The sequence below is a fragment of the Tachyglossus aculeatus genome, chromosome X1 (assembly GCF_015852505.1).
Source record: "Tachyglossus aculeatus isolate mTacAcu1 chromosome X1, mTacAcu1.pri, whole genome shotgun sequence".
Classification (NCBI taxonomy): domain Eukaryota; kingdom Metazoa; phylum Chordata; class Mammalia; order Monotremata; family Tachyglossidae; genus Tachyglossus; species Tachyglossus aculeatus.
The window spans coordinates 45,200,123-45,272,211 of NC_052101.1; the positions used below are offsets into that span (position 1 = coordinate 45,200,123).

General features: G+C 43.2%; 1 protein-coding gene across 1 annotated transcript; it reads right to left on the minus strand.

The window, feature by feature from the left end:
* Positions 1-872: 872 nt before the first annotated feature.
* RAD50 (RAD50 double strand break repair protein) lies at positions 873-59,316 on the minus strand. Its single transcript, XM_038772548.1, has 26 exons — positions 59,223-59,316; positions 56,102-56,266; positions 54,807-54,890; positions 53,965-54,116; positions 51,812-51,997; positions 51,428-51,632; positions 48,135-48,263; positions 47,702-47,867; positions 47,079-47,272; positions 45,151-45,357; positions 43,765-43,947; positions 42,686-42,843; positions 39,972-40,147; positions 39,474-39,711; positions 36,439-36,628; positions 33,411-33,537; positions 33,066-33,259; positions 31,361-31,471; positions 30,768-30,860; positions 30,576-30,689; positions 28,208-28,335; positions 25,932-26,156; positions 11,733-11,818; positions 10,418-10,560; positions 4,705-4,838; positions 873-1,278 (listed from the first exon to the last, which is right to left on the minus strand). The coding sequence occupies exons 2-26, from the start codon at positions 56,228-56,230 to the stop codon at positions 1,092-1,094; spliced, it is 3,939 nt and encodes a 1,312-aa protein (XP_038628476.1). The 5' UTR covers positions 56,231-56,266; positions 59,223-59,316; the 3' UTR covers positions 873-1,091.
* Positions 59,317-72,089: the final 12,773 nt, after the last annotated feature.

A 72,089-nucleotide genomic window follows, 5' to 3' on the forward strand; every position in this document is an offset into this window, starting at 1 on the left:
ACCAAACACCTTCATGATTGGGATTTTCAGTGCCCAGACTCCTTCCTCCTAGGGAACATCCCCCTTCTAGACTGTGAGCCCGATGCGGGCAAGAGATTGTCTCTATTTGTTGCCGAATTGTACTTTCCAAGCACTTAGTTCAGTGCTCTGCATACAGTAAGTGCTCAGTAAATGACTGACTGAATGAATGAATGACCTGCGGCCCTTCACGGCTCAAAGGTGGCGCCCATGTTCACCAGGACCTAGGAGGGGGAAAAGGGTAGTGCTGGGGCAGGTGGAAGGGGGCAAGGGTTCCCCTGGGGGAGCACTCTAGATTCAGGTGAACTCAGCAGACTTCTGCAGAAGAGCCAGTGTCGTCACCGCCTTAGCTTCGGGGGACATCGTGTCTCGATGTCTTGTATCTTCGGGTGCCATCAGTGACTGCCCTAAAGCCATTCCAAGCAGGAGTTAAAGCTGGTTTCTCACCAACCCTACTTCCTCTAGACTGTAAGCTCATTGTGGGCAGGGAATGTGTCTGCTTATTGTTATATTGCACTCTCTCAAGTGCTTAGTACAGTGCTTTGCGCGCAGTAAGGGTTCAATCTCTCTACTGGGATTTTTTTTTTAACTAGGGGAGGGAGGAAGCCGGGGGGTGCACCCACATTGTCACGTATCCTGTAGTGACAGCTTTGGTTCCCACGGCCTTCCACTGCATCAGCACTGGATTGGTTTGTTTCTACGTTAAATCTTGTGTAATAACATCCCCCGCAGATGCTTTTTCTCCTATGTTTTCTTAGTGTATTAAAAAAAGACCTGAGCCTGTGAAATTCCAAGTTTCCTCAAAGACCACCTCCTGTGGTCCAATATAACATGGGAAATAAAGACATGGGCCATCCAAATCACAATGGAATTTATTACATACAAAAAGCTGACATTCAAAAAAGTTAGCTACAAAGCCTCACATGACTGCGTAATCTTTGTGTTACCAGACTAGGTTGAAAAACAGATGAGATGCCTGAACTCTAAGCAAAGTATCGTTGGTAAGGGCAAATATCGAGCAACTGTGAGAAAAAAAGTAGTCTCTCACCAAGGGAAACTGGTTCCAGAAAATTCTAATGGACATACGAGCCCAAGGAACTGACACTGCATTTCACAATCTCTGAACACTGGTCGATGTTTTTTTTGATCCTGTAAAATTTCTCCACGTACTCAGAACGACCCAAGAGCTCCACAAAATCTTCGTCGTGGGTGATGACAAGAAGCTGAAAGTTGCGCTGCTGTGAACGGCATTTTATTATCCTAAAAGAGATAAATCAATCCATCGATCAATGGCATTTACTGAGTGCTTACAATGTGCAGAGCACTGTACCAAGTGCTTGGGTGAGTACAACAGAATTAGCAGACACATTCCCTGCCCATAACACAAATTGAGCATTTCACTGGAAATGATCAGCTTTGACCTCTTCTCCGTTAGGCCTCCGTGTGAAAAAATCTCCCCAACTTGTTGTCCCCATCTCAAGGTTCAAATTCAAAGCCAGGGTCCCCTCCGGGGTAGCCCCACACCCTCTATTTCCTGAGTAGAGAGGGGAAGGGACTTTCACTTTTCATCACTCTTTCTCCTGCCTGAATGAGTCCCCCTGCCCTCCTGGGGCCCCAGGTTCAAAATGCCCTCGAAAGAAACTGAGCCATGGCAGGCAGAGATAAGAGCGGAGGCCCGGACAGATGTTTTTAAGCTGATTTGGGCCAATTTCCAGGTAGGCTTTTTTCTGGCTGATGCATAATTGCTATGACACACAAAGGCTGAGTGGGCAGGCTGGGAAAATTTGGGGTACTTATCTGCGGGGCTGAGAGAGATGTAAGCATGAGATGGGACTTGAAGGATTTTTCTCCTCTAACCACTGCTTTACTCAGCTCCCTGACGAGGTTCCCCACTCTACCGAGAAGCTAAAGTTAACCGACTTGGCTCGGCTCAAGGCAGGTCTACCCTGGGCTCGCAGCCCGCCAGGGTAACCGGCACGTCAGGAGTTCCATTGCCACCCAAAACCTGCCACCCTGCCGGGTCCTTGCCTGGACGTGGTGGTGGCAGTGGTGTGTGTGTGGGGTGAATGAGCACACGTAACAGAGTGCTGGTGACGAGGCGCACCCCTCCCACACATGGAAAATACCATCGCCATCAGAAGCGTATTTGATTTGTTCACTGATACATCCAAACAAGCCAGGGGCTAGAATGTGAAGAATCAAAATTAGTTCTTATTTGGCGCAAAATTCACATTTTCTCTCTCTCTCTCCTTCTCCCTCTCTTCTTCTGCCCCCCTTCTACCTCTCTCCCTCCCTCACCCTCTTCCTCCCCATCTCTAATATCTATCGAACTAGATTCATACATTCTGCTGCCCTTAGGATTTGAAGATAATGTTCTCTGTGGTGAGAACCAGTCCCTTGATCCCTGAGCCTAAGTGGAAGCTGCCATTCCGGTCTTACCGTGTGGCTTGCTCTCTGTCTTCCCTGGTGGCTATTTCATTCATTCATTCATTCATTCCATCATATTTATGGAGTGCTGACTATGTGCAAAGCACTGTTTTAAGCGCTTGGGAGAGTACGACACAACAACAGACACATTCCCTGCCCACACCAAGCTTGCGATTCTGCCTCTCACTCTCCTAACTCTTCATTTTTTTGGTGATATTTATTAAATGCTTACCATGTGCAATGGACCATGCTAAGCTAAGCAGTGGGGGAAGATAACGAGAACTTTCCATGTACTTCTACTCAAAGAGGCACTTTCTTCCCATTGGCCACTGTCATCTCCCTGTAAGGGTTCTTCTTCTTGGATGGTTTTGGGGACTCTGGGAGACCCCAGGCCAATTATTTACAATCCCCTCCCACCACCAGAGTTTTGAGCGGGGGCAAGGAGGGATCTCCCTGTTGAGACACTCACACCTTCCTCTCTAAAACCACATTCATTCATTCCTTCAATCGTATTTATTGAACGCTTACTGTGTGCAGAGCGTTGTACTAAGCGCTTGGAAAGTCCAATACCGCAATAGAGAGACAATCCCTGCCCACAACAGGCTCACAGCCTATTGCTTTCCCTGTTAGATGGTAAGCTCCTCACAGATAGGGAACCTGTCATTTCTTTATTCTGTACTTCCCAAGGACCTAGCACAGTGCACCCCATCAAGTGGGTGCTCAATAAATATTACTACTAAACTCAGGGCTGGAATAATAACGATAATAAAGGTAATTGTGGTATTTGTTAAGCACTTACTCTGTGCCAAGCACCGTTTTAAGTGCTGGGGTAAATACAACGTAATCGGATCAGATACAGTCCCTGTCCCACATGGGGCTCAGAGTCAAAGTAGGAGGAGAAGAGGTAATAATAACAATAATGATGGTATTTGTTAAGCGCTTACTATGAGCAAAGCACTGTTCTAAGCGCTGGACTGAACCCCCATTTTACAGAGGAGGGAATGGAAGCACAGAGAAGTCAAGGGACTTGCCCGAGGTCACACAGGAGGAGACATTTAATTCTAGCTACAGCTCTTGTGTCCCCCCACGTCCCTCTTTTCCCTGTCCCGGGGAGGTTTGTGGACCCTGCTCCCAACACTCCTTCCTCTCCAGCTGAGAGCCTGGCCCCCAGAGGAACCAGGGGACTACACAACAGCATTGTCCATTTTGTTTCTTTTAAGGTACTTGTAAAGCACTTACTATGGGTCAAACACCATTCTAAACACTAGGGTAGGTACAGACGCAGTCCCTGTTCCATATGGGGGCTCACAGTCTTAAGTAAGAGAGCACAGGTATTGAACCCCCCATTTTACAGTGGAGGAAGCTGAGGCACAGAGAAGTGACTTGCCCAAGGTCACACAGCAAGCAACTGGCAGATCCAGGATTAGAACCCAGGTCCTCTGACTCCTAGGCCCGTGCTCTTTCCACTAGGCCATGCAGTTTCAAGTGGTAGAGCTCACACAATGCTCAACAAGTCTGTTCAGTGTGCAGATTCGGTTTCCTCCCTTCCTTCCCCCCACCCTACTATAATTCATTTGTTCAATCAATCAATTCCCATGCCAGGAGTTTCTAACCATCAACCAACAGCCAGAGGTCCCAAAGTGCCAGGGAAAAAACCAGTGTTGACAGGAGATGCAGGGAGGAGAGGCTGGAAGGAGGATTGGCTTTCTCTTCTTTTCACCTCCTCCCAGTCTGGTCACCCCTCTCTACTGCCGCACACCACGGAGGCACCCCTCCTCTTCCCCGTTGCCTCTTGGCAATCATCGGAGATCCTCATCACCATCAATGGTATTTGTTGAGCGCCTACCATGTGCAGAGCCCTATACTGAGTGCTTGATTAATGTCTGACACCCCCTCTACCCTATAGACTGCAGCTCACAGTGGGCAGGAACATGACTACTAATTCTGTTGGACTGTGCTCTCCCAAGCGTTTAGTACAGTGCTCTGCACACAGTACGCGCTTAATAAATACCACTGATTGTTAGATTGGGAGAGTCCAATACAACAGAGTTAGTAGACATGGTCCTTGCCCACAGTGAGCTTACAGTCTACAGGGGGAACCACGCAGAGTCCTACAGTAAACTCTTCTGGCTTTCCTTGTCTGCTGAATGCTGGGTTCGCTATAGGCTATTTTTGACCGAAGTCCCGGGGCCGACTCGATTTAGAAGAGGAAAATTCTCCCACCACCAATCTGCCCCAGGAAATTTAAAAGATACTTACTCAACCAGAGCATGTGCGAGAGACTCAATGTTTTCTCGATCCAGATTAGTCGTTGGTTCATCCAAGGCAAGAATACCACAGTTCAGACAGAATGTTTCTGCCAACGCCAGGCGAATAATGAGGGAAGCTAGCACCTAGAGGGAGGAAAAAAAAAAAAGGAGACTCGGGTCAGAATTAGAGATGGCTTGCACTTTTCTACTCCAAGGTATGTAGTTAATGAAAGGAACTAAAAAGTCAGCCTTAGTTGGGGTAGAGAGGAGAGATAGGAGCATTTCCAGCATTTTCTGAGTCTTGTAGGGTGAAAGTGGAGCTCCTGGAGCCCAACTTGCTAGGCTTTCCTTTTCTTACAGACTCTTTGGGCACTTTTGAGCAGGTAAGGGCTAAGAGTAGACTGGTTAGGGATTTTATTTGAGATCCCTGGAAGCGGTCACATTATGAGTTTAAGAAAACGAGGAAAAATCATCTGTTCCAAATAGAAGAGAGTCTTTTCAAATTTAAAAGAGAATTAAATCTTAGGGGACATGAGCAACAACCACACCCGATGTATAGCTTGGTCTTCCACTATGGCTAATCTATTTTGTGGTGAGATATAATTTTTCAGCCCACTAGTTACCCCGACCCACAACACACACACACACATCCCTGTCATTATGCCCACAGAAGAGAGCTGAGGTTTCCTCTCCCCCAGGCTTTTTCTCGACTGCTTTTTTCCCTACCTTGTATGTCGGCTCATCTTTGAGTCCTATCAACCAATCAATCAATTGTATTTATTGGGCACTTAACTGTGTGCAGAGCACGTACTAAGTGCTTGGGAGAGCACAACAGAAGAGACATTCCCTGCCCACAACGAGCTTACAGTCTAGAATGGGAGAGGGGCATTAATATAAATACATGAATTACAGATATGTACATATGTACTGTGGGGCTGGGAGGAGGGATGAATAAAAGGAGCAACTCAGGGTGATGCAGAAGGGCGTGGAAGAAGAGGAAAAGAGGGCTTAGTCAGGGAAGGCCTCTTGGAGGAGATGTGCCTTCATTAAGGCTTTAAATGTGAGGGGGAGTAACTTTCTATCGGCTATGAAGAGGGAGGTCATTCCAGGCCAGAGGCAGGACATTGGGTAAGAGGTGGGCGGTGAGATAGATGAGATCGAGGTCCTGTCGGTAAGTTGGCATTAGAGGAGCAAAGTGTGCAGACTGAGTTGTGGTACGAGGGTAGCAAGTTAAGGTAGGAGGGGGAAAGGTGACTGAGTGCTTTAACCAATGGAATAAGAATCAAAAAGAAAATAACGTTGTTTTAGGGCTGGCCCAGCATTGGGTCCAGAAGGCAAAATATTTGGTGAATTAAGTGAAGCCCACAGGTCGGGTCAGCCACGCTATTCTGGGATTTGTCCATATGAACAAAAGGAGTTTTGACGTCAGGGTGAGGAGTTTTTGACCTCGGGGTGGGTGGGCAACCAATGGAGGTTCTTGATGAGTGGGGAAACATGGACTGAACTTTTTTGTAGAAAAATGATCTGGGCAGCAGAGTGAAGTATGGACTGAAGTGGGGAGAGACAGGAGGCAGGGAGGTCAGTAATCAAGGTGGGACAGGATAAGTGCTTGGATTTATGTGGTAGTAGTTTGGATGGATTTTAGCGATGTTGTGGAAGTTGAACCGACAGGATTTAGCGATAGACTGAATAAGTGGGTTGAATGAGAGAGAGGAGTCAGCTGAAAACTGAGAGTCAACTGTTGAGGACAAACCAGCATGGAACAAGGCTGTTAAGAAGGAAGTGGGTCTCTTTGAGCCAAAGCTTGCTTTGGAAGCAGAGATAAGGAGGCAAAAGAGAAAACAGAGCCAGGTCTTGCAAACATCAAGCATGACAACTCAACTACTTTTTTGCTGAACAATGTGGCCAGGACTGCGGATACTGCATTACCCCTTGCAAACACATATGCTCTTATAGGTGCATTTCATCAGTGGTGTCTTCCTCGAATATGAAGGGAAACTACACACACACACGCAAACAAACATACACACTCACTCTCTCTAGACCGCAAACTCATTGGTGGGCAGGGAATGTGTCTGTTATTTTGCTATACTATACTCTCCCAAGCGCTTAGTACAGTGTTCTGCACACAGTAAGGGCTCAATAAATATGACTGACTGACACATTTACATATTCATTTCTTTTTTTTCATATTCAATCTGTAAATTATTTTATGCCTGTCTCTCCCAGAAGACTGTAAGCTCCTTGAGGGCAGGGATGGTGCCTTCTAAATTCACTGTACTCTCAAGTGCTTTGTTCAGGGGTCTGAACACAGAGGTTCTCAATAAATACAACTGACTGATTCCCATTTCTGACTCAGCTTCACTCTGTTACCCTGAAAGACCACCATCACATGCCTAAATGGCATGCAGTGCTGTAAAAGTGGTTTTAAAAATGACAGATTGGATATTTTAAAGATTTTTTTAAAAAGTTTGTAATTATTTCCCATCCTAAAATCAATGGATGGCATTTATTGAGCATTTATTAGGTGCAGAGCACTTCACTAAGCACTTGAGAGAGTACAATATAACTGAGTTGTTCCCTGTGTCCACAAGGAGTTTACAGTCTATAAGGGAAGACAGACATTAATATAAATAAATGAAAAATTACCCATGCCTTAGTTTATCACATGAGTGTACAAAGTTTAAGACTGTGCTTGGAAGGAAAACATTGAAAAGATAGTCCCTGAAAAGCATATCTATGAGGAATGTTACAGTTTATCACAGAATGACCCAAATAAAGACTGGAAAGGATTTAAGAGGTGAGAGTACCTCACCTTAAATTAGTGCCACTCACTAGCCATCTTGGGCAGGTAAGCAGTTTGTGTTTTTTCTTTAAAAAAAATCAAGGAAGAGGATTCCTCAGTCTCCTAAAGGAACCCATTTCACTGACTCACCACTAAAACAGGGAGCTCTCACTTGTGGTTAACCTAAATCCCTGCAATTTGACCTGATCTTTTCTATTCTGTCCTAAGAAACTGAGGGGAATCAGTGCTTCCATGACTGGTGAAACTATCTTAATAGAGTCTAATAGCAAAGGCATTTCTGATGTTTCCTCCTAAGAAGTTTCGATTCCTCTAGCTCTTGTGCTAAGATCTTCACCAGAGACAGACACGGAGCCAAAAGTGGGAAAATCGGAGATTATGATGGTGAGGGCTTTTATAAGGCTGCAGCAGTTTTACATTTTTATGGTAAGAAATGGTGAATGCTGCCTTATTTTAAATAATACCAGTAATACTTGTGGAATGTACTAAGCACTGCACTAAGGATTGAGGTAGATACAAAACAATTTATATTATAAATTACCTATTCATTCATATTAATGTCTAGCTCCCCCTCTAGACAGCTTGTTATGGGCAGGGAACAAGTCTGCTAATTATTTCGCACTGTGCTCTCCCGAGCGCTTACTATGGGCTTTGTACTTAGTAAGGGCTCAATAAAGATGACTGATTGGACACCAAGTGGGAGCCCTGGGCCTCACAATCTAAATAAGAGGGAGAACACTTATTCCGCCCCCATTTTACAGATGAGAAAACTGAAGCAAAGAGAAGTTCATCGAGTTGCTTGGGGTCACACAGCAGGCAACTGGCAGAACCGGGATCTAGAACTCTGATCCTCTGACTCCCAGGCCCGTGCTTTTTCCATTAGGCCTTACTCCTGTTCACTTCTTATGGTATGCGGCAGGAACTGTGTACCCAGGAGTCCCTCGATATTTGTGGGGGATTGGTTGGTGAAACCCCGGTGACCAACGTGAAATTGTGAACGCCACCTGCTCCCGACAGCGGTTGCATTTGGGGCAACCACCAACTCAAGGCTGCCCAGGCTCTATGTCGGGGTGGAAGGAGGGAGAAGAGAGTGTAGGGGAAGGGAAGGAGGAGCGGGCCAACAAGCCTCTGAGGAGGTGAGCCTGTGGTTGGGGACAATCAAGGAGAGAATAGGGGCTGGAGCCCACCACGACCAAAAAAATGGACCCAAAACACCCGCGAATGCCAAGGAACTATTGGATTCTTCAGGCGTGTGTCTAGTTGCCAGAACCATAGGTGAAGACAGGAAGAGAATCCAAGTAAATTAGAAAAATGGTCCTACCAAAGTGATACAGTTGTGGAGAATAAACCAACTCCATCATCTCAGAAGGGCAGGAAGGGGAAAGACTGGTTAGGTGGAGGTTCAGCAAGAAGACCTGAGGTCAACACTTCACTCCTCTAATGCCAACCGTCTCACTGGACCTCGATCTTGTCTATCTCGCCACTGACCTCTTGCCCTTGTCCTGCCTCTGGCCTGGAAAACCCACCCTCTTCATATCTGACAGACAGTTACTCTCCCCTTCTTCAAAGCCCCTGTCCCAGCCCCACAGCACTTATGTACACATCCCTAATTTATTTATTTATATTAATGTCCGTCTCCCCCTCTAGACTGAAAGTTTGTTGTGGGCAGGGAACAAGTCTACCAAATCTGTTATAGTGTACTCTCCCAAGTGCTTGTAATGCTCTGCACACACTAAGCGCTCAATAAATACGACACACTGATTGACTCGCAATCAATCACAAGCTCACTGTCAGTCAGCAATTTCGGTCCATTACTAAAAAAAACGCAAAATACCACTGATGTGCCATTTTAGAAGTACAAAAATCAATAGTTAGAAGGTAATCTTTTGGCTGCTCCTTTCTCCAGTCGGCCTCTTATGACAGAAGGGTGACCAGTTTGTGTCATGACTACACACTGAAGAGACGAGTTGAAAGTGGAGAGAAAAGTAACAAAAATGATTTAATGGGAAGGACAATGGGTAACACAAGAAACAGTCTAGCCTAAATGGATACAGCACGGGCCTGGGAGTCTGAAGGATGCGGGTTCTAATCTCGGCTCTGCCAGGTGTCTGCCTTGAGACCTTGGGCAAGTTGCTTAACTTCTCTGTGCCTTACCTCATTTGTAAAATGGGGATTAAGACTGTGAGCCTCTTGTGGGAAATGGACTGTGTCCAACCTGATTAGCCTGTATGAACCTCAGTGTTTAATGCAGTGCCAGGCACATTATAAGCACGTAATGAAAAACATTTTAAAAAAAAGTTTAAAAGGACTACAGAACTGATTACATTCTCTATTGAACTCTACTCTTGTAAATGCTTACTACTATGCTCTGCACATAGTACAAGCTCACTGGTTGACTGATTACTGAGTGATGCGATATCTGTCTTCAGATACACAAGCTTTTATGAGGACAATGCTGATCAGTTGTTCTCCTTGATAACAGATGTGTGCAAAAGATGAAGGAGATTTAGTTTGACCTAGAAGAGAGGTTGGAACAGAAGACCTGTGGAAGTTCCTTCCATTTTTCTATTCTCTTACGACCACTTCCCAAGAGTGTCCGAAGACAGAAGAAACAATTCTTTTACTTGAATTTAAGCATTTTCTAGATACTCCTGCTTTGTAATTAGCAGGATTTCCACACACAGCCACAAGTTGTCTTGCTAAGTATGATTCTAACAATTTAAGATGCTTACACATTCTATTGGGTAACAATACATTTCTTGTAGTATACCCCCAAATTGCAGAACAACTCCTTACGGGAGCTACTCTTCCACTTTTTGATTCCTAGATCTGTGAACAACTACTGCATTACGCTCCCTCTTGCCAAAAAAACAATCATTTTCACCAAGTGTGGTTTAATAATTCACTCTTAGTCACATACCTTTTGCCCGGCACTGCATCTTCCTCGCATATCCAAGGCAGTATCTCCTTTTATCATTACTACTCGATAGTTATAACTTCGCCTTTTGTCAGAAGCTGATACATTCTCATCTGCATCCGACCGAATTTCAATATATTCAATATCTGACAGGGGAAGAAAATGCAGCTTCAGAAAAAGGAAAGAAAAGGCTCCTGGAAGACATGACACTGAAAATGAAAGCTCAGACCTTGTTCCTCACAGTTTAATTTTGCTGATGAAACTACCAGAAAGAAAGCCTTCTGGTATAACCTCACCACTGGATAGTTTATATTCATTCAAGATTGGATTACATGTATAGTGTGGATGTGTATATATAAAACACAATTTTTTTTTTAAATGGCACTTGTTAAGCACTTCTTATTTGCCGGACACTGTAAAAAGCACTATGACAGATACAAGATATTCTGGTTGGACATAGTTCCTGTCCCCCATGGGGCTCACAGTCTTAACCCCCATTTTACTGATGAGGTAAACTGAGGCTCAGAGAAGTGAAGTGACTTGCCCATGGACACCCAGCAGACAAGTGGTGGGGCGGGGTTTAGAACCTAGATCCTCCTGATTCTCAGGCCCTTGGTCAATCCACTAGACCACGGTGCTTCTCTTTAGATAGGAGATTTTCTCATATTTGAACTTTTCAACGCAATGGACTCTCAAGTCATTCAGGTTTTCTACTACATCTTGGGCTCACTATCATTTGGCTGGAGAATAAACATGTAAACGCTGGTCTGCTTGAAGATCAAGACAGTCGCATTAATCTTCTTGGTAATGAATCCTGCCAAGATATGATCTTGTTGAAATTCTCAGAAAGATACTTAATAGGAGGCAATAAAGGGAGGGGCTACTGGTGAGGACTGGTGGGAGTGATGGAGGTTAAGGAGCGCGGCAATGGAAAGAGCACAGGCTTGGGAGTCAGAGGACGTGGGTTCTAATTCTGGCTCCACCACTTTTCTGCTCTGTGACCTTGGACAAGTCACTTAACTTCTCTGTGCCTCAGTTATCTCTTCTGCAAAATTGGGATTAAGACTGTGAGTCCCACGTGGGACAACCTTATTATCTTGTATTTACCCAGCGCTTAGAACAGTGGTGGCACATAGTAAGCACTTAACAAATACCATTATTATTATTATTATTATTGAGGGATAACAAAAATGGGGAAATGGGAGGGGGCAGGGAGACGGGTTCACGGGAGAGTCAGTGACTTGTTAATATGCTATAGTTGTGATACAGTACTGCGGTTTGGGTAAGAGAGGATTATGGAAACAACAGTATTAATTACCTTGACCTCGATAAGTAGTTCGCCAGAGATCACGAATGATTTTGTTGATTTCCTCCATTTTCATGCTATGGAATTTCATTATTGCTCTACGGAAATATAATTAAAAATTATTTAAAAGGTGCAATGATAAATCCAACCTGACCAATTTCAATCTAAATAAAAATGTTTTTCTAAATTAATATACTATGCAATTAGCCTAGGCATAGTAATATACCATACAATTATAATGCAAGTATATGCAAAATGTACATAATTCAAAAGTCAAGTTGAACCAAGGAGAAAAAAGTTGGGAAATCTTAGTCAGTCAATCGTGTTTATTGAGGGTTTACTGTGTCAGAGCACTGTAATAAATGCCTTGGAGAGTACAATATAACAGACACATTCCCCGTCCACAGTGAGCTTACAGTCTGGAGGGGGAGACAGATATTGCTATAAATAAATAAATTATGGATATGTACATAAATGCTTTGGGGCTGGGAGGGGTGGTGAGTAAAGGGAGCAAGTCAGGAAGATGCAGAAGGATGCTGAAAAAAAGGAAAAGAGGGCTTAGTCAGGGAAAGCCTCTTTGAGATGTGCCTTCAATAAGGCTTTGAAGCTGGGGAGAGTCATGTTGGATATGAGGAGGGAAGGCATTGCAGGCCAGAGGCAGGGTGTGGGCGAGAGGCCAGCAGTGAGAATGAGGTAGAGTGAGGTTAGTATTAGAAGAGCAAAGTGCGCAGGCTTGGTTGTAGTAGGAGAACGGTGAGGTGTGGTAAGAGGCAAGGTGATTGCGTGCTTTAAAGCTGATGGTAAGGAGCTTCTATTTGATGGAGATGTGGATGGGTAACCACCGGAGGTTCTTGCGGAATGGGGAAACGGCCTGAAAGTTTCTGTAGAAAAATGATCTAGGCAGCAGAGTGAAGTATGGACAGGAGGCTAGGTGGTCAGCAAAGAGGCTGATATGGTAATCAAGGCGGGACAGGATAAGTGCTTAGATTTATGTGGTTGCAGTTTGGATGGAGAGGAAAGGAAGGATTTTAGCAATGTTGTGGAAGTTGAACTGACAGGATTTAGTGATAAATTGAGTAAGTGGTTTTAATGAGAGAGAGGAGTCAACGATAACACCATGGTTATGGGCTTGAGAGACAGGAAGGATGGTGGTGCCATCTACAGTGATGGGAAAGTCAGGGGGAGGACAGGGTTTGGGTGGGAAGATAAGGAGTTCTGTTTAAGACATGTTAAGTTTGAGGTGATGGGAGGCCATTCATTCATTCATTCAGTCGTATTTACTGAGCGCCTACTGTGTGCACTGTACTAAGCGCTTGGGAAGTACAAGTTTGCAACATCCAACTAGAGATGTCTTGAAAGCAGGGGAAGTGAGACTGCAGAGAGGGAGAAAGATCAGGGCTGGAGATGGAATAGAAGGGGACCCAGAACTGAACCTTCAGGGACACCCACAGTTTGGGGGTGGAGGGCAGAAGAGGAGCCAGCAAAAGAGACTGAGAATGAGCAGCCGGAGAGATAAGGAGGAGAACCAGGTGAGGACAGTGTCAGTGAAGCTGAGGTTGGATAATGTTTCCAGGGGGAGGGGTGGTCAACAGTGCTGAAGGCAGCTCAGAGGTCGAGGAGGATCAGGATGGAGTACAGGCTGTTGGATTTGACAAGAAGGAGATTTGCAGGGCAATTCATAAATAACACTATTATACTATTGATATGATACTATTTACCCAGATACTTCAAAGTATATAATAATATTTAAACTTGCCATGGTAATTAATAAGCACTTATTGTGTGTCCAGAGCTGGGATAATCAATTAAGATAGTCAAGATCATTCACACACAGTCCTGCCCCACTTGGGGCTCACAGTCTAAGAGGCAGATATCTTATTCGCATTTTACAGAGAAGGAAACTGAGACCGAGAAGTGAAATGATTGGACTGAGGTCTCACGGCAGGTCAAAGGAAGAGCCGGGCCTAGAACCTGGGTTTCCAGGCTCTTTCCACTAAGTCACTCTGAGGAAGAGCAATCAAGCAGTAGGGGCATTGTTGGAAGGTTACCCAGCCCCCTGGAGGGGTAGATGTTTATAATTCTTCATGGTCAAGCAGTTGTTCCACTGGAGAGCTGCAGAAAGGCTCATTGGGTTCTTTCCCATCACCAGCTTCCCACCCACCCTGCCCGCCTCCTCATCTCATTCATTCATTCAACTGTATTTACTGAGCGCTTACTGTGTGCAGAGCACTGTACTGAGTACATGGGAGAGTACACTATAACAATCAGACACATTCTCTGCCCACAACGAGCTCACAGTCTAGAGGGGGAAACAGACATTAATTTCCCTTTTCCATCAGGGGATAGAGCCGGGCCCTCAAGTGATCCAAGGCAGGCATTTTCTAGATAATCTTCACCACACAAATTTTCACAAGATAGTACACCAAAGGAAGTGAGAATGGGATCAACTTTTTATAGTCCCTCTAGATTGTAACAAATTGCCTAGAGGCTGTAAACTCCTTGTGGGCAGGGAGCCTGTGTACTCCCTGTTGTACTGTACTCGCCTTGCGCATAGTACACTGCTCTGCGTATGTTAAGCACTCAATAAATAGCACTGATTGATTGAGCCTATAAGTGTGTTGTGGATGGGGAAATCTGCCTTTCAACTATGTTGCTTTTGTATTCTCTCAAATGTCTAGCACAGTGTTCTGCACAAAGTAAGTGCTCAATAAATATCATTGATGATGTATTATAGTCAAGTATTCCGCCAAGGAAAACTCTTTATCCAACAGTCTTTACGCTCGTTACACACAAAAACACACACACACAACCCCTGACCCCTTCTTGAATTTTCCATCTGAAGTAGGAATAACACTGATGTAGGGACTTCCTTGCCCAGAAGGAGTGGGTTGGTAGGGAAGCAGTGTGACCTAGTGGAAGGAGCACGGGTCTGGAAGTCCAAGGACCTGGGATCTCATCCTGGCTCCACTTCTCGACTGCAGGGTGACCTTGGCCAAGTCACTTCGCTTCTCTGGGCCTCCGTTTCCTCATCAGTGAAATGGGAATTCAATCCCCACTCCCTTCCTATTTAGCCTGTGAGCCCCATGTGGGAAAGGGACTTTAACCAACTAGATTCTATTGAATCGGCCTTAGCATTTAGTACAGGGCTTGGCCCAGAGTAAGCACTTAACCAATATCACAGTGATTAGTAGTATTAATTGCTCCAGATACACCACACCCTCTCATGCAGGACAAGACTAAAATTCCAGGACGTAGAGAAGGTGGCTAGCTCTCCTATGTGGTGGGGAAAACCAGGCTGCGCGCACGCACACATACACACACACACCTCTCAGAGGACCCTCCACCCACTCACCCCTTCCCACCAAATTCCCCTAGCTTGACAGTTTCCAGCAGTGATGGAACAGTTTTGGTCCCTTAAACTGTATTTCAAAAGAAAAAAAATGATACATGTATGCACCTGTGGACGTGACTTTTGGAACCCCTGGGAAAAAACCCTCAAGGTTCCCCAGTTTCAGCAAGGTTTATAAAGAAACATGCATTTCATATTGGTCTACCAAAATGGAAAAGCACTTTACCAATCTACCAAAAACTAAATGAAAGAGAGCAGTCATAAGCAGTTCAGAGTGGGAGATTAAAATTTCAGGATCAGGATGATTGACACATACATAGAAAACGCAAGGTAAACTTCATTTTGCCCTTCCTGACCTCAAACACTGAAATCCTCACTCAGCCTCAAATATGCAGCTTAACCTCAAATACCTCTTGTTCTTAACAAAAAATTTCCATTTGCGTTTAAAAAAACCCATTTTGTTCCTGTTTATTTTTTAACCAAAGGTTTCTACATAGAAAGAAGAAAAACAGTTGTAAAAATGAAAGTGATGAGACTTTCATAATAAACTTAGAGGCCCTATAAAGTATCTATAGAGCCCCTGCCATCCAAAGATCCTCATCTTTCTTTGGAAAATTGGCTTAATGTCTTGTGAATGCATATCATAGAAATAGAGAGAGAGAGAGAGAGAGAGATTAAAAAAAACACCAGACTAAAAAGGCTTATATGCAAAGAACCTGAAGCGGACTTAACTTCCATTGCAAGTTTCTATCTGATAAACTTAAAAATGGAACTTAGCATCATGCTACTTACTTCCGGAAAAATCATTTCATTATCTTCTGGTTCACCAGCAAAAAAGGAAAGAAATGACTCAACATATAAAACATTTCTAATAGATAAAGTATTACAGAATAGAGCTACAATCAATATGATTCTAAGTCAGTTTTACCATTATAAAGCAAAGTGGAAGTGGTATAATGGAACTGGAAAAAAATCTGCAAAGTGACTAAAACCCATACCCTACTTATTATTGACAAGGATTCATTGTTTAGCTCAAAAATCTCCATTGTGTTTCTTCTTTTTACACTTAACCTTAGAGACCAACTGTGAAAGGCTGATTTTTAAAAAAAGTCCTTCTTTAACCTGCCCCCTTCACTCACCCCCCCCCCCCCCCCCCCCCCGCCCCAGTCTTATCTTTGGGAAAGTGTTGGAACGCCTTTCTATTTTTCAATATCAGTTTTAACTGATAAAAATTCAAATCAGTGGGTCTTGACTGACAGAACTCTTTGAAATGATACCAAAGCAAAACAACATAGCACAAAGTAAAATAAATGAAACAGAGAAAAGCCTAGGAATGCAAAAACAAACCAATTAATCAATAGTATTTGTTAAGCGCCTACTGTGTGCAGAGCACTGTACTCAGTGCTTCGGAGACTATAAAGGAGTTAGTGGCCACTATCCCTGCCCCTGAAGAGCTTTCACTGTAGTGAGGAAGGCAGACACTGAAACAATTTACATGTTGGAAGAAGAAGGAAAGTGGACATATAAGTAAAAGCTTAAGTAATAGGGTATCATGGCATAGTAGATAGAGCATGGGCCTGGAAGTCAGAAGGTCATGGGTTCTAATTCCGGCTCTGCCACATGTCTATGTGACCTTGGGCAAGTCACTTAACTTCTCTGGGCCTCAGTTACCTCATCTGTAAAATGGGGATTAAGACCGTGAGCCCCATGTGGGACAGGGACTGTGTCCAGCCTGATTAACTTGTATCTATTCCAGCGCTACTTAGAACAGTGCTTGGCACATAGTAAGCACTTAAGTACCATAATTATTATTATTATTATTATTTAAAATGTTACAAGTAGAAGCGAACACATAAGTTCATAGTTGGCACAAAAGAGCTCAGGTGGTAATTGCGGGGGGAAAAACTGGAGGAGAAATTAATCGGAGAAGGCTCCCTGGAGGAGAAGTTATTTCAGAAGGGCTTTGAAAATGGATAGATCTGGGGTCTGTGGCTTCAGGTGGGAGACAGGGCAAGGGGGGGCAGAGATGGAAGAGACAATATAGAGTGGATTAGCTGGAGAGTAATTGCGTGTCAGCTAGGGTTTAATCAAATGATCGATCGATTAATGGTTTAGTGGGAAAAGACTTGATAAGCAATGGGGTCGCCTGTCTGGAAACCCGATCTTGAGAATGCAGGAGTGCGAGAGGAACTGATGCCAGTGCCAGTGGCTCGGGCATTGCCACCGTGCTCTCTCTTGTCCTTGCTAATCGAGTTCTGACTGGAGCACAGAGTGCAATGAGGGCAGAGCTGGGAAGGAGGGACAGCACCTTGCCAAGTGCAGGTGTGGTCTTCCCCCACGTCAAGCCAGTTACAGGTAAACTGGACTATGCTTCAAGTCTCCCGATTGCCCAGAGCTGTTCTGTGGCTGCTGGACCATTGGGCAGGATTGAGTGGTTAAGCTGGTGGGAGAAAGGGCCTTTGGAGTTTTTGCTTGAGAGGAATGGGTTATCTGGAGATTATAATGTCCCTGTGGGCAGGGATCACATTGATCAAATCTGTTGTATTTATCTGAGGGCTTAGTACAGTGTCAGGCACCCCACAAGCGCTCAATTAATACCACTGTTTGATTAAACATTGAAAGGTTTTTGCGGAGAGTGGAGAACAATCTAGAAGGGTGATCTAGGCCGCTGCATAAAGTAAGGGCTGGAAAGGGAGAGACCAGAAGCAGAGAGGTTGGCACGAAGGCTGGTGCAGTGACAAACAGCTGGACCAATGCGGGGGCTGTTCGAATACAGAGGGAGGGACGGAGCCAGGAAATGCAGCAGAAGAAAAAGCCACAGGACCTAAGGACAGATCATAGGTGGAGTTTGAAAGAGACAGAGGAGCCAAGAGACACAGGGAGGATGGTGGTGGTGGAGGAGAGGATTTGCGGTGGAAAATGAGAAATTCAGACAGCCTTATGGAGCTTGAGGTGTCGGGGGGACAGCCACTTAGCTGTTCTGTAGGCAAGCGGGAATTAAGCAGCGTGGCCTATTGGACAGAGCACGGCCTGGCAGTCAGAAGAATCTGGGTTCTAATTGCAGATCTGCCGCTTGTCTGCTGCGTGACCTTGGGCAGGCATTTAACTCCTCTGTGCCTTAGTGACCTCATCTATAAAATGGGGATTAAGATTGCAAGTCCCATGTGGGTCAGGGATGGTGTCCAACCCGATTTACTTGTAACCACCCCAGGGCTTAGTAAGGTGCCTAGCAAATAGTAAGCACTTAACAAATACCATTATTATTACTATTAATGGACGTGAGGTGTCAGAGCTAGCATGGTAGATTGGGTAGTCTTCCAGAGAGACATTGAAGGCTGGTAGCTGAAGCCACAGGAGTGGATGAGTTCCCTGAGGCAGTGAGGTCAAGTGAGAAGAGAAGAGGACACCCACATTTAGGTGGTGAGAGGTGGAGGAAGAGACAGAGAAGGAGCAGTGAGAAGAGAATCAGGAGAAAACTTTGTACGTAAAAACGTGGTTACATAGTTTCCAGGAAAAGGGAGAGGGCCAAAGTTTTCAAGGCAACTGAGAGGATTAGGCTGCAGTAGAGTCTGTTGGATTTGGCACAGAGGAGGTCATTGGTGACTTTGGTCATTTGGAGAGAGTGGTCTCAGTGGAGCGACGAGGAGGAAACTGGACTGCAGAGAGTAAAGAAGGGAGGTTGGAAGTGAAGAACTCTAATTTGAGAAGAATGGAAAAGAGGGCAATGGGGCAATACCCGGAAGGTGCAGTGGGATCCAGACAGGTTTTTTAGGCTACAGGAGATGTGAAAACATGTTTGAAGGCAGAGGGGAAGTGAGTGGTTGAATATGGCAGCCAGGGAAGAGAAGAGTATGTGCTGGTACTTCATTCCTCATACAGCATTTTAAATATATAAATCCAAGGCTTGAATTCTAGAAATAAGCCTTTCACATCTATCAGTCAATGGTATTTATACAGAGCACTGTATTAAGTAGGAGCTGGAGGGAGAAGTATCTAGTTACAGAAGCATTGCCCTGGTAATTGGAAAAGATTCCATGAATGCCAGTACTGGCTTTAAAGTATTTGAGAGAAGAAAATCACTATGAAGACAGCAGCAAAGCCGAAAGCTTAAAGTCCTTCCGTAATGGTCAGAAGACTTGAGTTCTAGCTCCCCATTTGCCACTGACTCATGGGGAGGTCATTGAATTTATTTCTAATCAGCTTCTCCAGTCTGGCCCCTGAGGTAACAGTGTCTGCCTCCCAAACAGAAAAGGCTCACGTATGATAAATCAGGCATGTCTACTTGTGAAAAGCATGGTGAATTCTCCAGATGAAAGCTCAAGTATGAACTGGGAATGCTCCTATCCATTTGAGATTTGAAAGTTGAAGTATGAACTGGGAATGTTACTACCCCTTTGAGATTTTGGAATATAGAGTCAAATACTTTATAATCTGATGAAGGACGTATATATCCAGATCACTTGCCACCCATTCCTGATCCTTTTGTTTCATTTCATTTCTTACACGAAGTATTTGTTTCTACATATGTAAAATAGAAATTGTAGTGACAAGCTCTAGAACTCTGACACTTTTTTATGGTATTTGTGAAATATTTACTATGTAATAATAATTATAATAATAATGGCATGTACTAAGCACTTACTATGTGCAAAGCACTGTGCTATGCACTGTATTAAGTGCTGGGGTAGATACAAGATAATTGAGTTGGACACCATTCCCTGTCCCACATGAGGCTCACAGTCTCCCCATTTAATAGATGAGGTAATTGAGGCCCAGAGGTTACACACTTCAGACAAAACTGGTATTTCAGAGTTGTATGTTGGGAGGGAGCTGGGAGTGGGGAGAAAGGTTGGTACTGAAAAGTAAAACTGCCATTTTAGCTCTGCACACAGTAAGTACTCAAATACCATTGACTGTCTGAGGATTTTGTTCCCTAAATCTTTCTTCAGGCTCTCTTCCCCCAACCCAAACTCCTCCTCCTTCCCCACCTCCAACTCAGTTCAAGCCAGGGAATGTTTGTTTTGTATGGTATTTGTTAAGTTTTGATAGCTTTGATCCTCCTACTCTAGACTGTAAGCTCCTTGGGGTCAGAGAACTTGTCTAACAACTCTGTCTCTCCCAAGCACCTAGAACAGTGCTTGGCATACAGTAAGCGCTCAATAAAACCCATCTGATTGACTGACTTCAGGGTTCAACGCTATCTGGAGGTGGAGGGGGAGGACAGGAGGGGATTTTAGGGGTGGAAACTATTTCTGCTCTTTAAACCCCCCTGCTTGGTGCTACCCCACACCTGTTATGTTAGGGCAGGGAGGATGCAGGCAAAGGACTCTGATGCTATGGGGAGGGTGAGGGTTTGAAAAAAGTAGCTCTTTCATTCTGAGAGTCCTGGGCAATTGCCTGTTTTTGCCCGCCTCTAAAATTGGCTTTGGGAAATGTCTCCATAAAGACCATCAGAGAGCTCTCTGAGTGTGTCCAAGTTGTAGTAGTAGAAGCAGCGTGGCTCAGTGGAAAGAGTCCGGGCTTTGGAGTCAGAGATCACGGGTTCAAATCCCGGCTCCGCCAATTGTCAGCTGTGTGACTTTGGGCAAGTCACTTAACTTCTCTGTGCCTCAGTTCTCTCATCTGTAAAATGGGGCGTAAGACTGTGAGTCCCACATGGACAACCTGATCACCTTGTATTCCCCCCAGCACTTAGAACAGTGCTTTGCACAAAGTAAGTGCTTAACAAATACCATTATTATTATTATTATTAGTAGTAGTAGTAGTAGTAGTAGTAGGAATGGTATTTACTGAGCACTTATTGAATGCAATGTACTAGACTAAGCCCTTGGAGAGACCACTCATTTGTTCCATGGTATTTATCGAACACTTACTGTATGCAGAGCACTGTACTAAGCAGTTGGGAGAGTTCGATACAACAATAAACAGACCAGAAGCACAAAAGCTAAGCTCTATGCCCCCAATGAGCTTAGGAGGGGTAACGAAGTGCAAGAAGCTGCAGCATCAGGGGAACCAGGGGAGAGAAGAGAAGTTCTACTGGTCGGGGACAAGAGACAGGGCGGGGCCTGGAGCAGACAAGGGGCCTGCAGGGAAAGGAAGAGCGGGTCATCAGGGACAAATGACAGGAAGAGGGGCAGAAGTAAGGGTGGGGAGAAGGAAAACAGGGGGGCCTTCAGGTGCATGCTGGATACTTCTACAGGGAGATGAGTAGAATCGATGGGCCCGGAAACATTTCCCAAAGCCTCTGTCACCCTTCCTCGTCACCTCACTCTCTCCTCCACCTCCTCCACATGTCAGCCCCCTACCAGGGGAGGACCAGCAGCTAAGTCCACCCAAGGTGTACCCACACAAGTTTGCCCCAATTCCCAGGAAACCCTACCTAAAAGGTAACAGAAGGGAATGATAAGAAGCCAAATATGAGGACTATTGTAAAAGCTCTGTGCATTGGCGTCCTGCAGCAGGGAGTGATAGGGAGGGCCACTGGAGGAGCTGGAAAAGGAATAAAGGGGGGAAAAGGGAGAAGATGAGTTAGCAGCAGCAGGAAAGAGGAGGAAGCAGGGGAGGCGAGATGAGTAGGGGCCTGAGAACAAGTCAATCGTATTTCTTGAGTGCTTACTCTGTGCAGAGGGCTGTACTAAGCACTTGGGAGAGGGAAGGACTCTTGGAGATTTGCCTTCATTGAGGCTTTGAAGAAGAAGAGGGTTGGGGTCAAGCTTTAAGGAGGGAGTTCAGTTGTGGATGGTGCAGGCATCTTGTTCATCCCTTCCCCTTCATATCCAACAGACCACCCTTCTCCCCTCCTTCAAAGCCTTCCTAAAATCACATCTATTCCAAGAAGCCTTCCCCAGACTAAGTCCTCATTTACCCTACTTGCTCTCCCTTCTGAATCCCCTATTTATTTTGAACTGTACATTTTAAGCCCTTTACCCAGCCCACTCAGCCCCACTGCACTTCTGTTCACATCCTTACCCTGCCATTTTCCCTAGCAGTAATCTACTTCTTTATTGGCATTTGTTTCGAGCTTACTATGGTCAAGCATTGTTCTAAAGAGCAGATACAAGTTAAGTTTACCCTGTCTCCCCCTCTGGACTGTAAGCTCTTTCTGGGCAGAGATCATTGTCTACTCTGGCTTCTGTACTTTCCCAGGAGTTCAGGACAGTGCTCTGCCCACAGTAAGAACTCATAAAATTGGAACAAGGAACTGAAATTCAACTCTTGTACTTGTGTCTTTCTTGATTATCTTACAGGTACTTCAGTGCTTAGTAAAGTGCTTGGCACCTAGTATGCGCTTAAGAAATATCACAATTATCAGCTCACCAACTTAATCCTCATTTTACAAATGAAGTAACTGAGGCTCAGAAATGACTTGCCCATGGACGTGCAGCAGACAAGTGGCAGAGCAAGAATTAGAACCCAGGTCCTCTGACTCCCAGGCCCATGCTCTTTCCATTGGGCCACGTTGCTTTTCTATGATGATGATTTTTTGTAGTAGTAGTAGTACTACTATTACATCATCCTGACTTGGTTAGAGGAGAAACAAGACTATGTTCCCCTAGGCTGTGGCTACTCTCTTTTCTAACCGGGCAAATGTCTCAAGTGGCAAAGTTCAAGAGAAGAAGTGCATATATTCAATAACCAACCGCTCAAGCTAGCCTATTCAAGTTCTAAGTTTTTTAGTGCTCCTTGGATCTCCCTGGGACACAAGGGTAGTGCCAAATGTCTCGTGCCAGGCTCAGTGAGGGAAAAACTATTCCCTTTCACCTATAAAAAGGTGCAAAGTAACATTTGGGCCACAGCCTAAAGCTTTTGGGCTCCCTCTTTCCCCCAGGGGTGAGGTACATAAAAACCTTTATGCCTCCATACCCAGAAGGCTAATCTCTAACTGAAATTCCTCAAAAGAGCCTGACCCATATTGCTCCTCTTTTCTTCCACATTTTATTTTCACTTTTTTATGGTATTTATTAAGTGCTTACTATGGACAAGGTGCTGTATCTAAGCACCGGGGTAGATTCAAGGTAACAGTCCCTGTTTCACAAAGGGCTCACCATTTTAATCTCCATTTAATAGACGTGGTAACTGAGGCAAAGAGAAGTGACTTGCTCAAGGCAACCCAGCAGACAAGTGACAGAGCAGGGATTGGAACCCACATCCTCTGACTCCAAGGCCCAGGCTCTTTCCACTAGGCTACGCTGTTTCTCAAGTTTATACACTAAATGCATATGGGTGCCTTTCCTTTAGGGTCACTTCCAATAAGTAAAAGGCCGGTGACAAAAGTACCTCAATTGGCAAAAACGATAAAATGCGAGGCTGAAAAGGTTTGAGATGATTCAGTGATCGGTTTTGTGCTTCTCTGGTAGTAAAAGGAAGGAAATCAACATTCTTGTCTACTTGTCTGGTCTGAGTTTGATTTAGCTAAGTGATTAAGCTAATGGCTAGTTCCAAAATTGCATCCGAGTTCAGTAGTCAGAAAGGAGCAAACAACCTGCGAAACAGGCTGAACTTTAGTAGGAACATTTAAAGCAACTCATTTCCATTGACTCTTGAAAGTTCGGCAGATAGTATTTAATATTTCGCCCTCCCAAAGGGTTGTTTTCAAAATTTAGGTGGGTAGGCTACTTACTCCTCCCTAATAGCAATGGAAGTTATGTATGACAAAAGGAAATAACACTCTCAAAGTACTACTTACTGAGTAACATATTCCAAAGTCACTCTTGGGCCATGAACTCACAGAACAAAGAAAAATGAACATTATATAATGGATTTACAGTTTCCAGTTTTACACATTTACAGTTATAAGCCTTTGACCATTAGAAGTGACATATTCTCAGTGATTTTTGTAGTTGATTACCAATAACAGATGTTAATCTGTTTTTCTTGAAAATGGAAGGCTTATTTCCTGTGTTACCTTAAATAGGCAGGCAGATGCTATAAACTCTACTAAAAGCATTCTTATTTCTAGAAGGGAAAACAGTGGGGAAATTTTTGGACTTTGCATTTCCTCTTAAGTGAGGAGACAAGTAGGCATTTTGATATTTAACCCCAAACCGGGTAAGTTCCCTAGGAGGGGAGAGCAATGAGAAAGCCCGATGGTCTACGTGCAAGGAAGCCTCATAGGCAGCGTCATTTTTGATAAAATATTTACTAGACTGATGTAATGGATAGGTTCATTTCAGTGAAATGAAACATATACAAATAGACCAAGTCTTCTTTTGAATAGTTCTTCATCCTTCATTATCCTGTTTCCTCACCACCATTCTCCCTTTCCTATGCCCATTCAACCACATTTTTCTCACTTGAACCCTCTCCCTCTGAAACTCCTAAAACTGCGAGAAGCAGCATTGTGTGGTGGTAAGAGCATGGACGTGGGAGTCAGAGGATGTGGGCTCTAATCCCGGCTCTGCCACTCGTCTGCTGTGTGACCTTGGGCAAGTCACTTAACTTCTCTGTGCCTCAGTTACCTCATTTGTAAAATGGGGATTAAGACTGTGAGCCCCACGTGGGACAACCTGATTACCCTGTATCTACCCCAGCACTTTGAACAGTGCTGGACATATAGTAAGCACTTAATGAATACTATAATAATAATAATTATTGTTATTATTATTATTATTATGAAAGCAATGCCCCGGCCCCCACCGGCCAGCCTCCTCAGCTGGGGTGTGCCCTTTTGTCCGATTCCTCCTGGCTGAAAAGGTGAGGATGAGGAGGAGGTGATGAGCAATGCCTCCCTCTGCCTGGCTTCCTGATTGTCTCTGGCCTGGGGATTCAGGCAAAGTGGGGATGTGAGAAGCTGTTTCAGTGTGGCTCAGAGCATGGCCTTGGGAGTCAGAGGACGTGAATTCTAATCCCACTTGACTGCTACGTGACCTTGGGCAAGTCGCTTAATTTCTCTGTGCCTCCGTTACCTCATCTGTAAAATGGGGATTAAGACTGTGAGCCCCACGTGAGACAACCTGATTACCTTGTATCTACCCCAGTGCTTAGAACAGTACTCAGCATATAGTAAGTGCTTTACAAATACCATAATTATTATTATTCTGGCACGCTCCATCTCCAGCTGTACAGCCCTACTGCTGCTGCCATTCATTTTGGGACTACCTGAGCTAGACCAATGGGCCCTGAATGAGGAGCAGGAATTTCCTGGTGTGCTCTCCCAGGGAAGACCCTTAATCATTGGGTGAGTGTGGGGCAGGGACAGGGACTCCAGCACACTTGTCATTTGGCACTGCACACTGCCCTTCGTGTCCAAGTTTCACATCACCTCATCTCTCTCTTGCCTCCACATCTCTGTGATAATTTTCTTCTAACTACTGAATCCAGCCTCCTCTTTCCTTACCTGAAGGATGGACTGTTCTCCCTCTTCACACAATCCCTGTCTTGAACTATTTCAACACTGACAAGGATTTGAACGCAGAGGCCAATTAGGTATAATCAATGAGCCTTTAGGGGCCTACACATTCTGGCCGCAAACTACACCAAGACAAAAACCTCCACAGTACCAGATCACACCAATACTTCACATCGCTTCTGTATATATCTGTAAATTATTCATTTATATTAATGTCTGCCTCCCCCTCAAAACGGCAAGCTCGCTGCAGGCAGGGAACACGTCTAACAACTCTGTTGTATTGGACTTCCCATGAACATAGTATAATGCTCTGCAGACAGTAAGCGCTCATTAACTGATTGATTGACTGATTTATCCATGAGACCACCTGGAGTTCTTTCAAAGAACCATACTACCACGCTAACATTGCTAATATAATACACTATTAGCATAGGATTAAAAGGCTAAAAATTGAATGGAAGAGATAATTTACAATGAGATCCTTTTGTACATATGGTAGTAAGACAATACTTACTGATCCAAAGTCTTGTAATAGATGTCCAGGTCCTTGTTCACAAGCTCTGTCGTTCGCATAACAATCATCATTTCTCTGTGCTTTTCTTCTGCGTCCCGGAACTGAGGGTCTCGAAGTTCTTTCTTAAAATGAATGATCTCTTCCTCATAACCCTTCTGTCGCCCTAATGCCAAACTGAGGTTTCTCTTCAGAGTTTCTATCTTTTCTTCTAGCTTTTGATGCTCCCTGAAGAGACAGAGAAAATAAAAATACTTAAAAACATAAAACTACCTACAGTAGAAAAACACTTCCACTCGTAAATATACTATTTTAATTATTTTTCTAAGTAGAAAGCAACTTTTCAAGTACTATCAGGCGCCAAAGACCAAGGTGAACAGGTTCTCAGCAGGCAGCTTTTAAACTTTATTGTCCCAAGTCCTTCAGGAATTCAGAAAAGAATGCCTGACTTGATAAGATTTGGGTGGAATGTGTGACTGGAATGATGTCGGTAGGGTACCCAAGCAGTACATATGATGAATTAGAAGATGACAGACTTAAAACAGGGGGAAAGAAGAAAGGAAATGAAGATTCAGAGAAACACAGCTATGAATCAACCCATCAAAGGTACAAATGACTGGTTGGGAATGATGGCAAAAAGGTGAGCAGGATTGAGCAGAGCTTTGGGGTAGATTGAGAATGAGGCAAGTTAAAGACAGCATCAGACATTGCCTACAGATGGCACATGCAGTTGGCAATGAGCTGTGCCCCTAGCAGAAGAAACATGACTGGCAGTGGCGAGCGAGAATGAGGGATAGAGCACAAGTTACAAGACTACAGTCATTTCTTCTGTGTAGATTTTACGTCCGGAAGACTTGGACCTAGGCTTGTCTGTTGTTCCTGGTGGTCGAACAATTGTACTTACTGAGCACTTAGAGTGTGCCTAGCATTGTACTAAGCCCTTGAGAGAGTTTGATGTAACAGACTCAGTAGACAAGTTCCCTGCCCACCAGGAGCTTACAGCCTAATGGGGGAAACAAGCACTAAATAGAATTATGGATATGTGTAAGTGTTGTGGGGCTCAGGGTGGGGGAGAAAAAGGGAACAAATCCAATTGCAAAGGCCATGTAGAAGGGAGAGGGAGTAGGGGAAATGAGGGCTTAGTAGGGGAAGGGCTTCTGGAGATGAGATTTAAATAAAGTGTTGAAAGTGGACAGTGATGGTCTGTCAGATATGAAGGGGAGAGAGTTCCAGGCCAGAGACAGGGAGTGGACAAGGGGTCTGCAGTGAGATAAACAACATCAAGGTACAGTGAGTAGATTGGCATTAGAGGAGCAAAGTGAGCCACCTGGGTTGTAGTACGAAATCACTGAGGTAAGATAGGAGCGGGCAGGGTGATTAGAGTACTTCAAAGCTGATCGTAAAGAGTTTTTGTTTGATGTGGAGACTCCTGTAGAGTAGGGAAACATGAACTGAAAATTTTTTAGAAAAACCATCTGGGTATCAGAGTGAAGAATGGACTGAAGTTGGGAGAGACAGGAGGCAGGGAGGTCAGTCAGGAGGCTGAGGCAGTAGTCACTGTGGGACAGGATAAGTGCTTGGATCAGCACAGGAGCAGTTTGGATGGAGAGGAAAGGGCAGATTTTAGTGATGTGAAAGTAGACGTGACAGGTTTTGGTGACACCAAATACGTGGGTTGAATGAGAGAGATGAGTCGAGAATAATGCCACGGTTACGGGCTTGTGAGAGAAGGAAAGTGGTGCTGTCTACAGTCATGGTAAAGTCATGGGGGGGAGACAAGGTTTGGGTGGGAAGACGAAGAGTTCTGTTCTGGGCGTGTTAGGTTTGAGGTGTCAGTGGGATATCCAAGTGGAGATGTCGTGAAGGGAGGAGGAAATGCGAGACTCTGACTGCAGAGAAAGAGAGAGATCAGGGCTGTAGATTTGGGAATCATCTGCTTAAGAGATGGGCGCATATGTGCTTTCTCCCATCAGTAACGCATGAGCAGAGAGACTGGCTTACAGGCGCACATGCTCCAATCCTTGGGACTCGGAAGGGGGTGTGTCCTTCTCTTCTCCAGTTCCGGGGTCCAGCCAGAGCTCCATACTGGAGTCCCCAGTAAGCTACTCCACTCTCAAAAAGAACAATTTTTGGATGGCCCAAGTGGAAGCGCCAATCACACAAGAATTTCCTCAGCTATACCCACATGCTGAGAGAGGGCTCTCCATCAGAAAACTTACCTTCGAACCCAGAGACAGAGTCTGCACAAATTGAAAGAATAAAATGAAAAAGGCATTTACGTTTTCAACTGCAAAACTTGCATCTGTCCCATTTCTTTCGAAAGCTGCTTTCTTTCTTCTTCGACTTCTTTCAGCTCTTCATTTCTTTTCCTTAAAGTAAGGTTATCCTGAAGCCATCTTTCTTGTATCTAAGTGCATATTAAATAATAATCTGCTTAAGAGATCAGTTATATTACATACGTCTTTGGGACACAGAACTGTGACACTTTTGGAAGGAAATGTGCATTTGGAGTCACATTTTACATAACAGATCTATAATCAGAATGCACCTGAGATAAGTGAGGCCACTTATTAGAGCAACAGTATTTACTGAATACTTACTGTGTGCAGAGCTCTGCATTTTGCCACTCTTAAAATATACAATTTTGAGACGTGGCATGGCCTAGTGGAAAGAGCAGGGCCCTGGAGTCAGAGGATTTGGGTTCTAATTCCAGCCCCACCACCTGTCTGCTGTATGACCTTGGGCAAGTCACTTAATTTTTCTGTGCCTCAGTTATGGCATCTGTAAAATGGGGATTGAGACTGTGAGCCCTGTGTGTGACAGGGACCGTACCCAACTTGATTATCAACTATCTACCCGAGCACTTAGTATGGTGTCTGGCACAGAGAAAGTGCTTAACAAAAAAATCCTTATTGAAATCTCTCATCACCGGCAATTATTACTTCGGTAGTCTCACTAGATTATTCCAAAATGACACAGTAGCCACAAGCGATGAACTTCAAAGTAGTAATTACCACGGTCATACCAGCAATGGTGGCTTACTCTAGAACCACACTTTCTATGACAAATCATAGGTTTCCATGGAGTCTGGAGTTTTGGCCCATGCAGATGCGCTGAGTTAAAGTTGTGCAATTTTATTTTCCGGAAGTAAAAGGAAACAAATCAGGGCTTTTCTGGACCTGGTCCAGAAAATTCAGTGAATTTAAGCTGTCAGAAAACGGTCAATTTAGGTAAACGGTAATTTACTTAAAATTCATATCTGGGGAATTTCATCTGGAAATTTGATATTCACCCCACCCCAACCCCAAAACCCTTATGTAAATGTTTTTAAATTATATATAAATTATTTATTTGTTTATATTAGTATCTGTTGCCCTCTCTAAACTGTAAGCTCATTTCCAGCACGGAATGTGTCTGCTAACTGTGTTGTATTGGACTCTCCCAAGCACTTAGTAAAATGCTCTGTACACAGTAAGTACTCAATAAGTACCACTGATTGATATAAAGGAAAACTTGAATAACTGTTTCCCCGTTAGTAATAACTGATTATTTCTAGACTATGTACTAGAAATATCTGTTCTATGTGTGAATGAAACAAATAGTCTTTTCCTCTTTCTGTCTCTTCTGCCTTCTCTCAATTCCTTTCTCCCCTTCCTCTGGTTATTACTTTTTCTTTTTGGCTATGACTCTTTCCTTCTTATCTCTCATTTGTTCTCATCATCTTCATCCTAATTAGAATTTCAAGAGTGCTAAATTGATGCAGAGAGTTTTAACAAGTGTTCGCGAAGTTTCAAGAGACAAGGACCATACCCTAACCGAATGGGGGAGACTGGAAAGATGAGTTGCAAACACACATCAGGAAGAAGAGGAAAATCACAAACGATACCGAAAGAACCCGAAGTAGACCAAAAGATGAACAAATATAGGAAATAAACAGCTACATCCCTGAATGCTAGGGGAAGCTGAAAGGATGATCTGATAACGAAGGGAAGGATTAGTTGGGGAATGTGCTCCTGAAGGAAGCAGCCTTATAAGAGGGCTCTGAAGCTGGAGAGGGCCGTGGTTTGTCAGATTTGAGAAGGGAAGGAGAGTTTCACATAGGGGGAGGAAGGATGTCTGGTGGGTCAGAGATGGGGGAGTTGACAGCAAGGCACAATTATGAGACTAGCTTGTGGGGTGTGAAACCTGGGCGGCAGCCAACAAAGAGAGGGAAGGTTCAGCCCCAGCTGGTGGAGAGTCTCACTTATATCTGTCAATTAGCAGTTTTTGCTTAACATGGAGAGAAATGTGCAGCTACTGGAGGGGTTTGGATGGCTCCTGTTCCCCTAGAAGCACCTTCCTCGCTTTCACTTCCTCCTTTCATTTTCAAATGAGATGGTATTTTGGGTCCGTTTTTTCCCAAATTAATCTGGTTTTCTTCTCCTTGTTGGCCTTTCACCACTTTCCCTTGCTTTGTGTTTCACACCACAGGTGGGAAGCCTGGGTGTGCTCTTCCACAGGACAGAAGTCACAAGCCTCAGCACATACACTGAAATCTGGGCAGGCGGTTCGAATCTTACAATTCTGCTAGAACTTTACTCATACAGGCCAAACACGTATATGCACTACCAGACATAAAGTACCACTGATCTGTTTGCCAAAACTTACTTTTTGCGTATCGATATCTTGTCTCATTGTTCCCATGTCATTATTTATTTTTTCCCTTTGCTTTTCACACTCGCTGATTTGAGCTGCTACTTTATTTAGCTCAGATTCTTTTTGCTACAAAAAAGAGGAAATATTATAAACAATCGAAATCCAGATGGACGAATCAGTTTATTTCTTTCCATTTCAAATTACCTGTTTATAGTTTTCTTTTCCATCTTGAATGTAATCCTCAATGTCTTTCACGTGGCTACGGATATTTTTAATCTTTTCTTGGATATCGTTTAACTGGAAAAATACGTTATTGACAAAGATGATTTCTTATGGATTGGAAAATAATTTCAAAGGACTTATGATCAAGAAAATACCTTCAATATTATTACAAAATGACAATAAAACGTCATTCAAAAATTGCACTGAATTTAAAAGTTTGAAAACCAACAAAAACATCTTTTTTTTAAATGATGGCATAGATTATGATTACCTGTAAAATATAACTTCTTTAACGACTCTCAAACGTGACCTTTCTTCAACGATTAAAGATACTTAAAATACCACATTATCAAGTATTTTAGTATACTATAACTCCCCACCTATTTCAGGATTTTAAAAAATCAATCGATAGTACTGATTAAGCATCTACTACTTGCAGACCACTGTACAAAGTGGCTGGGAGAGGATAACAAAATAAATAGACACAATCCCTGCCCCCAAGGAGTTGAAAACAGTGTCTAATCTATGTCACAGGTTAAAAAAATTAATTTTACTTTCAGAAAAATCCGTCTAACCTTATCTTGTGCTATTTTATTATTCGTGTTCTTTTTGTCGATTAATTCTTCTTTCTCCTGTCGGAGTTTGTCTAGAGTAGCTTCCAAAGGAAATAGCTGTTCCTTAGCATCCTCAAGTAGAAAGAAGAAAAAAGTAATTAAAGAAAAGAACAGCATGGTACATTCTCTACGTTTATGGTACATTGCTTCGGGGGTGATTCTTAGGCTTAGACAGAAAAGTTTTGAATCACACTGTAAGATGCATAGGTGCCCTTTATTTATATTTATGCACAAGCCCGATACGCAAAATTAATTTCCAAGTAACCTTTTACCTAAAACTCTTCCCATAATAATAATAATAATAATAATAATAATAATAATAATAGCAGCATTTATTAAGCGCTTACTGTGTGTAAAGCACTGTTCTAAGCACTGGGGAGGTTACAAGGTGATCAGGTTGTCCCACGGGGGGCTCACAGTCTTGATCCCCATTTTACAGACGAGGTAACTGAGGCACAGAGAAGTTAAGTGACTTGCCCGAAGTCACACAGCTGACAATTGGCGGAGCCGGGGTTTGAACCCATGACCTCTGACTCCAAAGCCCATGCTCTTTCCACTGAGCCATGCTGCTTCTCTATTCCCTTGTGATGATGGAGTTTCCCGCAAGGAATGACAGATGAGTCTTGGTCCTGAAACCTTGGGACCAATAGCCTGAGGGAAGGGATGGTTTATAGTGGTAGTGGTTTGGGCAGCACCCCTTCCATTCTCTTCATCCCTGCTACTTGCGTGACTATATCCATATTAATGAATGGTATTGATTGAATACCTGACTGCACAGCACTGTACTGAGTGTCTGGGAGAGTCCAACAGAAGCAAAGACATGATTTCTGCCCTCAGGGGTTTAGAATCTAATGGCAAATGGTGAGTGCCCACATAATAATAATAATAAGAATGGGATGAATAATAATTGTGATATTTAAGCGCTTCCTATTTGCTAAGTGCTGGGGCAAATACAAATAATCAGGTAAAACACGGAGCTCACAATCTTAAATGGGAGGAAGAACACGTACCGAATCCTCATTTGGAAGGTTAGAGAACTGAGGCAAAGACAAATGAAGTGACTTGCCCGAGGTCACATAGCAGATAAGTGGCAGAACCACTTTTTGGTACTTCTGCTCCAGTCCTGAAGAAAACCATGACCCAGAAGGCAAAAGTGCCTCAGTTTTTTATTTCCAGGATGGCACCAGGCCAGACCAGAGTGCCTGGGATGTTATTTTTTTCCAATGGCATTTGTAAAGTGCTTACTACATGCCAGGCACCATACTAAATTCTGGGGTAGATACAGGCTAATCATGTTGGACACAGTCCATGTCCCATGTGGGGCTCACAGTCTTAATCCCCATTTTACAGCTGAGGTAACCAGGGCAAAGAGAAGTTAAGTGACTTGCCCAAGGTCACACAGCAGACACGAGGCAGACCAGTGTATTTCTAGGGAGAGAATGGATATTGAGATTTTTTTTGAGAGAGACATATAAATATCTGATACCCACTACATATATTAGGTGCCATAGTTATTGATGGTCACTAAAGATATACAATACCAAGAGGCAGAAAGAGGAGAGACTGCTGTTTCTAGTCTGTTTGATAATTTACTTAAAGGTAAGATTCAGTTTGCTCCAAGCTGACATTATTTAAAACTAAAAAGTGACATCTGAATTATTCTTACTTTTATCTCTCTGTGTAAGGACTGAACTTCAGTGGACAATTCCACTGTCTGCTCCTCTAGTTGCTGACGTCTTTGCAAGTTACTGGAGATTTGGAGTTTCTCTGATTTAAGATCATTTACTGTACTTTTCAGGCCTTGAATCTGTTCCTGCTGGTCCTGTATTAGCTTACGATTCAATTCCATTTTACTGGAAACTGCACAGAAAACACATTTTTATCAATAAAATACTGAATGATGGTAGAGTAATTCAGTTTATTTCCAACTGGGTTTGGAATAGGGTTTTAGGGGAGAGAAAAATACTATATAGAATAAAAAAGGGGGTGGGGGGAATCCCATCTCTCTTACCAGTATCCAGTTTGTGCTGTTTTTCCTGTTTTTCTTGGTTAACTTGCTGAACAGTTCGATCTAAATCAACTCCGTGTAATTTAGCAGCCTGTTGTGCTATTTTTCTTTCCACATCCCTAAGTTCCATCTGAAAAAAATGTCAGTCCTTTTTAGTACTTATTACTGTACTTCTAAAATTATCTGCAATAAGCTCATTTTCAGAATATTTATCTTGTTTAAAGGGACTATTTTGGAAAGTCAGAAGAAAAATAGGGTACAGAGCAAAAATGACTAGACACCTTGTAGAAATGCTCCATCTCCTCCTGAAAAATCTCCACAGGTTACCTATTTCTCTCCACCTCAAACAGAATCTCTGCCCATTGGATTCATGACTCTATAGTAGCACTCTCCTTCGTCCTTTTCTGGTCTCATCCTCCGGCTCACATTCTTTGCTCCTTCCAAGTTAACCTTACAACTGTCCCTGCTCTAGGCTCTCCCATCTGCCACCTAGTGCTCACACTGCATCCTCTTCTTGGGACTCCCGCCAGCTTCAAGTCCACCCCGTTCTGCGCCCAGGAAACATTCAGTAAATAATTACGAAGACAGTGATAGGAATTAAAAATATTCAAAAAATATTATATATTCAATTAAATATTGATGTACATTTCAAATATTACATAAAATACTTCACAAAGAACATTTAAGAGTCAGCAAAGGTCTGCCACTCAGAGAAGCTGAATTCTAATCATGGCCTTGGTAATTTCTTTTGCAACCCAGGAGAAAGCCCTTCCTAATAACAATAACAGTCATATTTGTTAAGCACTTAATATGTGCTAAGCACTGTTCTAAAGGCTGAGGTAGACACAAGGTAATCAGGTTGTCCCACGTGGGGCTCACAGTCTTAATCCCCATTTTACAGATGAGATAACTGAGGCCCAGAAGTGAAATGACTTGCCCAAGGTCACATAGCAGACAAGTGGCAGAGCCGGGATTAGAACCCACGTCCTCTGACTGCAAGCCCGGGCTCTTGCCACTAGGTCATGTTGCTTGCTCTCCTAATAAGCAACTCTCTTCCCCAGAAGGCGCTCCCCTCCTAATCCCTACTTCCTCATGTTGTCATCCCATCAACTAACTTTAGCACTTGTGTTTTTGGCTTCTTTATTCCATTTATATTCCATTTATCCATATATTTCTACATTTTTTTGGTGGGGGGAGGGGGTCTTACTTTTGCTATTACTAGTTGTATCTATGTCTGGCCTCCTGTTCCTACTGCTTGTGTACAATGTGACTCCCTGTCTCTCCCATTACATAGTAAGCTCGAGGGCAGAGACCAGCTCTTATTGAAAGCTCCCAACCCAATGCTCTGCACCCATTAAGTGTTGGGGAAATAATTATGAAGAAATTGATAGGAATTTAAAATATTTCATTAAGATCATTAAAGATTTAGTAAAGGACAGCCACTCAGAAGCTGACTTCAAATCCTGGCCTTAAAATACCATTGATGATTTCTTTTGTGGTCTAGGAGAAGGGCCAGTGTCTCTATTTCCAATATGAGACTGCTACTTAAGACATGCTCAGATGGCAACATAGAAAATACGACCACAAATTAAAATTAAGTGGTCAGGGCTGTCAGTCCAAGAATCTTTCTCTTCAGCCACACTTCCATCCACAGCTATCACTTCACTGTTGGCGGCATTTTCAGCTTGCGAGATTTGAAAATGCTTGCTCTCCCTCCACCTCTTTTGCCACTTCAATTTAATCCTCCCTCTTTCTACATTCTGTTTCTCTGAAGTTTTTTAACATGGTTTTTGTTAAACACTTACTATCAATCAATCAATCAATCGTATTTATTACTATTCATTCATTCATTCAATCGTATTTATTGAGCACTTACTGTGCGCAGAGCACTGTATTAAGCACTTGGGAAGTACAAGTTGGCAACATATAGAGACGGTCCCTACCCAACAACAGGCTCACAGTCTACAGGGACAGTACTAACCGCTTAACAAGTTAATCAGGCTGGCCACAGTACATAAGAGAAGCAGCATGGCTTAGAGAGATGCAGCGTGGCTTAGTGGAAATAGCACAGGCTTGGGAGTCAGAGGTCATAGGTTCTAATCCCGGCTCTGCCACACGTCAGCTGTGTGACTTTGGGCAAGTCCCTACTGAGAGCTCAAGGCCCTACTAGGAGCTCACCTCCTTCAGGAGGCCTTCCCAGACTGAGCCCCGTCCTTCCCCTTCTCCATCCCCCCCGCCTCACCTCCTTCCCCTCCCCACAGCACCTGTATATATGTATATATGTTTGTACATATTTATTACTCTATTTATTTTATTTGTACATATTTATTCTATTTATTTTATTTTGTTAATATGTTTTGATTTGTTCTCTGTCTTCCCCTTCTAGACTGTGAGCCCACTGTTGGGTAGAGACCATCTCTATATGTTGCCAACTTGTATTTCTCAAGCACTTAGTACAGTGCTCTGCACACAGTAAGCGCTCAATAAATATGATTGAATGAATGAAAGTCACTTAATTTCTCTGGGCCTCAGTTCCCTCATCTGTAAAATAAGGATTAAGACTGTGAGCCCTACATGGGACAACCTGATTATCTTGCAACTACTCCAGGGCTTAGAACAGTGCTTGGCACATAGTAAGTGCTTAACAAATACCAACATGATTATTATTATCCCACATGGGGTTCACAGTTTAAGTCCCCATTTTTTACAGATGAGGTAACCGAGACCCAGAGAAGTGATGTGACTTGCCCAAGGACACCCAGCAGACAGGTGGTGGAGCCAGGATTAGAACCCAGGTCCTTTGACTCCCAGGACCGTGCTCTTTCCACTAGGCCATGCTGCGCCTAATAGTTAACACCTACTTAGGGCTGTATGTGATTGGATGTATTCTTGAGTTCTGAGGGGTCACTAAAAGGAAGACAGTCATAAATCTAATTGATAAAAAAAATTCTGATGCAGATCCCTGGTAGGCAGCATGGGAGTTAAAACATTACTTACATCCTCATCCTAAAAGAAGGTAATGTCCCCTTACCTGGACCCTTTCCATAATTGTAATATCTGTTAAACAGGCTTTAGCACTTTCTTCTTCAGGCATTATGGTACATAGGACGGTCTCTTGTTCTTCTACGTCACATTTGAGGCGCTGAATGTCCCGGTTTAGGGTCTGTAGTTTGTTTCTTAATTCTGGTATCTCCTTTTCTTTCAACTCTAATATATGCTGCCTGAACAGAAAACTCAAAATTAGAAACTGAACTCTGAAAAGTTTGACTTCAAAATAATAATAATAATAATTATTATTATAATTGTTGTGGTATTTGTTAAGCACTAACTAGGTGCCAGGCACTGTAGTGGAGACAAGCTAATCAAGCCTGCTGGTGACTGGGACTTTTAACGGCCTGTGAACACCCCAAATTCACTTCTCCCTGTCACGATTTCTGGTTTTGGGCCAATAATAGAGCCAGAAGCCCTGGTTAAAAGATGGGGTGATGTTTGGCGAGGGGGCATTTCTCCCTCACTCCCTTTCAAATAACAGCCCCTTCCTGAGCCACAGCCGGGGGCAGGGCTGAGGGCAGGGGTGGGGGACAGTCGAGAGAGGGGGGAGCGTTCATCTCCCCAGACCACACAGCTGTCAACCCAGGGCCGAAAGTTGACACCAACCTTTAATTATTAAATGGTCTCCGATGGAAAACCCAACTTATCAAACCCTCTCAAAATCATTGCTCCCTTTTCTCCTTAAGGCAAACCTAGGCAGAGTTTCACCAATAAAAATTACCAAAAAAAAAGACATGTTGCAAAAGGTAATCATAAGAATTGGAAGAAACCCAACAGAGAAGCAGGATGGCCTAGTGGAAAGAGCATGGTCCTGGGAGTCAGAGGACCTGCCTTCTAATCCCGGCTCTGCCACTTGCCTGCTGTGTGACCCTGGGCAAGTCACTTAACTTCTCTGTGCCTCAGTAATCTCACCTGTAAAGTGGGGATTAAATGGGGATTAGGTGGGACAAGGACTGTGTCCAACATGATTATCTTGTTCCCCCACAACCCCCCCAGCCCGGCCCAAGTGCTTAGTACCGTGCCTGGCATACAGTGCTAGATGCTTAACAAAAACCACACACTAAAAACCAAAACCCAAATAGCATTCCATTCTTTCAAATGTTTGATTGTATACTTGAATAGCACTACCCTCTAGTGGACAAGAAACATTTATATTACGCACTATGAAAAGTGCACAGGAGTGGACTACAACCCTTGTACCTATCTCACCACAGAAAAAGAATGTACAAAGCACTGTACTACGAGCTTGGGAGAGTTCAATATAACAGTTGAAAGACACGTTCCCTGCCCACAATGAACTTACAGTCCTGGGGGTGGATGGATATTACAATAAATAAATTATGGATATGTACTTAAGTGCTGTGGGGCTGAGGGAGGGTGAATCTTTGCAAATCCAAGTGCCAGGACAATGCAGAAGGGAGTGGGAGAAGAGGAAATGAGGGTTTAAATCAGGGCAGGCCTCTTGGAGATGTGCCCATAAGGAGGGCTTACAGTCTAGCATCTCCCGGTGGTAAAATGCTGTGCTGATATTAAACTGCAGGGAAATCGCAGAAAGCTAAGTGAATAAAGCAGAAAGAATAGTGTTTCAATCTATATATCAAACCATGGTACACCCACAAAATAACTGCAGTTCTTTTAGGATAACAGAGCACAGCATAAAAGTCATAGAGAAGGGCGACTAAAAACGATCAGGGAGCCAGACACCTTCGGCATATGCTAACAGGATTAAAGCTTCTATCCTCTAGACTGTGGCTTTATTTTCTGTTTTGTTTTTATGTTACTTGTTAAAAGCTTACTATGTGCCAGGCACTGAACTAAGCACTGGGGTAGGTACAAGCTTATCAGCTTGAACTGTACTTCCCAAGTGCTTAGTACAGTGCCCTGCACACAGTAAGCCCTTAATAAATACGATTGAATGAATGAATGAACACAGTCCATGTCCTGCATGGGGCTCAGTCTTAATCTCCATTTTACAGATGAAGTAACTGAGGCACAGAGAAGTTAAGTGACTTGCCAACGGTCACCCAGGAGACGAGTGGCTGAGCTGGGAATAGAACCCAGGTCCTTCTGACTCCCAGGCCTGTGCTCTATCCAATAGGCCACACTGCTCCTTTTGTTGTGGGTGGGGAATGTGTCTACCAACTCGGTTGCTTTATACTCTCCCAAGTGCTTAGTACAGTGCTCCACACACAGTATGCACTCAATAAATACCACTGATTGATAGATTGATCTGGGAAGACAGAGAGATTCATGATCTTCAGCATCTATGGAATGCCTATTTGTGTAGCGCCCTGTACTACATGGAAAAGTTGAAGATACCTTCTAGGAAATTACAATGAATGGAGAGGTGTGTACAGAAATTTTGGTCACCGAATTCTTCAACATCAGAACCACTGAGGGTGTATAGATCACATCAAACACTTTTTCACATCACGGTTTTCCAGCAAGGAATTTTTTTGGGCAGCGAGAAAATAAGAATACGTTCGTGGATGAGCGATCCATAGAGAATTCTTATAGGGAAAAATCACGAATGCTAAAAGGAAAAATCAGATGCTAAAAGGTTCAAGAAGGGATAAAGATGGAGAAAGGATTTGTGATGTTTCGTCAAGGGAAAAGTTAGGGTTGTCCGAAGGATGTACAAGCACTGTATGAGCAAACACCTGAGAGGATGGGTGCTAACGAAGGATGGTCAGCCTGTCCGTCCCACCAGCCCCCAACCTCCCCAGTGTCCTTTGGCTACCACTCTGGGAAGCAGAATACTGGACTCAATGGATCTCTGGCTTGGCCCAGGTTACAATTATGGTCGTAGGCATCCCAAATTTGGAAATTTGAGGCCCAGCACACAACTCTGCCAGGCATGCTGGAAAGAATGTTGACTTGATTTGTTTTTATCATCTGTATCCCTCCATGGAATAAGTATATCTGGTAGCATTAATTTGGGTTGGTAATTTTTTTTACCTGGATTTTTAGCCCAGCTTCCAGGCATAGGCAAGAATGCTACAACTATTTCCTTACCTTACTGGTTTAAGTCCCACCATTTCATCACGTCTTTTTTCTTTTTTCTTCAGGTCAGATTCCGTGGACTTCAGTTTGTCGGGAGCAAGACGCAGCTTGGATTCCAAGTCACTAATCACATCTTGTAATTCCGCCTCTGTCTGGAAGACTCTCTGGCACACTGGGCAACACGATTGGTTTTCATCTTTTAGCTGAATAATAAACTGGGAGTAAACGGCTGCGGCTCCAGCGAGCATTGCTGTTTTCAAAAAGAAAAGTAAATCTCCAGTGAGAAGTGAGGAAAAGCCAGTGTGTTCAAAACAGTCTCTATCTTTTTAAGGGAAAGACATGCTTTTGATGGATCTTTATTGATCTCTTCCTCAAAAAAAATCTCAAAAAATACATCTCTCCAGTTTTCAGAAGATGTTACAAGTTAAGAATTAATAAACAAATACTCCTTTCAGGGTAAGGGAGCCAATAAACACTCACACGTTAAAAAAACTTTACCTTGGAACTTACCTCGCTGTTTGGAGCTTTTTTCAATTTCCTCCTTAAGTTTGACCAAGCCACTTTCAAAATCTTGACTACCACAAACATCAAGCAACCTTTCTTCATAACTGTTCAACTGCTCTTCTTTTTGCCTTAGCTCACTGCTGATGTGGTTTTTATTTTGTTCTGCTGAAGCTAGTTCTTTGCTGAAAGAGCAACAGGCATGTGCTTTTTTATGTAGAAAGTCACCAGAAATGAATTCCAACCACTAAAATTTAAGATTAAAAGGTACAGAACTGTAGGCTTAGAGAATGCTGTGGACCTTCTGGGTGCTCAAATAAACACCTGATGACTGATCCTGTTGTAGAACTGAAATATTTCTGCCCCCACAGTAAGGAAACACTAAAGATATCCCAAGTGCTTAGTACAGAGCTCTGCACATAAATACCACTGATTCATTCATTCATTCAATCGTATTTACTGAGCACTTACTGTGTGCAGAACACTGTACTAAGCACTTGGAAAGTACAACTCGGCAACTGATTGACCGACTGATTAGGGCAACCTGACTTGAAATAAGGATTTGGCTCCAATGTCAAGACAAACAATATCTAAATTTTGGTTTTGACATAAGAACAAGAATAGTAACACATACAAAGAAGAAAAACAAAAATTGATCATGGGACCAGTGACCCAAGAAAACTTCAGAGCTTTATAAAGTAGAGAGAAGGGAAATCCTCTAGGAAAAACAAACTTAAAATGCATTTTAAGATCGCTAAACTTCCTGGTAACACATCCATAACCATTTTATTGATGGCAGTGGAGATTGGCAATTCTAGACTGTGAGCTCGTTGTTGGATATGGACTGTCTCAACATGTTGCCGACTTGTACTTCCCAAGCACTTAGTACAGTGCTCTGCAATCAATCAATCAATCAATCGTATTTATTGAGCGCTTACTATGTGCAGAGCACTGTACTAAGCACTTGGGAAGTACAAATTGGCAACACACAGAGACAGTCCCTACCCAACAGTGGGCTCACAGTCTAAAAGGGGGAGACAGAGAACAGAACCAAACATACCAACAAAATAAAATAAATAGGATAGAAATGTACAAGTAAAATAAATAAATAAATAAAGTAATAAATATGTACAACCATATATACATATATACAGGTGCTGTGGGGAAGGGAAGGAGGTAAGATGGGGGGATGGAGACGGGGACGAGGGGGAGAGGAGGGAAGGGGCTCAGTCTGGGAAGGCCTCCTGGAGGAGGTGACCTCTCAGCAGGGCCTTGAAGGGAGGAAGAGAGCTAGCTTGGCGGAGGGGCAGAGGGAGGGCATTCCAGGCCCGGGGGATGACGTGGGCCGGGGGTCGACGGCGGGACAGGCGAGAGCGAGGTACAGTGAGGAGATTAGCGGTGGAGGAGCGGAGGGTGCGGGCTGGGCAGTAGAAGGAGAGAGAAGGGAGGTGAGGTAGGAGGGGGCGAGGTGATGGAGAGCCTTGAAGCCCAGGGTGAGGAGTTTCTGCCTGATGCGCAGATTGATTGGTAGCCACTGGAGATTTTTGAGGAGGGGAGTAATATGCCCAGAGCGTTTCTGGACAAAGATAATCCAGGCAGCAGCATGAAGTATGGATTGAAGTGGAGAGAGACACGAGGATGGGAGATCAGAGAGAAGGCTGGTGCAGTAGTCCAGACGGGATAGGATGAGAGCTTGAATGAGCAGGGTAGCAGTTTGGATGGAGAGGAAAGGGCGGATCTTGGCAATGTTGCGGAGCTGAGACCGGCAGGTTTTGGTGACGGCTTGGATGTGAGGGGTGAATGAGAGAGCGGAGTCGAGGATGACACCAAGATTGCGGGCTTGTGAGACGGGAAGGATGGTAGTGCCGTCAACAGAGATGGGAAAGTCAGGGAAAGGACAAGGTTTGGGAGGGAAGACAAGGAGCTCAGTCTTCGACATGTTGAGCTTTAGGTGGCGGGCGGACATCCAGATGGAGATATCCTGAAGGCAGGAGGAGATGCGAGCCTGGAGGGAGGGGGAGAGAGCAGGGGCAGAGATGTAGATCTGGGTGTCATCAGCGTAGAGATGATAGTTGAAGCCGTGGGAGCGAATGAGGTCACCAAGGGAGTGAGTGTAGATTGAGAACAGAAGGGGACCAAGCACTGAACCTTGGGGAACCCCCACAGTAAGAGGATGGGAGGGGGAGGAGGAGCCTGCAAAAGAGACTGAGAAAGAACGACCGGAGAGATAAGAGGAGAACCAGGAGAGGACGGAGTCTGTGAAGCCAAGGTCAGATAGCGTGCACATAGTAAGCACTCAATAAATACGACAATGAATGAATCACAGAAAGGCATTATACTGATTTTAAACTGATCACGGCAGAATTAGGATGGACTCACTACTCCGGTAATGAAAAATTAAGAAAAAATGCTAAATTTAGGAAGCAATATGCTTGAATTTAAAAAGGTGATTATTCTGGGGGTAGGAAACAGGGATGAAATTGAATTAAATTGAGAAAAATCATAAAAATCCACATACTATTTATATTTTAGCAAAATTACTTTAAAAAGTCCTGGAAAATTAATGCAGGCATTCCTGCCAGAATTCAACTATTTGGCATGCAGTTTGGAGAGACACTACAGAGTTTGGAAGAATCAATCTATGGTATTTGAGTGCTTACTATGTGCACTATGGGGCGAAATTAACAGGATTTCAAATGAGTCCTAAATGGGCAACTACTTACTTAAATTGGGCAAGTTTGTCCCTTGTCTGATTAATCTCTTTAGTTTTACTATGAAGCCAGTCTTCAAGTTGTTTCTTGTTGGGAAAATATCCTATCAGTGTAGTTAACTCATCACTGTGCCTAGACTTTATTTTTCTGATCTGTTCATCTTTGTCAGCCTATGGAAAGAAAATATTTTACAGTACGTTTAAAAGAATATAAGTATGGTTATTTTATAGAGAACCATATATATGTTTTACAGTATTTGTTAAGAGTTTACTATGTGCCAGGCACTGTACTAAGTGCTGGGCTAGATACAAGCTAACCAGGATGGACACAGCCCATGTCCCACGTGGGGCTCACAGTCTTAATCTCCATTTTGCAAGATGAGGGAACTGAGTCCCAGAAAGTGAAGTGACTTCAGGGCTTAGAACAGTGCCCAGTGCATAGAGTATTACTTGGCACATAGTAAGTGCTTAACAAATACCATTATTACTATTACCCAAGGACCCACAGAAGACAAATGGTGGAGCTGGAATTAGAATCCAGGTCCTTCTGATTCCCAGCCCCATGCTACTTCCCACCAATAAAACTTAGCCCAAAACAACAGCAATCAACTAGACAGGACTCTAGGAAATATATCCCGCCTTACTCCCTTCATTCATTCTCCCTCCGGGCCCCACAGTACATATGTATACATCTGTAATTTATTTATTTATGTATATCAATGCCTGTCTCCCCCTCTAGATTGCGAGCTTGTTGTGGGCAGGGAATGTGTTGCTGTTTGTTGTTGTATTGTATTCTCCCAAATGCTTAGTAAAGTGCTTTTGATAGTACTGATTTGTATTGATGGTACTGATTGATGGTATAGAGCCTATCTGTTTTGTTGTCTGTCTCCCTCTTCTAGACTGTGAGCCCACTGTTGGGTAGGGACTGTCTCCATCTGTTGCCGAATTGTACTTTCCAAGCTCTTAGTACAGTGCTCTGCACACAGCAGACACTCAATAAATACGACTGAATGAATGAATGAACATAGCCACTAACAGAAAACAAATTTAAACAGTCTCAAAACAGGGTTAGAATGAAAAGAGATGGAATACTTTGTCTTTTGTCAGCATCTCCATTTGGGTTCGTGTGGTGGTGTGCATGTTTAGCTGCTCCATCTCTTGGTCCAGTTTTCGTAGGACCCTGTCCAGGTCGACTCTCTCGCCCTGAAGGCCCGACACTTCTATTTTCAGAGCTTCTATGGTGCTGTTTTTCTCAGCTTTGCCTAATTCACGTTCCTAATGGAAAGAGAAGCATAGACATATTTTGTAACATGAGCCAGATGGCCAGAATGAAAAAAAAAAATCACCACATTCATGAGAAATCAAGTGATCAGGAAGAAGGAGAGGATTTTGGCTTAGTGACATTCCAGGAGCCGATGAAATCACCTGAGGAATGAAATACACACAGCTTTTAGAGGAGTCTTTGAATGCTGCCTGAACTAGGGGATCAGACTGTGAGCTGGTTATGGGCAGGGAACCTGTCTGCTAATTCTGTCTGTTGTATTGCGCTCTCCCAGATATTGTAGCACAGTGCTCTGCACATATTAAGCGCTCAATACCACTGATGGACTGACTGAGAAAGGGAGAGCTGCAAATAACCAGATGTCCCAGAGAGCTTTAAAAAGACTTAACAAAAGCACTCCCCTATTTAATTTCAAGCTGACTACAGAGTAGTTATTCTTAAGTACCACCACTTGATAACCATGAGGTAGCCACCAAGACCAACAAAATAATGGTCGTATAAAGTCTTGAATCGTATAAAGTCTTCTTTGTCTAAACACTTTCAATCCCCAAAGACCTTCGGTTTTCTTAGCCTAACTTGTGTGGCTCCAAAATGTGGCGGTGACTGCTTTAGCCATAGAAAAATCTTCTTTCACCCCCCTTAGTGGTGTCAGGCCAGCTTGTGGGATCTGGGCTATGTGGAACTGATGTCGGGCGGGAGGCTGGGACTCCGGAGTCTAGGAAGGGATCGTCATGGGCTGTGCGGAGATAGGTTGGGGCATCAATTCAGTTTCCACCCAGAAAGGGCCCCCTAAAAACTCAACCATCCAAATTTATGGTCTATTCATTCCGAGTCCAAACATCTGCTTGGGAACAGATCACAGAATGAAACCTAGGTGATGCACTGCATTTTTTAACATTTAAGATAGCTGACAGTAAGTGGGCATGTGGACTTGTCAATGGGGTATCTGGATAAGCTGGTGCCCCTAAATCACTTCCCTTTGATCTACAGCCTCAAAACCAAAATGCACTTTAATTTAATGCAATGAAGCATGGCAGGTGCCTGGTTTGTTTTGCTTTTACACAATTGATTTAACAAGATCTGATCTTTTTTTTCACCAGTTTACCACATTTTCATAATGACCTATTAATAAAAATCTTGAGAAGGGGCGCGAACACATACTCATCTCTCAAAACCTCTCAAAATTGATAACTTACAGCTTTTCCAAGCTCACGATCCAGCTCGAGAACCCTGTCCGAAGACCCCTCCAGTTGCTGAAGTTCATATTTCACATTTTTCAACTCGGTCTGTTTCTTACTCTGAATTTCTGCTTTTAGCTCAGTGACTCTTTCCAGTCCTGTTTTCTTATCCCTTATTTCTTCAATCTGTTTTTGTTTCATGGTTTCTTTTCCGATGAAGTCATTCTGAACACACATAAACAGTAAGCAGGGTTTAAGTATATTTTTTAGCTACAAACAAATCTTGTATACGAAAACCAGGTTGCAGTTTTGTATACTGTGAGTTTGAACCTCTGGACTGTAGCTCACTGTGGGCAGGGAATTTGCCTACCAACTCTGTTATATTGCACTCTCCCACAGCCTAGTACAGTGCACTGCACACAGTAGGCGCTCAATAAATATGATCTACTGATTGTTTGATGGACTGACTGATCATCATTCCTCAAAAACCTTTGATGGTTGTTCAGTCATCAAACCTAAAATCCTTGTCCTTGGCTTTAAGGCACTCGATCAGCTCTCCCCAACTTTACTTAACCTTGTTCCTTTTCCACTCCAACCCACTTTGCTCCTCTAACACCAACCCACTTACTGTGTCTCACTACGGACCCTATGCTCATGCTCTCCCTCCTGCCTAGAATTCCATCCCTCTTCATGTCTGCCAGAACACAACTCTCCCTATCATCAAAAACCCTAAGATCACACCTCCTTCAGGAAGCCTTCCCAGACTATAACTCCTTTCCCACCCTATTTGCTTTCCCTTCTGCTTCACCTGTGCACTTGTGTCCATACTTTGATATTTGTCCCACCTCCACACCCTCACACTCGTAGCTTTATACTTTGCTGCTTCCCTATCTGTAATTTACTTCAAGGACTGTCTCCCCAACTAGACTGTAAACTCCTAGAAGGCAGTAATCATGTTTCCCAACTCTACTGTATTAAACTTTCCTAAGCACTGAGTTTACTATGTACACAGTAAGCACTTAGTAAATACCACTTATCGATGACTTGTAACAATCCAGAGTTTAAATTGTGAGCCTGATTATTTTGTATTATCTTGGGCTAGTGGAAACAGCATGGTCCTGGGAGTCAGAGGAGCTGAGTTCTAATCCCAGCTCTGTCGCTTGTCTGCTGTGTGACCGTGGGCAAGTCATTTAGCTATTCCACACCTCAGTTTCCTCATCTGCAAAATGGGGAGTCAACACCTGTTCTCTTCCCTACTTAGACTGTGAGTTTCAAGTGGGACAGTGATTGTGTTTGTCCTGACTAAACTGTATGTAACCCAATGCTTAGTACAGTGCTTTTTTATGGTATTTGTTAAGCATTTACTATGTGCCAGGCACTGTACTAAGCGCTGGAAAAGATACAAAATAATCTGGTTGGACAGTCCCTGTTCCACATAGGACTCAAAGTCTTAAACCCCATTTTACAGATAAGGTAACTGAGGCGGAGGAGTTAAGCGACTTATTCAAGGTCACACAGCAGACAAGTGGCAGAGTTAGGATTAGAACTCAGGTCCTCTGACTTCCACGTTCATGCTATTTCTCATAGGCCAAGCTACTTGGCACAAAACAAGTGTTTAATAAATACTATTATTATTATTATTGTTATTGTACGTAGTCCGGCATTTAGTCCAGTGCATGGCACAAAATAAGCACTTAATACACTGACTAATTTTCACATTTAATAAAGAGCCAATCATTTGAGTTATTTACTTATAACTGTATTTAAAATAAGTAGGTCTCTCCACCAATCAGGCTTAATTAATGTGTTTCAATAAAAAAAACTTTGGTTCCAACTCATTTTGAAAAATTTTAAATTCAAGGCCCCCTTTGAAGATTAACTTAAGACAAGCCAAGAAGGTATAAACAAATAAAAAAGTGGACACTGGTTGTGTTTTGAATTTTTACCATGACTTGATTAGCAGTTTTAGCATCTCTTTCTTGTCTCTCCTTGACAAGCTTGTGGAAACTGTTAATCTGCCTTTCGTTGAATGGTGCTCGTTCATACCCATCTAATTCTAACTGGGTGGCCAAAGACTGGATGAGTGAATCTCTGGCTCTGATGTGTTGTTGATGACGATCTGCTTGCAGCTGTAATCGACCTTCACAAAAGACACACACACAAAAACTCTTAATAATCCCACCTGGCCAAAATTAAGAATTGGGGAGCACAATTTATTTTATGGACTCTACTTGAAAGATACAATGGGGAAGCCCTTTAAACTAACCCATGCTCCTGTAGTTACACTATTGCCATAATTAAAAGACAGACTGGTTTTAACTCCATACCAATCATAGATTTAATGAGGAAAATCTTAATTCTGTGATCTTAATGTGAGGTTGAAATTCCGTTGTTAGCAAATTGAAGCATTCTGTAGCGGCCCAAAGGACGGTTTGCAAACCACCCCAACTGATCTATTTAGAAAAGAATTTTTTTTAATTTCTTAATATGCTCGAGCCATAGAAGATAATGTGCTGAATAAAAGCCACATGACATATTTTCTTTGCACCATCGATCAAATCTTCCTTACCCTGTTCAACAAGCAGCTCCGATTTTTCTTGATTGAGCATTCTGGACTCTTTATTTACTCTGTCGAGCTCACGCTGGCAGTCTATCAATCTCCTCTCCTTCTCCCTTACTGTTCTCTGATGATTGTGGTACATATCACTTAGCTGATCATCGGTCCCTTGAAATACCTACATGCAATACCAGACAACAGGATAATACGGAAAATCCTATTAAATTAGATTGCAAGGAATTTAAGCAAGACTTTCCCTTTCAGAAAGCAGCCTATGTGGGCATAGAAAAATACAATTTAGAAAAGGAAACATCAATTTTATTTTCACCAAAATAGCTGAAAAGGTGAATTATTTTCCTTTATTCAAAAGGTGAATAGCAATGGATTTTTTTTCATAGCAAGGGATTATTAGGCTGAGTTTTCATGGGGAGGGAAAACCACAAACCTTCTCCATTTTCTGCTGCAGTTCACAGTTATCTTTTTCCATTTGCTTCTTCCTACTCTCCAGAGCTTTAATTTCATTGTCAAGCTTCAGTATCTTGGAAAGGTTCTGTTCAATTTCCTTTAGACGGTTCTGAAAATGAAATTAAATTGACCAAACTTTTAGTTCTTATAATGGGATTCCCTCCCTCTTTCTTCTCCTCTCGCCAACCACCACCACTGAATGGATAGTCTGTGCTTTCAAAATGAGGACTAAATTTCCAACCTGAATTATTAAAGGATAACAGTGGAGTCATCTGTCATAAATGACAGATGTTACTTGGTTCTGACACAAAGACTTTAGAACTGAGAATCTGCTTGGAGGAACTTCATTCATTTAATCATATTTATTGAGTGCTTACTGTGTGCAGAGCACTGTAATAAGCGCTTGGAAAGTACAATTCAACAACAGAGACAATCCCTACCCAACAATGGGCTCATAGTCTAGAAGGGGGGAGAAAGACAACCAAACAAGTAAACAGGCATCAATAGCATCAATATAAATAAATAGAATTATAGATATATACACATCATTGATGAAATAAATATGTACACATATACCCAAGTGCTTTGGGGTGGGGAGGGAGGTAGAGAGAGGAGTTCTTTCTTGCCTAAGTGTTCATTTCCCCTACCCGTCCTCCCCTCTGCATCACCTATACACTTGTTAGCAAATTACAACATTCTGTAGGGGTCTAAAGCCCAGTTTGCAAATCACTTACTTCTACTGATGCATTTAAAAAGGAAATTTTTTTTCTTTTTGAATATGTTCGAGTCATAGAAAATAGTGGGCTGAATAAAAGCCATGTGAAATATTTTCTTTGCACCACTGATTGAATCTTCCATACTCTGTTCAACAAGCAGTTCTGATTGGCCATGCACCCTTTAGCACTTACCCCAGCCCCACACCATTTATGAATGCATCCTAATATTCTGCCATTTTCGCTCCCTGAAATCTACTTTAACACCTGTCTCTCCCTGTAGACTGTAAGCTTTCTTGTAGGTAGGGATCAAGTCTCTGCTGTATTTAATACTACTAATAATAATAATACTTTTTAAGTGCTTTCTATGTGTCAACCACTGTTCTAAATGCTGCAGCAGATACAAGTTAATCAGGTTGGACAGAGTCCCTGTCCCACATGGGGCTCACAGTCTTAATCTCCATTTTACAGATGAGGTAACTGATTTGGCATCTCCACAGGGCATGTTTTCCAAAGCATGGCACCAGTTCGCTGGAGAGCCAGAATTTCACCTCATCAAGACAGTTTCATGTTAGGTTGCCAGCTAGGGGGGAGACGGGCATGTTTTGGCTCAGGGGAATCCACTTAGCCCACTCAAAGTAGTGGACGCGCCCCATGTTGGTACTGAGTTTCCGGCAGCCCTAATATTGAGATGAGGGTTGAGTACCTAATCCCTTAATTCCCTGTGATTCACTGATTTAAAAGATCCAACTTTATAAAAATAGCATTTTTACAATAACGTAACTCTAGTGCTCTATGGGGTTTTACTGAATGAGTAAACTCTGGAGTCGGGGCCAGGGCAGAATACAGGGATCATGAGAGGAGAGGAAACTGAAGCTGCTCTAGCACATCAAGGTTACAGGAAAGAAGGTTCATCCAGAGGACATGTAATCCTGTAGGTAGGATGTACTGTCAACTGAAAAAGAAAGGCAATCTAAAGTTGAAAGGTCAACAGGACTCAGCAAAAAGGACTTAAATAAAGGGACAGGGAAGAAGTGGAGAACAGTCTCAAAATGACTGACAAAAATGCGCAACACAAATCAGAGAATTGGTGGGGGGGAGCGGAACGCAAAAGCCATAGTTAGTCTAGAGTGGGAATGATCTGTAAGGGAGTGTCAGTGAGCCGGTGGATGGGGAAAAAACTCCAACACAAAATTAAAGAAGGGGGAAATTTAGGGCTCAGAATGCAGCCTCACCATAGAAACAGGCTTGGAAGTAGAACTACTCAGGGGAAAAGTGAAACGAGGGACGGAGAAGAGAAATGCAATGCAATGCAAAGAGGTGACATGCTGAATCAGGAGGCTTATATTTTTTAGGAATTAGAACTCAAAATCTCTCGCTCCTGGACCCACTAAACCACCCCACCTCTCTAGGGCAGAATAATACACAGAAAAAGGTAGAACTTGAGTGCAATCCATGAGGGAGAAATTGAGGAATTTAAAGCAGAAGTTAGAAACACAGTAAATCTCCTAAGTAAGTGGCTATGACTGATTGTCTCCCCGAGAGAGGACTCCTGGCAAGGCTAGAGCAATGAGTGAGGGTTGGGTGAGTCGAGAACGAGGGAGCGTGAGGTTGTTTGCTGGGGAGAAGTAAAGTGCTTAAATGGGAGTGTGGCATGAAACACTGATGATCCCCAACTAGCAGCATGGTGTGGTGAGAAACAACATGGCGTAGTGGATAGAGCATGGGGCTAGGAGTCAGAAGGTCATGGGCTCTAATCCCGGCTCCGCCACTTGTCTGCTGTGTGACCGTGGGCAAGCCACTTCATTTCTCTGGGCCTCAGTTACCTCATCTGTAAAACGGGGATTGAGACTGTGAACCTCACATTGAGACCCATGAGCCGATTTACTTGTGTATGCCTCAGTGCTTAGAAAAGTGCCTGGCATATAGTAAGAGCTTAACAAATACCACAATTATTATTATGACGATTATTACCAATCAAGGAACCAACCCGGACTTCCTATCTTTCAGTTCCATAAACTATTCCAGGTTTAAAGACATGTTTCTGTGATTGCATTTACCTAGATTTTGCCAGAAAACATTTTACCAATGTTTCCAACAGGAACAAACCTCTTATTTATTGATGATGCATTTAATGGCTGAACATTAGGCATCTTAAGTGCTCTTCCACATCATCATCAAGACATATGAATGCCCAAGTATCAATGCTAATTGTTGTGGGCAGGAAACACGTCTACCAACTCTGTTATACTGCATTCTCCCAGGCGTTTACTACAGTGTTTTGCCCACAGTAAGCGCTCACTAAATATGACTGATTCATTAACCATCTATCATTTTTACTGTCAATAATTTAATCTCTTAAAATAAACATGATTTTACTCAGCCGCTGCCCTAATGCTCATTGCATAAGCTCACTGATTCTGCCAAGCTTGCTGCCTCTAATGATTTTGAAAAACTACTCTCTAGGCTTTGTACCAAGACACCTATCAGTACAGTATCTTTGAGCTATCTCTTTGAACAACAAGAAAATACATTCCCAATACAAAGTAAAACAAATTACCTTCAGTGGATCAAGGTCATTTTCATAAGTTTTGACAATATCCTTAGACGTTGTTAACTGAGCTTCCTTACTGGCAATCTGATCTTGTATTTCACAGGCCTTTTCCTTATTCTGTTTTAGGTATTTCAGTTCCGTCTGACATTCCTTCACCCGAACACTCTGTGTCTGCCGAACCTGGCGAAGCGTTTCCAAGGCTTTGATATATCTTTAAGGAGAGAATATTAAATGAGCTCTTCAGGCATACCAAATTTCAAGCTGTAGTGTTTTCTAAACCTGCACTACAGAATTAAGGCAGAATAATATGTACAGAGACATATGGAAATTATATTTTAATAAAAAATGGGCTTTCATTTTTTTTCCACTTGTAAAAGAAATGAACCAGACCTTGTTGCTGAGAATATCTCATCAAATTTTTGCTTCAGAGCCTTCCCTTCACTTAAGGGCCAATTTGAATCTTCTTGATGACAGAAAATGACATTGTTGAGCACCGATTTGGAAACCCCAAATGAGCTGATCATCTCTTGGTCAATTTCTGCACATTTTGAGCTGATGCTAACCTTTTCACCATGCCTAAATGCAAAAAAAGAAGTACACACAAAGAGAATGTGGGTGTCTTGAAAAGAAAATGAAGGCTTTTGATATATGTAATTTGGTCTCCTCCTACAGAGGGCCAGAGATTGTACTACCTATGCTACTGTATTGTACTTGTGTATTTGTTGTCTGTCTCCTCCTTCTAGACTGTGAGCCCATTGTTGGGGTAGGGACCGTCTCTATATGTTGCTGATTTGTACTTCCCAAGCACTTAGTACAGTGCTCTGCACACAGTAAGTGCTCAATAATATGATTGAATGAATGAATACACTTAGTACAGTGCTCTGTATACATTAAGCAGTTAATATATACCACTGATTGAACGACTGATTGATTTTACTACTACTACTAATAATAATGGCATTTATTAAGCACTTACTATGTGCAAGACACCGTTCTAAGAACTGGGCACTGTTCTAAGCGCTACTACTAATGATGGTATTTGTTAAGTGCTTACTATCTGTCAGGCACTGTACTAGGCACTGGGGTGGATACAGGCAAATCGAGTTGGACACAGTACCTGTTCCATGTGAGACTCACAGTCTCAATCCCCATTTTACAGATGAGGTAACTGAGGCACAGAATTGAAGTGACTTGCTTTATTACATAAGCAGTCTGCAGTTTTGCTATGTGGCTATATGTATACATATGTATGTATTTAATGTAGAGAAATGCCTTCCCAACTCTAACATATGTAACACTACACTAAATTTCCCAGTGCCTAGTATAGTGCACTGCACACAGAATGACTACTAAGCAGAAGCAGAGATCAAAGCAGGGGCAAATAATTCTCAAGCAGTCAGTTCTGTTATAGTACACATTTTTTATTATATGATTTCTGTACGATCCAATGGAAGGAATGGAGAATGTTCTTCCCACAACAGGAGCATTTTGGTGTGATATGATCCCCAAACTGGCAAAAGTAGATTTGGTGTAGAAAGAACTGTTTGGTGCACAGGTGCCTGGCTTCCGTCATGATGCAATGCTGCTACAATTCCCAGCCTCTGCCTCCCTTAAATGTACCATAAAGTACTCTGTGTTTCTTTTGTTTCGGTGACTGTAGGGTTACAGAGATACGGCGGGTAAAGCGTTCTGCTAGCTATAAGTATAATATACGAATTTTGACAAGAAAATCTCAATCACGTTGTAGCTCTGAACCATCTACTCCCTAACTCATGAATTCCCATCAAATCAATGCTGACTCTAATGCAATTTTTCCGTAACACAAGTTTCTTCAAGAATACAACTACTGTGTTAGAGAAGAAATGACTAATGATGCCCACATTTCTATTAACTTGATTTGTGCCTTGGCCAACATGTAACAGAAGCACCACTGTAAGCTCGTTGTGGGCAGGGAACTTGTCTACCAACTCTGATAGACTGTACTTTCCCAAACGCTTACTACAGTGCTCTGAAACACAGTACGCAGTCAGGAAATACTACTGATTGATTGATTTCTGCCACTACTCTTTTGCTCTGTGCTTAAGCTACAACTTCATTAGGGAAGTAGGGAACACTGTCCAACAACATGAATTTGTTTGGATAGCATACCAGTACTGGAAGGAATGGTCTACGTACGATGTGGAAACGACGCACACTTTCCTTATCTCAGGGTATTGCAAGAACCCATGTTTCCTGAGAATTGGGTGTATTATCTTTATGAAGCCACAGTATTATGTTCACTAATAGAAAAACCCAAGTTAAAATGGATAAACTGCCTTCTCTCAAAATTCCAGAGTGTGTACAAATTACAAACCGGGCTCTGAGAAAGATGTATTATTTATGTCTTACGGTTAGTACTTAATTACGACTGCAGAAGGCTACCCTGACAATCCACCCAATGCACCTTGCTTACTCTGTGGGATTAATTTAAGCAAAATTAATTTCATTTTGTTACGCTAAAATTCTAAGACTTGTAGATAATTTGTTACAAAACCCGTACTTACTTTGACCTGGTAATGACTCCCTCCAGGGTTTTAAATTCCGTTTTTTTCCCTTTCTGAGTACACACCATGGATCGCTGGACAGCAACGAGTTCCCCATTCACATCGCGAAACTGCAGGCGAATCTGAGCTCGAACATCTGTTTCGTGAGCAACCTATGATAGCAATCGAAGGCAATTGAACAAATAACATCACATCAATAATAGCTTATTTTCTACTATTAGTAAATAGCCACTTGGTAGTACAATGTTAAGACTGCAATTTGGGAAGAGGACGTAATCAGTGGTTATGTTTAGCCTATAAACACAGACTCATCTAGGGTTTAGACCAAAAAAAAGTTGAGTTCTTTTAACTACCAAGAGAAAATAAAAAGTAGACCACAGAAATAAGGACCCCTGGGTGGTAATACTCATTGGAGGCAGGGTTTCTTTTTTTAAACAAAAGATTTCACGATCTGTTTCAGGAACCACACTGCTTCCCAGTGTCACCTTTATAGCTTTTAAATACTGGTGGGTAGAAGCATTCTGGAAATCAGTAAAACAAAAAATACAACTATTCTATCCATGGAACACTGACTTTGTAATAACATTTGTTGTATTTTGGATAAAAGGGCTTTAAAATACTTATTAATTCCAATATCCCCTCAAGGTAAAACAAAGGAAGAACATAATTTACCAACATCAAAAACTGTTCACACCAGGAAATGAAATAGGGTCTCTAACGCCCATGTGACACCTCTAATCAAGTACTAGTTTTTTTTTTAATGGTATTTGTTCAGCATTTACTTAGTGCCAGGCATCGTACTAAACACTGAAGTAGATACAAGATAATCAGGTAGTTCTTACCTTTGGGTCATGGACAAATGTATTTCCTTTAGTGCCAGGGGGAAAATCTCCAGTAGAAATATATTTCAAACATTCAATGATAGTCTGATAAATTAGAAAATTAAACACCCAATTAAAAGAGGATCAAAAGAGGTCTTAAAATCATTATTTTATAATCTGCTTATCTGATTACGCTTCTCCCTGAGTGATCTTTGGATCTAGGTTTTTGCTCAGTGTTCTTTAATTTTAGGATATGATCAGCCTTATTTAGTGTTATATATGGAAACTGATTTAATTGGATCACACTCTACTGTAACAGAATATAGGTCTAACATTAATAACGTCGACGTGGTCTTCCTTGAACAGGTAATTGGTTAAATTTCATTGCTAAAAGAGTGAGTTTGACCGGTACGTGTTGATCACAGGGGCAGATGGCCAGGATGAGGACTGGTGTGATGACCCTACGTTTGCCAGGGAAGCATGGCTCAAGTCCCAAAGGCTACTCTGAGACTTCCTTGGTGCCTGGATCCCAACCAGTTTGCATCTAGAGTGCCTCTGGCTCATTAACTCTCTCTCTGATTACCAGTCTAGTCCGGAATCATTGGCACAACCAAGGACCAGAACCTAATTCCCTACTGGTGGGGTTGTGTTCACGGGATTATTTTAATAATAATTAATAATAAATAAATAACAATTACTGTACTTGTAAGTGCTTACTGTGTGCCAAGCACTGATCTAAGTGCTGCGGCAGATACAAATTGATCAGGTTGGACACAGTCCCTGTCCCATGGGGCTCGTACTCTTAATCCTCATTTTTTACAGATCAGGTAACGGAGGCCCAGACAAGTGACTTGCCCGAGGTTACACAACAGACGTGTGGCAGGGCCAGAATTAGAATTAAGGTCCTTCTGACCCCCAGGCCCGTGCTTGATTCAGTTAGCCATGCTGCTTTGGATTGGAGCCTCCATCTACCCAACTTCCTCCCAATTTGCCCACTATTTACTGAGCTGTTTAACTGTCTCCATAGTACACGGTTTACCAGTCTGATGGTCTCCCATATGTTTTATGTATTGCTCCTCTGATAGATAGATAATATTATATCTCACTGATAGATAACAAAAGTAAAATTTGCCTCAGAAAATAATCTAATCCCCTAACTCACCGAGAATTCAGAAAGACATCCAAGTAAAGGTAGGTGATTGTGACAATTTGTAAATGCTTTGGCTTCACTAAATATTTAATGCACTCCAAAATCTCAAATACATTTTCAATTTTTAGGTTACTCAGAAATCAATGCGGCGAGTATAAAAACTTACTGTTTTGCCTGCACCATTGGGTCCAACCAAAATTGTCAAGGGATTGAAGAAAGTGATAATTTGTTTATCTTTATCCTCTATTCCAAAACTCCTCACGCCCAAAATGCTCATCTTTTCAATCTTAGACATGCTTGCAACTATTTTCTTTCCTTCAAATTTGAAATCCTAAAAACACAGAAGTTTTATTTTTAAAAAACTAAAACTCCTAGTAAGATCCCCCACAATTCTGCAAACTGAGCTGGAGGTCGAGATCAACCAATCAATGGTATTTACTGAGCATGTACTGTGTGCAGAGCATTGTACTGAGTGCTTGGGAGAGTAAGATATAGGAGAGTTAGTAAACATGTTCCCTACCCAGGAGCTTACAGTCTTGAGGAAGAGTTTTCAAATCCCTGTTGGAGATGTGTTGTTAAAGTCTTTCACATTTGAAGGGGAGAAGTGTGCTCTACCTAAATTTAGGCTACAAGTCTATCATGGAGAGGGGATCTCAGCATGCATATTTCACAGAGACTGACAATTGTATTTTATCATGCTGTCACTTTCCAGAATACCCTCTCCATGTCCACTCCAATAGCCACCATGCTGGTCCAAGCTCTTGTCATATCCTGGTTTGATTACTGAATCATCCTCCTGCCTAAACTCCAGCCTTCAGTTCACATTTCACTCTTACACAGATCACTTTTCTCACACATCATTCTGCTCACATCTCCCCGCTCATCCAAAACCTCCATCGTTTAGCCGTTCCCCTCTGCATCAAGCAGAAACTCCTGCCCATTGGACTTTATGACACTCAACCAGCTCTCTTCCTCTTACTCACCCATTCTCGTCTCCCACTCCACCCCATCTCACTTCATTCCTCTCATTCATTCATTCAATAACATTTATTGAGTGCTCTCTGTGTGCAGGGCACTGTACTAAGCGCTTGGGAAGTACAAGTCGGCAACATATAGAGACGGTCCCAACCCAACAAGGGGCTCACAGTCTAGAAATTAACCTATTCACTGGGCCTCGTTTGCTGCCTCGGCCACCAATCTCTTGCTCACGTCCTTCCTCCTGCCTTCAACTATCCCCAATTTCAACAGACTACAGCTCTCCTCATGCTCAAAACCCTTCTGAAATCTCAGCCCCTACAGAGGGTCCTCTGATTTCTAATCTCCCCACCTTCATTCCCCAAATGCCCTTATTAGCTAAACCTTTAAGTGATCACAACTACCACAGCAGACAGCGCTTACAGGATATCATTTCCTCCTATGTTTAATTTATTTTAGTGTCTCTAAATTGTAAGGTCCCTGTAAGCAGGGATCAATGTCTATTAATTCTAGTGTAGTCTCCCAATTGCTTAGCAGTGCTTGGCACCCGGTAAGTACTCCACGAATCACCCCTCTCCCCCATAGGTTGGGCATTTAGACAGACCACCATCGAATGGCCTACTGAAAAGCTGCTGCCAAGAAAACTATTTGGCTTATGGGTTAGTGAAGGGTCTCCCAAGAATTTACTGCATCACCTCATCAAATCAATCAAGGGTAGCAGAGAAGCAGCCCAGCATAGTGGATAGAGCCCGAACCTGGGAGTCTGAAGGTCATGGGTTCTAATCCCAGCTCTGCCACTTGTCTGCTTTGTGGCCTTGGGCAACTCACTTCACTTCTCTGTGCCTCAGTTACTTCATCTGTAAAGTAGGGATCGGGACTGTGAGCCCCACTTGGGACAATCACTGTGCCCATCACAATTTGCTTATATCCACCCCAGTAACAGTACGGTGCTTGGGACATTGTAAGCCCTTTACGGATATGTAATAATAAAGGGTATTTACTAAGCACTTACCGTATGCACAGCACTATACTAACTGCATGGAAGAGTACAGTAAAACAAACTTAGACATGATCCCTAACCTCAAGGAGTTTCTAATCAAAATGCTGACTGTAGAGAGCCCTGCTCTTGAAGAACTTCATCTAATGGGGAAGTCAAAGAAATCTGGAGGGGGATTTGGAGGAAGGGGAAAGTCATGGGGATTGGGGGGAGGTGGAGGAGAATAATAATAATTGTGGTATCTATTAATCACGTACTATCTGCCAAGCACTGCTCAAAGCACGGCAGTGGATACAAGATAATCAGGTGCCCCCACTGGGGCTAACAGTTTACGTAGGAGGGCCCCAAATACTGAATGTCCATTTTGCAGATGAGGGAACTGAGGCACACAGAAGTTAAGAGATGCAGCGTGGCTCAGTGGAAAGAGCACGGGAGTCAGAGGTCATGGGTTCTAATCCTAACTCCGCCACTTTTCAGCTGTGAGACTACGGTCAAGTCACTTAACTTCACTGGGCCTCGGTTACCTTATCTGTAAAACGGGGATTAAGACTGTGAGCCCCATGTGGGACAACCTGATTACCCTGTATCTACCCCAGCGCTTAGAACGGTGCTTGGCACATAGTAAGCGCTTAACAAAAACCATCATGAAGTGACTCGTCCAGATCATGCGGCAAAAGTGGGCGGAGGGGTCGGGATTAGAACCCGGATCCTCTGCCTCCGAGGCCCGTGCTCTAACCACGAGGCGTCGCTGTCCCGTGGAAACGCGTTCGTATTTACTGAGCGCTTACTTTCATTCATTCATTCAATCGTACTTATTGAGCGCTTACTGCGTGTGCAGAGCACCGTACTAAGCGCCTGGGGAGTACAAATCGGCAACAGAGACGGCCTCTACCCAACAACACGGTCACAAGCTGGAAGGGAGAGACGGGCAACAAAACAAGTAGACAGGTGTGCAAAGCACTGTACTGAGCGCTTGAGAGAAGACGATAAATCACCAAACGGACACATCCCCTGCCCACAACGAGCTCGCAGCCTAGAAATGCTTGGAGGAAAAGCGGGGGGGACAAGACAGGGGCGAGAAGGGAGGAGAAAGCACCCGGGCTGAGAGGGGGGCCGGGGGGGGGGGGGGGGGCTCCGAGGCCCGGGCTCCCCTCATGGCCTGGGTTGGCCTCGGGCTAAGCGTTGCGGCGCGGCGCGGCGCGGCCCCCTCCCGGCATCCCCCGGGGCAGGCGAGAGGCTAAGGCCGCACTGAGGAAAGCCTCCGGGCCCGGTCCGCCCTCCGACCCCTCCCGGCACGGGCCGCCCTTCCCCCTACCGGATTCTCCCCCTCCCCGGGAAGGGGCGAGCGGTGGGCGGTGAACGGAAGACGAGAGCCAGACGACAGGCCGCACCGCAGCCTCTGCGACCGCCTCCACCGCCGCCCGCCCGCCTGCCCGCCTCAGACGCGCACCACGGACGCGGCGAATGCCGCGCCTGCGCGGGCCCCCGAAACTGAACACACGAACGCGCATGCGCGGGATGCCATACATTCACTCATCCATCCATCCCCTCTTTCTTTCTTTTCTTTTTCTTTCTTTCTTTTCTTTCTTTCTTTCTTTCTTTCTTTCTTTCTTTCTTTCTTTCTTTCTTTCTTTCTTCCATTCATTCTTCCACCCATCCATCCATCCATTCATTCATTCATCCATTCATTCATTCTTCCATCCATCCATCCATCCATCCATCCATCCATCCATCCATCCATCCATCCATCCCCTCTTTCTTTCTTTTCTTTTCTTTCTTTCTTTCTTTCTTTCTTTCTTTCTTTCTTTCTTTCTTTCTTTCTTTCTTTCTTTCTTCCACCCATCCGTTCATTCATCCATTCATTCATTCTTCCATCCATTCATCCATCCATTCATGCTTCCATCCATCCATCCATTCATTCATCCATTCATTCATTCATTCTTCCATCCATCCATCCATCCATCCATCCATCCCCTTTCTTTTTCTTTCGTTCTTTCTTTCTTTCTTTCTTTCTTTCTTTCTTTCTTTCTTTCTTCCATTCATTCATTCATCCATTCATTCATTCTTCCATCCACCCATCCACCCACCCATCCTTTCTTTCTCTTTCTTTCTTTCTTTCTTTCTTTCTTTCTTTCTTTCTTTCCTTCTTTCCTTCTTTCCTTTTCTCTATCTTTCTTTCTTTCCTTCTTTCCTTTTCTTTCTCTCTCTCTTTCTTTCTCTCTTTCTTTCTTTCTTTCTTTTTGAGAATGAGGAGTTTTTGCTTGATTCGAAGGTTGATAGGCAACCACTGGAGTTTTTTGAGGAGGGGAGTGACATGCCCAGGGCCTTTCTGTACAAAGATAATTCGGGCAGCAGAATGAAGTATAGACTAAAGCGGGGAGAGACAGGAGGATGGGAGTTCAGAAAGGAGGCTGATGCAGTAATCCAGTCGGGCTAGGATGAGAGATTGAACCAGCAAGGTAGTGGTTTGGATGGAGAGGAAAGGGCAGATTTTGGTGATGTTATGGAGGTGAGACCGGCAGGTTTTGGTGACGGATTAGAAGTGTGGGGTGAATGAGAGAGCGGAGTCAAGGATGACACCAAGGTTGCGGGCTTGTGAGACGGAAAGGATGGTAGTGCCATCTACAGTGATGGGAAAGTCAGGGAGAGGACAGGGTTTGGGAGGGAAGATAAGGAGCTCAGCCTTGGACATGTTGAGTTTTAGATGGCAGGCAGACATCCAGATGGAGATGTCCTGAAGGCAGGAGGAGATATGAGCCTGGAGGGAGGGAGAGAGAACAGGAGTGGAGATGTAGATTTTGGTGTCATCAGCGTAGAGATGATAGTTGAAGCCGTGGGAGTGAAACCTTGCTACCCTCCTACCACAACCCAGCCCACCCACTTCACTCCTCAAAAGCTAAACCTTCTCACTGTACCTCGATCTTAAGCACCTACCATGTGTTGAGCAGTGTTTGAAACACTGGGGTAGTTACAAGTTAACCAGGTCAGACACAGTACCTGTCCTTCGTGGGGCTTACAGTTTAAGTAGGAAGGAGTTATTTAACCCCCCAAGCTCACTGCTCTAATACCAACCTTCTTGATCTCATCTATCTCACCGCCAACCTCTCGCCCACGTCCTGACTCTGGCCTGGAACTCCCTCCCTCCTCAAATCTGATGGACAATTACTCTCCCCACCTTCAAAACCTTATTGAAGGCACATCTCCTCCCAGAAGCCTTCCCAAAGACCCTCTTTTCCCCTTCTCCCACTCCCATCTGCGTCACCCTGACTTGCTCTGTTTATTCACCTCCCTCCCAGCCCCACAGCACATATGTACATATCTGTAATTTGTTTATATTAATGTCTGTCTCCCCCTCTAGACTGTAAGCTCACTGTGGGCAGGGAGTGTGTCTGTTATATTGTTATACTGTAATAATAATAATGATGACATTTATTAAGTGCTTACTATGTGCAAAGCACTGTTTTAAGCTCTGGGGAGGTTACAAGGTGATCAGGTTGTTCCTTGTGGGCTCACAGTCTTAATCCCCATTTTAGAGATGAGGGAACTGAGGCACAGAGAAGTGAAGTGACTTGCCCAAAGTCACACAGCTGACAAATGGTGGAGCCGGGATTTGAACCCATGACCTCTGACTCCAAAGCTCGTACTCTTTCCACTGAGCCATGCTGCTTCTCTAACTTTCCCATGTGCTTAGTAGAGTGCTCTGCACACAGTAAACTCTCAGTAAGTACAAATGAGTGACTGACTGACCAACTGATTGGAGCAGATGCAAGATAGGTCAGACACAGACCCACATGGGACTCACAGTCTAAGGCAGAAGTTCATTCATTCATTCAATCATATTTATTAAGCACTTACTGTATGTAGAGCACCGCACTAAGCTTGGAAAAGTACATTATGACAATAGACAGTAACATTCCCTGCCCACAATGAGCTCATAGTCTGAGGCACAGAGTTGTGAAGCTACTCGCCCAAGGTCACACACCAAGCAAATGGTGGAGCTGACCTTGGGAGTTGGGAGTTGCAAGTCTCCCAACTCGCAGACCCATGCTCTTGTCAGTAGGCTCTGCTGTTTTTAAAGCAGTTATAGCATAGAATAAGCACCATCCTAGTGCTTAGTACAGTGCCTGACACATAGTAAGTGCTTAACAAATGCCATAATAATATTATATTTATTACAATTATTATTACATTGCCTGAATCACTGAGCTGAATCCAAAAGCAACGGGGACAGAACAAACCCTTTAAAGATACAGTGAAGCATCAAGTCAGACAAGCAATGTGATAGTAGAATGTTGGGAGACCACTATAGCAATCAAGAAAGGAGCAACTCTCTCTGAGTAGAAGCTTAAGAGGCTCATGTAACCAAGTGGTCAAAAGAAATGTAGCCCAAACATGCCTGCACAATAGGGGAAAATCCTCTTTATTACTATTTTCATCATTATTAAGGTATTTGTTAAGTGCTTGATATGTTTCAAAATTCTAGCACTTGGGTAGGTACTAGTTAATTAGAATGGACCAGGTCCCTGTCCCACGTGGGGCTCACAGTCTACATAGAAAGGAGAACGGGTATTGAAACTCCATTTTACAGTTGTGGAACCGGGGCACAGAGAAGTGAAGTGACTCATCCAAGGTCACACAGCAAGCAATTGGCAGAGTCAGGATTCGAACCCAGGCCTGTGCTCTTTTCACTGGGCCATGCCGCTTCTTTGAGTTTGTGTGCATGCTTGCACGGCAGGGGATTCATGTGTACGTGTGTCTAATGGCACCGTCTACTCTACATTAGACCTTCCGCTCTAATCCCCATATTCACTACCAGTGGTTTCATCTTCAACTACAAGGAAAACTTTATATACTGATAGTAAAAAGCAATCTCCCATTGAACTTCCTGTTTGGCTGGGGTAAAAGAGCAGTAGAGCTAGAAAGAGTCGGAAGAAAGGTCAAGGATAGGAAGAGATGCTATCGTTTTGCTTATAGTCACTGAGAAAACCCGGGGCATTAGAACTGATCGCATTGATTAAAATTATTTCATGGAAAAGTGAATCAGCATAAGTCAAGCATACTTAGCCTGTAATGACTTGACCCTTGTTTGAATCTAGATAACTCAACAGAAACCGCAATTACAGGTTGATTCAATTATGCTACTGCTCTTGAAGCCTTTCCTGCTAAAAGACATTTGTAAAAGGGATGACCTGATTACTAGATTTTTAGAGCTTAACAATTAAGATACTGTGGTTAGATTGGTCAATCTTCTTCGGGATTCCAGAACTTCTTATCTTCGCATCTTTCTTCTCCGTAAAACGCTTCGAGAAAATAAAAGCGCCCTGGTGGTGGTAATGAAGTGATCTATGAAGTGGTTTCTGTATCATTTTGAGAAAGGGGTTATCTTCAGTAGGGTTAACCTTCCAAATGTACCCCAGACAGGCCCAAAATATCTATTCTTTTCTTTTTTTCAAGTGGCATTTGTTACGTGCTTACTATGTGTTGGGCACTGTACTAAGAGCTGGGGTAGATACAAGCTAATCAGGTTGGACACAGTCCCTGTCCCACATGGGACTCACAGTCTTAATCTCCATTTCACAGGTGACGTAACTGAGGCACGGTGAAGTTAAGTGACTTGTCCAAGGTCCACACAGCGGACAAGTGGCAGAGCTGGGATTAGAACCCAGGCCTTCTGACTCCCAGGCTTGTGGTCTATCCACTAAGACACACTGCTTCTCGCATTCTTAAGAAATGGCAGCCAGCGTTTCAGTCAGTCAATCAGTCAACTGCATTTACTCAGTGCCTATTGTGTGCAGTATGCTGTACTAAGCGCTTGTGGGAGTACAGTATAATAGAATTGGTACACATGATTCCTGCCCTCAAGAAGCTTATAATCTAGTGGTTTAATTAGAGCATGTCGAATTCTTTGTATTTTCCAAGATCATAGGATTCCCAATGTTGGGTAATTAGGGGGTGGGAAGGGTGATCCTAGAATCTTTCCCTGTCCTTGTTCTTCTACTGCTGGTAGCTGCAGCCCTCCTAAAAGCACAACTCTTCCAGGAAGGCTTCCCTGAGTGATCTACAACACTCTGATCACATCCAACCAAAGTCACCCTTAGCACTTAATTTATTTGAATTCTATCCTCAGGACTATGTACCTGTATAGATTTATTAGTATCATCAATTATTTACTCGACTCGTGGCTCTGCCGCTTGTCTGCCACGTGACCTTGGGCAAATCCCTTAATTTCTCTGTGCTTCAGTTTCTTTATCTGTAAAATGGGGATTAAGACTGAGCCCCTTGAGAGACATAGGCTGTGTCCCACCTGATTACCTGGCACATAGGAAGCACTTAATAAATACCATAAAAACCCAAAAAACTATTTCATCCTCACAGCTTCATATGACTACCTTGGTTTTTTTCTGCTCTTACTATTTGTAAACCATTTCTGCCTGTTTATCCGCCTCCATTAGTTTGGAAGGTCCTTGGTCCAAGCTAGGAATGGAGTGGGTAGGCCTCTGCTTGACTCTCCCTCTCATAGCCGAGACTGGTAGAGTACTGGAAACTCTCCAGGTGTGACCCTGAGAGGGGTATCTAATAATAATAATAATACTAAAAAAAAATAGTAATAATTGTGCTATTTGTTGAGCATTTATACTACGTGCCAAGCACTGTACTAAGCCCTGGGGTAGATACACATGGCGTAGTGGACAGAGCGCAGGCCTGAGTGTCAGAAGGTTCTATTCTGGCTCCACCACTTGTCTGCTGTGTGACTTTGGGCAAGTCACTCCACTTTTCTGTGCCTCAGTTACATCATCTGTAAAATGGGGATTAAGACTGTGAGCCCCATGTGGGACAAGGACTGTGTCCTACTTGATGTGCTTGTATCCACCCCAGTGCTTAGTACAATGCCTGGCACATTGTAAGTGCTTAACAAAATACCATAATTACTACTATTATACAAGAGAATCAGGTTTCACGTCGGGCTCACAGTTTAAATAGGAGGGCGAATAGGTATTGAATCAGGAGGTAGAACAGGTAAAGCACTTAGTACAGTGCTTTCCAAGCAGTAAGCACTCAGTAAATACTACTGAATATGAATACGAATCCCCATTTTGTAGATAGGGAACTGAGGCACAGAGAAGTGGAGTGACTTGCCCAAGCTTGCCCAGTAGACAAGTGGAGGATCCAACATTGGAACTCAGTTCCTCTGACTCCCAAGCCCCAGTTCTTTCCACTGGCCATGCTGCTTCCAAAGGGGAAATGACAAGGGCTTGAAACAGGAGAATGACCATGATGTTGGAGAAGAAGAGTTGGATTCAGAAAATATCGTGGATGAAGAAGCAGCAGGATTTGGAGACTGGCGGAATTTTGGGGAGGGGAAAGACAGTGGAGGCAAAGATGATCACAAGGTTGCAGGCTTCTGAAGCAGGAAGATTGGTGGGATCATTGACAGGGATAGACAAGTTAGGAGGAAAAGATGTTTGGGAGGGATGATGAGAAGTTCAGTTTAGGTCAGAGTGAGTTGAAGGTCTCAGGGACGTAGAGATGTCCTGGAAACAAGAGGAAATATGAAATTATAAATTGGGTGAGCAATTGGAGCTGGTGAGGTAGATTTGCACCTGGCATGAGCCTGGGAGTCAGAGGACCTGGGCTCTAATCCCAACTCCACCACTTACTTGTCTGCAGTGTCAACTTGGGCAAGTCATTTCAATTCTCTGTGCCTCAGTTTCCTCATCTGCAAAGTGGGGATTCAATACCTATTCTCCTTCCTAGTCAGACTGTGAACCCGATGGGTGACCTGATTATCTTGTATCTACCCCGATGCTTAGTATAGTGCTTGGCACATAGTAAGCACTTAACAAATACTATTATTATCAATATTACTATTATTATTGTTGCTATTATTAGGAAGTTATTAGCATCAAGTAGTTGAAACCATGTGAGGTGTTGGCTCCCCAAAACAATAACTCTAAATAAGAGTAGAGGTACTACAAAAGAGCTATGTAGGATATCCACAGCTAAAGGACAAGAGAAAGATGCAGAGCTAAGAAAGGAGTCTGAGAAGGAGATATTTTTCCCAGAGCTTGAAACGTTTGACAAATAAATGCTGAACGAATACCAGAAGAATAAAGGAGCGCTCGGAATTATTGAGCACTTTGGAGAGTACCATTTGACAATACACAGACATATTCCCTGCCCACAGTGAGCTTACAATCTAGAAGGGGCAGAAAATTGAGAGTACTGTGTCTGTCAGGGAAATCAGCACCAGAGAGACTCCAGGATGAGTCAGTGGCCATTGAGGTCAAAGGCCGTCTAGAGGTCAAAGAGGGTTATGACAATACCAGGGACTTTGACTTAGTCAAAAGGAGATCATTAGACATCTTAGTGAACAGGGTCTCAGTAGAGGAAGAGCTGAACATCAGATTGCAGGGAGATCAAGAAGAGAGTTGGTGGAGAGGAAATGAAGGCAGAAGGTGTAGAAGCAGTGCGGCCTAGTGGATAGATCATGGGCCCGGGAGTCAAAAGGACCTGGGTTCTAATCTCAGCTCTGCCACTTGTCTGCTGGGTGACCTTGGGCAAGTCACTTCACTTCTCTGTGCCTCAGTTACCTCATCTGTAAAATGGGGACCATAAGCCCCATGTTGAACTAATTAGGTTGCATCTACCCCAGTTCTTAGTACAGTCCCTGGCACATAATAAACACTTAAGAAATGCCACTTAAAAAAAAAGTGTAGATAGCCCTTTCAAGGCCTTGGGCCTGGAATGAGTTTAGGGAAATACAGAGCTGGAAGATATGGTGAGGTCAATCAAATGATAACAAATACCATGATAATAATAATACAACAAGAACAATAACAATTATCACCTCACTGTGGGCAGGAATCATAATTACCAACTCTGTCATATTGTACTCTCCCAAGTACTCTCCCAAGCACTTAGCACAGTGCTCTGCACACAGTAAGTACTCAGTAAATGTCACTGATGATGAAGATTATGATGATAATAACAATGATAATGATAATAATAATAATGATAATTCCATGTCTGGCTCCACTCCAGGTCTGTTAGATTGTAAGCTCCTTGAAGGCAGGGCTCATGTCTTCTACTCTACTCTCCCAAGTGCTTAGTATAGTGGTCTTCATACGATAGGTACTCAGTAAATACTCAATAAATATGGTAATAAATATGATAGGTATTTAATAAATACTCAATAAATGTCAATAATAAATAAAACTCTACTTCAGTGGAACTACCCAAATGGTAATTATGGAAAGTCACTTTCACTAGGCAGGCCAGGAAAGGAGAGTGAAGGCACAAACAGACATTTATTAGAAGGCACCTCAGGAGGTATGGTTGCAAAACATGGAGTGGACAATCAATCAGTGGTATGAACTGAGTGCTTACGGTGTGCAGAACACTATACTAAGCATTTGGGAGAGTACATTACAATGGAGTTGGCAGACGTGATCCCTGCCTGCAAGGAGCTTACAGTCTAGAGGGGGAGGCAGACAATAAAATAAACTAGAAGGGAAATAGCAGAGTGTAAGGTATGTACATAAATGCTGAGGGGATGGAAGTGAGGTGAAAATAAAGTGAGTAAGGGGTTCAGATTTGAGTGCAGAAGCGATACAGGAGGGAGGGTGGGTAGGGGAAACCAAGGTTCAGTCAGGGGGACAGAACACCCTTCTAAGTTTGTCTGGAAACAAGGCTCCATAAGGAGTCATTAGAACCCAGGGACTCTTGTAAACTGAAGTGTCCCATCTCAAACAAAACCTCCCTTCTCTCCAAAGTAGAAGACTTCGTAGCAGCTGGTGGAGGCAGTGCTCCTCATCCAAAACCATCCTGTACCTGTATTCATATCTGAAGCTATTGCTCAGGTCCAAAATCACCAATGTATGTATCCCAGCTCAGCTTCAAGGAGACGGTCAAACAAACAACAAAAACAACAACAAATATTTCTCTCAAGCCCAGAGAGACAGAGAGGTATCCAGGCAATCAGTGGTATTCATTGAGTATTTACTGATAATAATAATGGTGTTCAAAGCTTACTGGGTGCCAAGCACTGTACTCACCTGCTGGGGGAGATACAAGAAAATTAGGTCCTACAAGGGGCTCACAATCTAAGTAGAAGGGAGAATAACTACTGAATACCCATTTTGCAGTTGAGGGAACTGAGGCCCAGAGAAATTAAGTGACTTGCCCAAGGTTGAGCAGCAGACAAGTGGCTGAGCTGGAATTAGAACCTAGGTCCTTTGACTCCCAGGCCCGTGCTCTTTCCACTAGGCAGTGTTGCTTAATGCTTGAAGAACACCATACAAAGCATTTGATAGAGTTCAATAGAAGCACAACACTTTTTGTCTGCCCTCAGTTTTGCAATTTAATGGGGGAGGCAGGCAGAAACAAATTAAATAGCAACATCTACAGGAGTAATAGTAGTTGTAATAGAATGATATTCATTAAGTGCTCCTAGAAATAGTTTTGTGCACGAACACATGCAAACACACACACACACACATACATGCTGCTTCTTTTGTCACCATGAGGTGCTACACCCAGACAAAAGAGTGTCACTGGAAGAACTTCCCTTAATTCTGTCACTGCGCTGTAATCAATCCAACCATCAATCAGATTTATTTGAGGGTTTACTTGGTGCAAAGTACAATACTAAATGCTTGGGAGAGGGCAATATAATGAAGTTGGTAGACACATTCCCTGCTCAGATTTAGCCAAGGTCTATATGAAAAATGCATGTTATCGAAGAGGTAACTTTCTAATTGTATTGCATCCACCCCAGTGCTTAGCAGGATGCTTGGCTCTTGGAAGGCACTTAACAATTACCGCAACTATTATTACAGTTATCATTATTCCCTCTACCATTCAGCAGTAGGAATAGCCACAGCAGCTGGCCTTAACTGAAGGGAGAGTTTTCTTGCATAAAGCCCTTGGGCTGCTACAACTCACTGGACACTTCTACATCAGCCCTGTTAGTGAATCTGCACAAGGAACTCTCCTCAATTATTGTATTCCCTCTAGCTAATTTCTATCACAGTGCTCAAGGAGCCAGGGGTGACATATGTGTGCCTGTCTTCTGTGTTTTTCATATGTTCTTCTACAGCTATAAGCTCCTTAGCCCTATAGGAGAAAATAGACAAATGCAAATGTTTTTCAGTCTATGTGTCCACTGGAACTGAGGCTAAGATAGACTGTAGGTTCCTTGTGGGCAGGGCAGAAGCAGTGTGGCTTAGTGGAAAGAGCATGGACTTGGGAGTCAGAAGACTTGGGTTCTAATTCTGGCTCTGCCACTTATCTGCTGGGTGACCTTGGGCAAGTCACTTAACTTCTCTGGACCTCAGTTACCTCATCTGTAAAATGGGGATTAAGGCTGTGAGCCCTATGTGGGACAATCTGATTACCTTGTATCTACCCCAGTTCTCAGAACGGTGCTTAGTACATAGTAAGCACTTTACAAATACCATCATCATTATCATCATCATGACAGAGTAAGTGCTCAACAAATACAATTGATTGATTAATTGATCGAGGCTCCAGTGACCTAGAGACCCAGATCCATCCAGGGTTTCACATCTGCATCAAAAGCAGAATTTCATCTCCGAAATGGACCCGTGTCCATGGCCAAACAAACCAACGAACTGCAATCTTTTGCAGAATTGGATTTGCATTGGACAAGAGATTTGCACCAGAGTAACTAGGAGGAGGAGAGGAGACAAGGAAAGGCAAGATGAGGTAAAGAGAGAGCCCAGGAGCAAGAAATAAGAGAGCACAGCAGGAAGCTCTAGGGAAAGACACACTGCCCGGTAAGCAAGGATGCGTGAGAGGATGGGGAGGGTGGTTAATACTGGGAGAGAAATGGGGTCGATGAGAGAAAGGGAGAGAGGAAAGGAGAGGGTGCTGATGGAGATGGAAATGGTCACAGAAAACTGGGACGGTTCTGGAAACATTTTGTTTCTGGGAGCGGGTCCAACGTGGAAGGATTGTGTGACGACAAGCAAACGAGACAGTAGATTAAGACTGTGAGCCATAAGTGGGGCAGGGACTGTATCCAGCCAGATTTACTTGTAGCCACTCCAGTGCTTAGTACAGTGTCTGGCACATAGTAAGCACTGAACAAATAACCACAGTTATTATTATCTGTAAAAGGGGGTTAAATATCTGTAATCCCTCCCTCCTAGACTGTGAGCCCCATTTGGGGCAGGGACTATGTCCAACCTGATTATTTTATATCTACCCCAGTGCTTAGTACAGTTATTATTATTATTATTATGCTTAGTACCATTATTATTATTATTATTATTATTATTAAATAGTTCTGGCCTTGGTTTCATGATGAACATCAAGATTGTAACCCCCAAAAGACTACCACCTGAATGAGCTCCAGACAGGTTGCTGTCAGTCAGTCCCACAACCCATTTTCAGCCCATCACCCTTTCTCTTCCTCGCCACATTCCATTTTGCATGGCACGGTGCCTGTCTCCCATGCTCCCTGCTTCCAGAATCCTTTCCTCCCACAATCACCCTCTTCCTTCTGCAGATCAGAGCACTTTTCCTGATTGGGGTAGTCACTCCTTCTATGTCTCTGGGGGCTGAAACAGAGCCTCAGCCTCCTGTGGATTTCATTCATTCCATCATATTTATTCAGCACTTAACATGTGCAGAGCACTGTACTAAGCGTTTGGGGGAGTGCAATACAACAATAAACAGGCACATTCCCTGTTGGAGTTGAGCCAACTTGCAAATTTTTCCCTCCTTGAAACAGAGTATTCTCCTCTTGGAGGAGAAAACTAGTGATTCGTGCACCATTTTTCCTATCTTCAAAGAAAAGTTTTGACTCAACCTCCAGCAAAGAGGCAAACTTCTGATTGTAAGGAAGTATAAGCAAGAAACATTCCTCCGGCACAGAGGGGTTTTCTCAAGCAGGATAAAATGCTCCCCCCCAAAGGAAATCTGGTTTAATAAGAGATAAAAATAAAATGATTCAACAAAAGAGATAGATAAATGGAAATACTCAGTTCCATGAGATGCCATTATTAGAAATTCCATATCAGTACAAAGATCGTAGCAAAATTATTCATTTCCTTAGAGGCAGAATAAATTGGTTGGAGCTAGAACGTGGTAGTGTGCAAATTCTTTGCAGAAGATCAGCTCTGCTTGTTTCCAGACAATGAAGTTGCAACTGTGTTTCACCTTGCTAGCTTTCTGTGCCTATCAGGAGAATGTGACTTCCACAGATATTGCAATGAGGAGACTGGCTTCAGAAGCACTGATAATGCTCCAGACTTATCACACTCTGCTGTTAGGCAATGGGGTAATTTTCTATCATTTTTCTCTGTGAATTGTGTCACCATTGTTGATGGTTGATTCCCCTTTTAGAATGCATCGAGTGTTCCTCTGTTGAGAGCTTGAGGAGTGGCCTGTCATTGAAGCTGCCAGTAGCGGGAGGGGGGAATGTGAAATCCAGAGAGCTTTGAAACTAATTCTTATTTTTCTTCACTTTCAGACTTTAAAGATTTCTACACCTCATCCAAATGATGTAAGTACAATCTTGATCAAAGAAATGTCTGTAGTGATTGCCAGAGACCACATTTTAAAAAGCCGTCATGCAATTTGCAGCTAAAGAAATTGGAGTCACCCTCTAAATGTCTCCTCTACTTACCTATGCTTTTTTGAGGCACTGGTTTGGAGAGTGCCTTTATGTAAGTGTTGGTGATCTTTGGGGAGATTATCACTTGATACATAGTACAAAAAATGATACAAAAATGCTTTGTGTTGTAAAGTACAATTTTAGCATCCTTTACTGTAAGTAAAAATGGCAATCTATAATGCAGAATCCCATTAAATGAGCTAAAACTGAGCTACCAGATAAGGATTTTAAGAAATAAAATCAGATGTGAATCTAGAGTAATTAATCCATTCATTCAATGGTATTTATTGAGCATTTACTGTGTGCAGAGCACTGAAAATAAGCATAATTAACCAAGCTTTCCTCTGTTCTATTGTACTCTTCCCAGCACTTAGTATAGTGCTGTGCACATAGTAAGTGCCTAAATAAATCTGAGTGGTTGATTGATTTCCTAGTCGGTAATTTTGAATCAGACTTTCTGTACATTTTTCAGCATTCTAAAGCTTTTAGCTAAAAGACAATAAATCTCCCACTTCATCCTAAAAACTGCTGTTGGTTTAC

Excerpts from the sequence above, each read along its gene's own strand:
- RAD50 (XM_038772548.1), bottom strand. The coding sequence starts at position 56,230 with ATGTCTAAGATTGAAAAGATGAGCATTTTGGGCGTGAGGAGTTTTGGA. Across the intron at positions 54,891-56,101 it reads CCAATGGTGCAGGCAAAACA|ACTATCATTGAATGTTTGAA; the intron begins GTAAGTTTTTAT and ends CTAATTTATCAG. Across the intron at positions 4,839-10,417 it reads GATGCAGTGCCGGGCAAAAG|GTGCTAGCTTCCCTCATTAT; the intron begins GTATGTGACTAA and ends TCCTCCCTCTAG.